Source organism: Myotis yumanensis, unplaced genomic scaffold (genome assembly GCF_028538775.1).
Source record: "Myotis yumanensis isolate MYYU_CA2020_CCGP unplaced genomic scaffold, mMyoYum1.0.hap1 SCAF_8, whole genome shotgun sequence".
NCBI lineage: Eukaryota > Metazoa > Chordata > Mammalia > Chiroptera > Vespertilionidae > Myotis > Myotis yumanensis.
The window spans coordinates 33934231-34005686 of NW_027223759.1; the positions used below are offsets into that span (position 1 = coordinate 33934231).

The following is a 71456-nucleotide window of genomic DNA, read 5'->3' on the forward strand; positions in this document are numbered from 1 at the left end:
AGAAGTCTTCAGCGTGTCCCCAGCCCGCTCAGTCCTCACACTTACTGAATAGTCCTCACAGCTCTGTCTAACGCTCTGACTTACTTTTGAGAAGATAAAAGCCATCAAAAGCCAGAGACTTAAAACATATTTGAAGAGTCACCTTTACCATGTGGCCTTGGGGGTGTTTTGAAACCCTCAGTGGGCTCACTGATTTCAGAGAGACGGCCGGGCATAGACGCTGCGTCTGCCTTGTTAAGTGGAGGCCGTGCCCGAGGACAGGGCCAGCACTGCCTTGCCCAAGAATTCGGGAAGGAGGGAAATACTCTGCTGCTGGAGTACAGAGACAGTCTGTCAGTCAGGACGGGCCTCACGGGGACGCCACGGCTTCCTTCCACGCGGGTTGTTTGTCATCTCAGTGACACAGCGTCTGAGCATGTGCACGAATACAGTCTGCTGTCAAATCCCAGAGGATGTTTGTGATAATGACGGGGCCCAGGAAGCCAAGACATAGGGAGACAGACCCTGACAGTGTTTATCCCGCACTCTCCAAGGACCACAGACATTCTTTACGGTGGCACAAATATTCTGGCTGATGTTCTCTAGCTTGACATGGGGAGGGTCGCAGCTCTCATGACCGCCCTCACCTCCTCTGACTCAATGCTCACCTCCCCCCACTTTGCTAGCACCCTTTGACTTCCCAGGTCCCTAATCCTGAGAAGGTGGTCCTAGCAGCAGTCTCTAAAAAGGAAGTATCACCTATGAAAAATTAGCAAATTGCCTTTTTGGTTTATTTCATTCATTCATGCCATCAGTATTTATTATAATTTTCTATATGCCAAATACTGTTACAATTTGATGGCATCCAAATTTGAATTGGATACAACTCTAGCCCTCAAAGAAGCTCTGTTAACAGGTCTCCATCGCAGAGACCTTTATAAACCCGCAGTACTGTCGTCTTGTGGCTAGAAGGACAAAGCAAAGGCCGCCGAACCAATCTGTGTGGGCAAGGACCCAAGCTGTGAACCCTGAGAAAGAAGACACCTACTAAGAAGGGCTCCTGGTGGCTAACTGGGCTCAAATTTTTAAAACAACAGAGCCTAGCAGTCATTTCTGCACAGGGCCCTCACACAAAACCGCACGTCAGGGAAAAGCCTGCACCATGTCTCTGCCATCTGAGCCAGCCCTTATTAAGCAGTTCCTGGAATCTTATTTCAACCAATAGAACCCAGGTTTCCTCCATCCAACCGGAGCTGCTCAGCTCTGACCAACCAAAGTGGTTCTAGTCTTACCAATCAGGACAGAGCCTTTTGGACCAATCAAACTGTGAGGATATGGAGTATTCGTTTGCATGAGGAGAGACCAATCATGGGCCAGGGGAAGGGACTTCTGTCCATATAAACCAGCCCCCCTCTGGCTCAGAGAGCTCACTTTCCCTTTCCACGAAGAGTGAGCTGAAACACCATGATGTCTCGCGGGACATGGCCTCATGGCTGCCTCACAGCCATGCTGTTTTCACAGCTGTGCTGTATCACAATGGAGCTGTTTTACACTGAATAAAGTTGCCTTCTTTGCTGCACCCCAAATTGAGGACTCCTGTTGGTGTTTAACTGGCACCAACAACCATAGGTTGACAAATTGAGGATTGGATTCCTATAGAAGGTGTTTTCTGGGCTGAGTCTTTAACTCAGCCCATCCTTTAGTAGGTGAAATAAGAGAAAAGAGAGCAGCATAAGAAGCATGGACGTATGTTATATAGTATAGCATGTTTGAGAAACCTCAAGAATTTTGGCATGGAATTTGAAGTCATGAATGGTGAGAAATGTGTGTAGAAAATTACATAGGAGCCAGAAGTTTGTGTGCAAGAGCTTCTCAATAAAGTCGGTGGACTCCATGGTGGGGTAGGCGGAGGGCAGTGAGCCAGGGGAAGAGATTGGCGGATGGCCATTAGACATAAACTTTATTGGGAGACAGAACAGAATCCCTGAATAAAGGCTAGATCCACATATTTATGAAAGGGAAGCTCGGTGTCACAAACAGGTCATTTCTCCTAAAGTCAGTCTAACACAATTCTAATCAAAGTTTCAATGGGCTTTTTTTTTTTTTGGTGGAACTCTAGAAACTGATCCCAGAAATCTGTTTCAATGAAGAACTAAGAGGGACAGTTGAACTAAGAACTAATGAGTATGAATACAATCCCCCTTAAAATTAATATGTTCCAGGACCTCAGAAGGTGGCCCTATTTTGAGTAGGGTCTTACAGAGGTAATCAAGTTAAAAAGGGGTCGTTAGAGTGGGTCTTAATTCAATGTGACTGGTGTCCTCATAAGAAGAGGGAGTTTGAACCCAGACACATATAGAAGGAAGACAATGGGAAAACACAGGGAGAAGACAGCCATCTACAAGCCAAGCAGAGAGATCTGGAACCTTCCGTAAGGGTCTCAGGTGAAACCAACCCTGCTGACACCTTGATTTTGGACTTCTGGCCTCCAGCCCGTAAGAAAATAAATGTCTGTTGTGTAAGCCCCCACTTTGTGGTGCTTTGTTATAGCAGTGCTAAAAAAAAAAAAAGTGAATACAGGGGATGTTGTCCAGTAGTAGATATTAAAAAGTATTATAAAGCTATGTAATTGAAACAGCATTATATTAGGACAAACAGACCAAAGCAACAGAATAGGACATCCAGCTTCATTAGAAAAACAAAAGTTTAAATCTGACAGTAATACCAAGGATGACAGGAGGCTCTCCAGGCACTTCAGAGGGCACCTTGTGGGCACCTTGGCAATGCAAACAACACTGATGATGCACTTACCTATAACCCATCAACCTCCCACTGGGTGCAAATCCTAGAAGAATGCTCTTGTGCACAAAAGGCATTGTTACCTTTAATCCTTTTGGGTGGTTATTGCTGCAGACTTGGGGGGTGGGTCCTTAATTGCACATGCCAATCAGTATCCAGCTGCATCCTGAGGCTGATGCTTTGCCCACTTTGGAGTTTTCTCTCTGCAGCTCGCTCCTCCCTAGGGTTCTGTCCTGAGAGCTCCACCCACTGGGATTTCCTGGGCTCTCAGCTCTGTCTTCTCAATGCGAGCTCATCAGGCTCTGCTAGGGGCCTGCCTGTAACCGTAGCCTGGAAACTCTCCAGGCAGGAGGATTGGGTGATTATTGACTTGCTAGCTCACAGGACCACTGTCATCCATCATCTGATGTCCATTGTCTTGAAAACCATCATCTCATATATTTTGTCTGCTTTTTGGTTGTCCAGACAGGAGCGTAAACCCAATCTCTATTATGCCATCTGGGCAGTTAGAGCCAGTTCATTTGATGGAATGGAATCTCACAGCTTTAAGAAATGAACTAGATTAATGATTAGATTTAGATACATTAGCATCAATCCTGAAACTTAATATCAAGTGGGGGAAAAATCAAATTTGAAGAATAGTATATTCTGTCTGAAATCACTTACATAATTTGAAAATAGACAACATTGTCCTGTGTATGATTTTGCAGACTAAAAACATACAGGGATGGATAGGAAAACCTAACTCAATGTAAAGATGATGGTGCCTCGGGGAAGGGAGAGTGGAGGACAGGACCAGGAAGGAAGAAAAGGGGGCTTGAACTTTATCTGTGATGTTATTGGAAGCCTCTGCTGTCAGGAGTAGACATTTGAACTTGCCTTTAGGGCTCACTGCTCTTTGCTCACATTTGCATAATTAAAAAGCTCACAGAGGTAGCTTCTGGGGGCGGGGGGTGAAGAAGACCCTCATGTAAGAATGATCTCACCAAGGTAACAGAGTTCCAAAGAGGTAAGTTGTTCTGGGTGATCTTTAGAGATATTTTCAAAGTGTAAGCAGAGTTCCAACAGTGCATCTCTGCAAAGTGTTTTCTTATGGCAATTTTTTAAAATATTCATTTAGACTAAACCATGCACATAAATTCTTGTTCATTCTCTTGCTTTTAGGGAGATAACTATGTGTGGGTGTGTGCCTGTGTATGTGTGTATCCTGTTCATGAATGTGTGTGAGTGTGTGTGTGTCCTAACCATGTTTGTATATGTATGTATATGTTTGAGGATGTGTGTAGGTGTCTGCATGCATGTGTGTTGCACACCTGTGTGTGCATGTGCATGCCCGTATGTGTCCTGTCCATATGTGCATGTGTGTGTGCACAGGGTGTGTATGTACATGTCTCTGTGTGTACATGCATGTGCGTGTGTACATGTGTGAGTGTATGAGTATGCATGTGTGTGCATGCCACATTTGTCCTGTTCAGGGATACAGGAATAGAGAATCTCAAAGACTTAGGAAGATTTGTAGGCTCATCATCAGGACTATGAAAAGGAATAGAATTTGTGTAATATCTATTATGTCATACTTAATATTAATTAACCCCTGATACATGTATTAATGTTAGGACTACTCATGATTATCTTGTTGAGTAAAGACCGGGCTGGACCGCAGCCCTGTGAGTAATGTGAGGTTTCCCTTAAGAGAGCGGGGAGCCCCACTGTAAATGGAGTGGGGAGGGGCAGATCCAGGCACAGCAAGGGGATTTACATCATCCCTTGGTGGAGCTTTTGCCAGTTTGACTTGAACTTGGAGGCACAGAAAGCCCAGCTGGAGGGTTTAGAATGTAGTAATATTGGTGGCAACTCTAAGCATGCCTTGTAGTATTTTCCCTTTTGTTATTCCCCAGATTTCCGTAAGTCCTGATGAAACGTGATCGCCCAGTCTCTGCTATGCTTGGGGAGTTAAGGACCAGCGCTGCACAGAGGGTGGGACCCTGGAAGAGGCTCCGCTGGGGCCACGGGGAATGGTCTTGGGAGGCACAGGGGCAAAGGTGCCAAACGCATGGCGAGGAGGCCACATGGGAGATGGCGGGGCCCATTCCTGAGCAGAGGATGCAGCTGCCTTGGACTATTTCCATGTGACTTGAAAGTCATTGACGAGACCCCTTTCCAGTAGTTCAACTATGACGGATCTCTCACAACATTCATATCTTGTTATTGATTGAAATGGAACATGAGATTTTATTTTGTGGTCATGGAGTGGTGCAGACCAGGGACAAGTATCAGGAAGAAACATCAGTCTGGGTTTGAAAGTCCTGACGTTCTATTTTCTTGCTCCACAGCAGGGAGTCCCAATTTTTTTTTCTCTTTCTGGACAAACTTACTTAGCAGGGTCAGGCGGCTGAGCTCGAAGTCCAGCCTCTTCTCCTCAGGAACTGAAACCCCATCCTTCCGGTCACAGGGGTGAGTGCAGGTGACAGCAGTGATGCCATCTTACAGATTCCCGATTGGCTGCAACTTTCACAGCAGACGCTCATCCCAGGGCCAGGCAGCTGCTGCCAAGTAGCTTTGGTGCTTTAATGTTAGTGGGAAATTTCTGGTGCCCTGGCTTATAGCTGATCCGAGCTTACAGGCAAAGTCAATGAGGAGAAGGGAGGAGAGGAAGTAAGTGCTGACGGAGAGCAAGGGGCCCAGAGGAGCTGGAAGGCCGAGTACCAGGTAAACATGCTTCTCAGCCAAGGTCACAGGTGGGAGTGCAGGTGACCGGCTCTAAACCATTCAAATAGAGGACACATAACACAGGTATCGCTCAAGCAGAGCCTGGGAGGCAGAGCATGCACCCAGGATGCTGGGCAGTGTGGAGATCAGTGATGGAGGGCAGCTGCCCTCGCAGGGCTGGGAGGTCTCTGGCCTGAGCCAGCGCTGTGGGGAAACACAGGTTCCTTGTCCTCCTGCCCACCAAACTGATCAGGGGCCTGGAGGACAAGGGAGCTGGGGGTGGCTCCCTGTGAGGTTGGGCAGAGCAGAGGAAGGGCAGGGGACGGTTCTAAAAGGGCAGTTGCTAAAGTAAATACAGAAGCCCAATTACATTTGAATTTCAGATAAACAATGAATTGTGTTTTCATCTAATTCTGCCTCATACAATATTTAGTACATAGTCATACAAGAGTTTATTCATTGCAAAAGACTAAAGCTTCATTGCAGGAAACAAGGAGAATTAAGGAGGGAGGGAGTTAAGGAGTTAACACATCAGAATCTTCAAAATACTTTCTAGGATAGCCCAAGATAAATGTATTCCCACAAAGGTTGGAAAGGGAGCCCGAGGCTGGGGGTTGGGACTCTGGGTTTGCTCTCAAGAATTCCTGATAATGAGTCATGTCCCTGATTGAAGCCTGAAACCAATTAGAGGTAAAAATGTGCTCGGCCTCAGAGTGTAACCAGCACTAAGTGATGTGAGGCATCGTTCTGAAGGATGGGGAAGAGCAAGCTCTGTCTGGGACCCCTCTCCACCTTGCTGCGGTGGAGAGAGGCTCACGGACTGTGAAAGGATTAGAGAAAACTAGATCCCTCCCTGGTCCAGGAGGGTCTGAGAGTTTGGAGTGGTGGCAACCACTGCCTTCTGTTCCTGAAGAGGAAATTGTGTGGAGATAGGTGCTAACTTTGGGGTATTGGATCACCAATGAGTCTACACACACACACACACACCAGAGGCAGGGAAGGTTGCTTAGAAATGGCTCACACTGCCCACCCCACCTGAACACCTGGTACACCTGCTCGTATGGAGCCGTGGAAATACCTCGATGTGGATATTAAGTGAAAACTGAATTTTCTTCCCAGCCCTCTTGTACCTTTCACTCTCAGGATCTTCAGAAACACAGAATGAAGATGTGGAGCATAATGTAACATTATAATTATGCAAGATGCCCATTATTGCTGTTATCTGCATAATTAGCTGGTTAATATTAATAAAGGAAAGAGAGCAAGGGAGAAGCCAGACATTATAAACACGGTCATCTAGGCAGCTTCACCAGGAAGCTACCGTGTCATGCTCCCCAGGAAACCACTGGTCCGTTGCCTGCAGATCACTGGGTGAAGGGATTGAACAAAGGGGGAGATAGGTGCATGTGCAGTGAAGTTGGGGTGAAGTAGGGGAGGTGCTTTCCTGTCAGTCTAGCCTGGGGAACAATGGATTGACTAGGTGGACAATGGAGGACAAGGGAGCATGTGCAAACTCTTGGAGAGTTAATTGGTTAGCTTGAAGAAGCTTCTGGTTAAAATCCCCAGACAAAGAGTTCCCTCTCTCTTGTCCTCTCTTGATCCATGACCCTCACTCGCCCATGCGCTGGCCTCTTCTCTCTCCAGAGCCACGTGGCCTTAAACAGCTGCCTGGCCCATGGCCATGCAGACCCCACACACAATGGACTGCAGCTGGGACACAAGCTAAGCTAGCCAGATGCTGGACTTTAATATGGATTGTACTTTAATATGGAGCAGAAATTATAGGCAGTGGCCTTAATCCTGGCCCTGCTGAAGACAAGATTGGACTTCTTCCATGGCGAGATGGAGAGAGATGGGACCTTGGAGGGGAACCCCCTTAATTTTACCTCATCAAGAAAGTGTTCCATGAAACCCAGTCCTCCCATGGGGGCCGCAGGAAACTCATTTCCTAAGCACCCCAAGAGCTCCACTCCCACCGGTAACATTGCCATGAGAAACACTTGATTGACCCCTAGAGAGTTCACCTGGAAGATCAGGAAGGGCTAGGGCACTTTCTGATTTCTGAATCCTTTACCTAGGAGACCCCCAGGGCCCATCACCCTGGTTCATGCTCTGAAAGGGCCCATGGCCCCTGCCGATGGAGCCCAGGACAAGAGAATGGAGAGAGGAGAACGGGAGAGAAGGGACACGCTGGTCCGACTGTGTCAGTGGGCCGCATGGACAACGGATCTCACACTGTGCATCATCTTCCCTAGTGTGTGAGGTTGAGACGGTACATATTGTCTGTAGGTGATGATGTTTTCTTTTCGGTAACGGATATTGTGAATACAGCCCAGAGCTTTCCTTAATTATCTATAATGCTGGCCCCTAATATAGGAATTGCCTTGACGTGTCCCCAGTCTTGGCAGGACTCGCTGCCCGGCAAGATTAGGTAATGCTGAAAAATAAATCCAGCCAGGAGATCTCCTCGCCCGGTTTATACAGCTTGGTTCTCACAGCTGTTTGCGAGGGTGATCTTATTACCACCGATCACTTTCACTTTTCCAGAAACAATGATAGTGCCTGGAATAGGGAAAGTTCATAGACTGTGTAGAATTCAACATACGGTCGACAGGAGGCCAGGCCTCTAATTAAGCCACTCTGTGTCCATCTCATTCAGCAGCAAAATGGTGAGGGGAGAAACCGACACCGATTATGTGATCCCGGGCACACACCACCATGGTGAATGGCGAAAGGACTGAAAACTTGCTTCTTGCCAAGTTTTCTCCCCAATGGTCTGAAAAGAAGGGGCTTAAAACCTTGGAGAAGAAATAATTTGGTTTCTAAAAATCCAGATAACTGGTAAGGAGATCATTTTATCACTCAAAGAGTAGTTAATGGGTTAGGGTCTTTGTTTATAGAACCTCGGGTGTCACATGACAGGAGAGGAATTTAGTCCTGAGAGTTGCATTCCAATGGGTCTGCTTAATGCCTACTCGTTATGGGTCCTCAGACACCCCTTAGCTGGCATGCCAGGGGAAGCCGAATCCATCTGTGCTGAGCCGTGGAGCAGAACCTGGGGACCTGCATGCCTTCCTGGCTGGGTAGCCTGCAGGGGGAGGGGCTGTTGGGCATTTGGTCAGCAGAAGGGGATTCCCCAGAGGAGCCTGGCAAAGGCTGTCTGCTCAGGTAGGCAGGCGTGCCTCACGCTTTTCAATTCCACCCGAGGGAGATGTCAAATCCAAGGGTGCACACAACCCTGCCCAAGTCAGTGGCCTAGAGGACAGCAGACCCCACCCAATCCCCAGTTGGGGACGGGGGTGGATGGGGCTCCCCTGTCCACATGAGGGCAGCAGAAGCTGTGGTGTGGAAGGCGGGGACAAATCCTCGCCACTGCCTCTGGCGCCGACTGCTGCCCCGCAGAGGGAAAGCAGGTATCAGGGCAGTTATAAGAGCCTGACCCCTTCGCTGGTGTCCTCAACAATGCTGTACATAAAAGTCCCCAATAAATTTAAAAAACAAACAAACTAAAGATCAAAATTCATCTATAATCCCACCGTGCAGGGATAACCACTGGTAAAATTTTAATAAAGCAGGGTATAGTTGAATTTACTGTTGTTAGCCTGCCCTTTTTATTCAGCACTTTATTTTATGCCTTTGGTTATTTTTCAATATTTAACATGCGCAGGAAAGGCTCATTTTCTGACATGTTTAAATCCATCTCTCCATTGTGTGGGCTTGAAGCAACATCATATTAAGTTGTATATATTCACATCGAGATACATATATCTTGATTTCAGCAAACTCCACTGCTAAAATCATTCCTTTCATTTTGGTTTCCATGTTTCTTCCTCTCACCATCAAGGTAACCCTCAAGATGGCTGCATAACCACGTGTCTCTTTAACTCTGCCTTATTGTCTGCTAAGTGTTTTCATGGGGCCGCATGTCCCGTGAGTGGCCCCAGCCAATGACCGAGTGAGGCAGGTCTGTCCCGGAGCCGTGGGACTGAGTCCTCTGACCAGCCACACATTCATGGTGCCCAGAGTGGACGGTCCTGGGAATAAAGCTCACAGACGGTGGCCTCACAGTGCTGGTCGGAATGGGCGGAATACATCGCCCCCCCTTGGCCATGCGAGGTGGGCGGAATTCATCGAGGATCTTTCACAGAGCACTTGAAATTAATATTTTCATTATACATATACTCACGAACAACACAACAAGAGAGTAATGGGAGGAAAAATTCTGCGACAGATTGTTCTTCATGTGACTTTCCACGAGGACATAAAACACAGCTGCCTCTACCTCCCACTGGTCTGGGTTCCTCCCTGCTAAAGAGCCCCAGGTGCGGGTCCCGCCTCTGTCCTAAGGCAGTGCGCTGGCCCCGAAGCACCTCGCTCTGGTGACTGGGGTGCATGGGACCCTGAGAAAGGTGAAGGAGGATATACCTAAAAAGCAAAATAGGCAAGTGTGTAAAAGTAGAATAATTTTTGCATAAAACCAAACTCCTCCCTATCTCTGGAATTTCTGGGTTGGGAGATGATCATAAGATCCCATCCTGAAAGGTGCCCTATGGAGTCTGACGCTGCCCCTCTCCAGTATTGGGGCGGAGAGAACGTTCATCGGTCTAGGAAATCGGGGGCATGCGGTCTGTGTCTTAGTGCCAGGAGCTCTTCCTTCGTGGCGGGGGGGCGGGGGGGTTGGGGGGTGTCAGGAGCCCGTGCCCTGGTTCTGGACTAGACCTTGGGACCTCACAGGATTAGGTTGCCCAGATCAAGCCGGTAATACTGGGAAAAGAGAAAGGGAAGGAATGCCCAGGAAAGTCTCAAATTTCTTTTGTTCATATTCTTTTATTTTGTAAATTGCCAGTTAAGAAAATTAAATTCCATTGAAACTTCACTGGCCTAGAATCCTTTTGTAGTGAGCGCCCCCTTGTGGTTCACCTTTCACATTTTCCCAAGGACGCAAAGAACCTCTGCCCAGGTTTCAGGTACAGCGGCCGGCCTCTCCCCACCACACCTGAACAGGTGTGCCTCATCTCCCCACCTGTGGGCTCAGGCCTGCCTCAGGCCTGCCTCTGCAGGCTTGTCCCACTCTCTCAAATTAAGACTGAATGTCAAATCGCTGGCTCTAACCTTGGGCTCAGGTGACTGCTGTGCCACCAGGTCACTCATGCTCTCTCAGGTCGAGATAGACACTGCCCACTCACCCTCTGCACCACTTACCTATTTTGACTTAAAACCACCACTCACCATGAAATTCCCTGAGTCAGAGGACGTGAGGGGGAGGGGGAGGCAGGGACGAAGTTACTACCAATATCCAGGCACAGGTGGCATTAGGCCAGTGATGGTGAACCTATGACACGCGTATCAGAGGTGACACGCGAACTCATTTTTTTTGGTTGATTTTTCTTTGTTAAATGGCATTTAAATATATAAAATAAATATCAAAAATATAAGTCTTTGTTTTACTATGGTGGCAAATATCAAAAAATTTCTATATGTGACACGGCACCAGAGTTAAGTTAGGGTGCTTCAAAATGCTGACACGCTGAGCTCAAAAGGTTCGCCATCACTGCACTAGGCTCATCTTATCTGACTCCCCACAACAGCCCTTTGGGGTGGCAATTATTTTCCCCATTTTACAGATGAGGAAACTGAGGCTCAGGGGGTTAAGATTTTGCTTATCTTGAATTTCTCCAGATAGTGACAGCCTGTTAACTGAGGTCATTTTGTCATAGATACTCCAATCCTATCAGCTTATAACTTCCCTCAAATAAAAGTAGCACCCAGCACCCCCACAGAGACCCCTAGGTAACACCCGTCTGCCTCGGGGCATCTCAGCTGGGCTCTCCTCACTGACATCCCTGGTGCTGCGTGCTCTGGGGGAATGTTCGGGGCCAACGCCTGAGGGCCCAAGTGCCCTGGGCTCTGTCAGCCCTCTCCATGATGCAGCCAGGCCGTGCTCCTCGCCACACCAGGCAAAATGCCCCGCCCTCCACTGGGTCCACCTGAAGTCTGCTCTGTCTCACTCTGCCCAGAGCCCCTCCGGCCGTGACTATGACCAGGGGCCGCTCAGGGCACAGACGCTGCTTTCCTCTTTGCCTCTATTAGTTTTCTACTGTTGCTGCAGCAAATCACCACGGATGTGTCTTCAGCGCAGACCTACAGTCCGATGCTCTGTGGGTCAGAAGTCCAGGCCCGATCTCATCGGACCAGTGCTGCGCCTCTCAGGAGGGCCCCTCTCGCCGCCACCATGACCCTGTCCACTTACAACGACACCATTGCAGGCCGGGGGTCCAGACGCCGGGCCACAAAAGAGAGAAGTGATAAATAACACTCAAAGTTTGACTTTTATGCCTGGTACCTTCCCCCGGAGATTCTGCTAAATGCCTTTTATTCCTCTGTTCATAAATTCCTATGATAACAGCTTTATTTGGGAATTAATCCAGACGCTCATTATTCATGGAATTACACTTTCTGGGGGTGTGAGCGCCCTCCTCGTTGTAAGCTACGTCAACTCTTTCTGGCTGCTGGGATGACAGGTTGGTGTTGCTAACTCACAGGCATTTCAGAATTTTATCTTAAAAGCATTGATGTAGTTTAAAAGGTTTCCTGATTTAAACCAGGTGAAAATTGTGTCCTGGGAGAATCTGATTTATACTATGATGGGTACTTTCAATAGAGTAGCGTCTTGTGTCCTGCCTCTTGACTCCACCTAAAGGACAGGCGTCCCTCGAAGTGCACAAGCTCTGGGGTCGGGTTTCCCGGGTTCAAATGTTGGCTTCGTCTCTCACTGGCGGTGTGACCTCAAGTTGCATAACTGCTCTGAGCCTTGGTTTCCTTGTTTGGAAAATGGAGACAATAACGCCCACTCCACGGGGCTGTTGTCAGGATTAAATGACACGGTGCAAGCGAGGAGCTGAGCATGGTGATTGGAAAATAGTAACAGTCGTGGCTGACATGGAGGCCCTGCGGTGTGCCAGGCGTTGCTCCGAGCTCTTTACATGTATAACTAACTCACCGAGCCGCTCCACAACCCTGTGAGGTGGGGCCTGGCGAGTGTTCGTCATTGTCAGTTGACTCGGACACCTAGCACCCATTCTCCCTACTTCTGGAGACACCATCCAGACTTGGCCTCTAAGCACCTGGTCTCTAGTCTGGGGTTGTCACATGACCTGGGTCTAGCCAATCAGAGCATCTCACCAGCATCACAGTGACTGTCTATTGCTGGGCACCCAAGCCAGTGGGACTACCTCCTGCTGCACTTGAACCTAAGATAGGAAGGCGGGAGCCGTTGTAATCCGAGGGGAGGGCCACCTGCCAGTGCACCAACATAGAGGAAACGGAGGCAGCGGCTGGACAAGGAAAGCCAGGTTGTGTTACTGTGAGTGACCCCATTGGGGTAGCCGGCCCGCAAGCAGCTCCCGGGCCGGACTTCTCCGTCGCCTCCTCCTGGGTGGAGACGGTCCGGCGGGCGTTTCTGCCACACCTCCCTGGGTCTGTCTCTGGGAGACCTCCTCTGTGCTCCGCTCTGTGCCCACCCAGCTTTCAGAAGAGCCAGCCCCTAAGTGTCCTTCCAGGACCTCAGTATTTCCACGTGTCCCGTCAAGGCTCTGTGGGCTCAGCGTCCCTGCCGTCTGTGTTGAGGCGGGGAATGACTCCTTAGCCACTTACTGTTCTCTTAGCCACCAGGGAGGCCATTCATGGATACTTGTTGACGTGATTTGAAAATTAAGTGACCAGACCTCCTGGCCCGGGCAGGGCGGCCGCCTAAATGGAAAAGCAGCCGTGCCGGCACCTGGAGGGGACAGGGCGTCTCTCTGGTTGTACCTGAGCTCAGTTGTTGCCACTGACTTGTGCGTTGGGTCTGGGATCTGTGGCCCCTGGAAGACTCTACCCACGCCCGCCCCCCCCCCCCCCCCCCCGCCCCCGGTGGGTCAGCTGGGCCAGGACGATCCAGCGATCCTTCCCCACCAGCACAGACTTGTGAGGGCACCCCAGCAGCCCCACAGACCCCCACCCGAAGCACTGCCGCCACCGCCCAGAGGGATGCAGAGGCCTGACAGGGACATGGGAGCCTGTTCCTGGCCACCAGTCTACCTGCTGGCCCAGCCTCCCCCTGCCCACATGGTCACCCCATCTCCCCTTCATGCCTTTCCCACCTCTCATTCTTCATCACCACCCAGGCTTTGCCAAACTGGAAGTGAAGGGTGCAGTCTTCCAACCGCCAGCCATGACTCACACAGCGGCTGCAAGCTGGGGGTCCCCAGGGCCACACTCACTCAGACCAGCTCTCTACAAACCCAGGGGTCCCCACAGTCACCCACCGGCTTGATAATTCGCTAAACTGACTCACAGAACTCAGAAAAACACCAAACGTACAAGGACAGATTTCTTACAGCAAAAGGCTATGTCAGAACCAGCCAAGGACAGAGACCTGGGGAGCAGATCTGGGGCTGGGAGGGTTCTGAACTGGAAGCTCCCGGGTCCCGGGATGCCACACCCTGCTGTCGCTGCTGATGTATGACAGCATTCCCGGTGCTGCAGAGCCAGGGAGCTCCCCAGAGCTTCAGGATCCGGAGATTATTGGGGTTTTATTACCAAGGCAGAATTGATTGAATCATCACCTGCATGATTAAATTCCACCTCCAGCCCCCACCGGCCCCCAGATGTCGTGCTGATAGCATGTGGCTCAAAGCCCAACTCTCTAATCACATCGCTGGTCTTCCTGGCCCGGCCAGCCTGCATCCGGAGCCATCTCATTAGTGCAGAGCATGATGGCCCCCATGAGTCAGCTCGTTGGCACAGACTTTCAGGTGTGGTCCAAGGGGCCCACCAGGAAAGCAAAGACACTCCCATCACTCGGGAAATTCCAAAAGTTTATTTACCTCCCAGGAACCAAGGATAAAGGCCAACCAAATCCCTTATTACAGTCAGCTACTGACACCCCCTAGGCAGGGCACTTACATTTAAATTCTTCAATCAGATATCTATTTAACAAAATAGCAAAATCAAAGTCCTATCATCATACACATAATGCCACTTCAGCCGAGCCACTTTGTGGAAGTAATTTTATTTTTCCCCAACCCCACCATTAAATCTGTATCGAATGCTATCGAAGACCATCTGCTCTACCTGAACTACGTCACCGGGCACCCTGAAATCAGGAGGCTTCACCAGCTTGTCCCCTCGATGAGGGGGGTGGAAACCAGTCCATCCACAGCTCAGAGACACTGGCACATGGTGCCTTCTCTGCCGGTGTTGCCTTCCTGGGAACCAGCCTTCAATCTGAAGGCCACTTTGGGTGGGAGAGAGTGGGAACGAAGGACTTGAATGATTTTAAAAGCCCCTCCCCATTCCGCCCACCCCTGGCCAAGAGAATCGGGCCTTCTTGTCTTCCCCGGGAGCCAGACCTGCCAAAGAGACCATGATTTCCATGTCCTGGATCATGACACCCTCTGACATTGCTGATGCCCCGGCCATATTTCCTGTCAGCTCCCCATCTTTTGTGTGAACCCCAAGGGAGAGAAGGTAGAAGTTGCCAGTCTGCAGAAAGAACTGGCTCCATTCGCTCCTGTGTTCTATTGACGAAGCAAGATGTGCGCCAGCCGAGTTCCATGCAGCTCCCTCATGTGTGCAGGGGGAGTGATGGGTTGGTGGCACCACCTTTGGAGTCAGTCCCGCAGCTCAGATCGGCATTCTTCATCCCTTCGCAGAGCTGTGTAGCTCTAGAGAGCATTCCACTGAGAGTAAGTGCCACAGTGTAAGTGTCAACCAATCTTCTATCGATGCCCTAATGAACGAGATTGTGTGCATTCTTTGTTGTACCCTTTGAGATGTCTTCAGGATGAATTCCTAGAGGTGACATTGCTTGGCTGAAGGGCACGTGTTCATTGCCCAGGACTATCGTAACAAAAGTACTACAAACTCTGAGGTTCTAAACCCCCGAGTGGATTCTCTCACAGTTCTGGAGGCTAGAGCTCCGAAGTCCAGATGCGGGCAGGACCATGCCCTCCAGGAAGGCACTGGGGCAGTGGTCGGCAAACTCATTAGTCAACAGAGCCAAATATCAACAGTACAATGATTGAAATTTCTTTTGAGAGCCACATTTTTTAAACTTAAACTATATAGGTAGGTACATTGTTATTAACTTAATTAGGGTACTCCTAAGCTGGCCTTTGCAAAAAATGTCCCCAATCTGATTGAGGTACGTTCGCTGAAGGTCGACCCCTTCCAACTCTCCCATCCACACTCGTCTTGAATACTTGTTTCGTCTATCTCCTTTCTGAAAACCGACTCTGCGCATGGGCCATGAAGTTTCAATCGCACTGTACATGAGCGCCCGCAAGTGGTATTTTGTGGAAGAGCCACACTCAAGGGGCCAAAGAGCCGCATGTGGCTCGTGAGCCCGGTTTGCCGACCACTGCACTAGGGGAGCATCCTTCATCACCTCTTCCAGCTCCTGGGTTGCCGGCAATCCTTGGCTCATAGGCACAGCACTCCAATCTCTACCTCAGCTGTCACCTTCTCCCTGTATGTCTGGGTCTGTTCTTAGAAGGATACTGGTCATTGGATTAGAGCCCACCCTAATCTAACACAACCTCATCTTAACTTAATTACATTCTGCAAAGACCCCATTTCCAAACGAGATCACAAATGCAGGTTCCAGTTGGACATGAACTTGGGGGGGTGCTATTCAGCCCAGTGCTGTGAGTGTATCTGTAGTTTGGATGTACTGGGTCATGTTCCCCTCCAGAGTGGTACTTTGTTGCTCCTCCACCCCCAGAAGTACATAGGGGCACCTGTTCTCCACCCCCAGCAACACGGTGTGTTGTCCAACTTTTGATTTTTCACCAACCTGATACGTGAAAACGGTGTCTCAGTATCTGTTTCTCATTAGGGATAAAGTCGAACATTTGTTCTTACGTGTTGATGTGTACATTTTGTGGGCGGTCTGTTCATATCTTTCCCATTTTCCTAAAGGGCTTTGGTATTTTTTCCCTCAGTTTTTTACCTAAAACTCACCCAGGACTTCCCTCAATCCTTTTCCGTTACTCATTTTTCTGTGACGCGGTTTTCATGACCGTTTAGAAGGAATCGTGGCTCGCACCAGCTTTTCAAATCCTCAGAGCCCTCTCGCTGTGGAGTGTTTTAAACATACAGCAGCTTGGATTCTGAAAGTTCCTGGCTCTGTGTCCTCCTTCAGTTGCATCTGGACCCACTCTCCTGTTTTTCACTGTCTCCTCTCTGAGAAATGTTTACTCCACTCCCAGCATTTTCTCCTGGGCTCGGGGTCCCACCCTGGAAGCAAGTCCCTGTGGGTCCATCGTGAGAGTCAACAGGTCTGAGCAGCTCCAGCCCTTCCCCTCCCCCCCAGCTTCACCTGGGACAGCTGCCACACCCTCGGGGAGACCAAAGCTTCATCAGCCCAAATCCTCCTTCTGTGCTTATAGTGACAACCATGGCTATTTGGGGTTTTCCTCTGCTTGGGTCATTCTGATGCACTGCCACTTCATCTGCTTTTTCTTGCAGACAAAAACACACGTGTCTTTGTGCTTCCGTAGTCAGCTCCGCCTGCTTGTATTTTGAAGTTCTCTCGAACACCTTGTGACCCGGTTTCATTGTAAACGGTCTCTGAGGCTTTCCATCTCTCTGTCCAGTGGCTCTGGCCACTCTTCCAAGGGGATTTAGAGACGCTGAGGAAGAAGACCACCACCAATGTGGCCGTCTGCGCCTGGCTCTCCTCGGTCTTTTAGAACTCTTCGTATGTTTCTGAAATTGGCCCTGCGATTCTGGTCTATATTAAAGTATTATCCTCCAAGTTGTATTTTTCAGTGTTGCATGTGGGATTTGGGCACGCATAGGAATCTTTTCAATATTTATGTGTTTGCTCATTTTATGCCTTTGTTCGTCTTTTCTTTTACAATGTGGATTTTGAGTCATAAAGAGAAAGCTTCCCCCACAGAGGACTTCACTGGTGTTATTTTCTAGAACTGTGTGGCTTCATTTTTTGCATTTATATTTCTAGTTCACTTGGAGTTTACTGTTGTGTATGGGTTGAGTGTGGTTATTTGCTTCAGCATCATTTATTAGAAAGCCAATCACTTTCCAGCATTTGAGATGTCACCTATATCATATAATATTTCCCATACGACTGAATAACTGGAAAAATAAGGTGGATATTTTAACAACGTTGGCTTATTTATATAGCCTTGTTCCACAAAAGGATTTATGCAGCTCCCAGTGAGGCTAGATTATATACCAGTGATGGCGAACCTTTTGAGCTCAGCATGTCGGCATTTTGAAAAACCCTAACTTAACTCTGGTGCCGTGTCACATAATAGAAATTTTTTGATATTTGCAACCATAGTAAAACAAAGACTTATATTTTTGATATTTATTTTATATATTTAAATGCCATTTAACAAAGAAAAATCAACCAAAACAATGAGTTCACGTGTCAGAGGTGTCATAGGTTCGCCATCACTGTTATATACAATGGACTAGGATGATACTAATAGGAAACCTCACTAACATGGTGTACTGGACACATTTTACCATTTTCTACAGATTCTTCTAACTCTTCCTCATTGACATGTTACCTTTTGTGTTTTACAAAAATGTAAAATATTAAAAATCAGACATAGAATGGCTCCTATGCAAAACACATTATGAAGTAGGAGATCTGTATAATGGCAGAATCGTCTTGCAGGGGACGTGATCTGATTAACCAGCCAGAATCTGTGACATCCTGAAACCGACTCCTCCATATTTCAGATTCAGGCCAAAGCAGACAATACAAATACTCTCTCACAGTCTATATTATTGCTCTTGTATCCTGAGTGTATTTTTTGGCAGACATAAATTTGTTGATCATTTGTTTTTAAGAAAAATAGAAAGGGGCTTGTCAAAAGCACAGCGCCCCAGGTTTCCATTTGAGAAAGTAACTTTGAGGAGGAATTAACTGCCCTGAGCTAAAAACCCAGACGAAATAAGCCTGTATCTAACTGCTCCACCCAGGCCTGTCCACGGTCCTGCCACAGGAGGGAAGTTAAGATCCTACACAGTGCGGCTGCACCCCCTGGTGGGTAGGTCTGAGGTCGCACCCAGGCGGTCCCCAGACTCCTCCAGCCCCACCTGCCTTTCGCCCTCTATTTTGAAGCAAAGAAAACTCAAAGTTACTTCTTCAGAACATTTTACCTCCAGAAAACTTAAGTATAATGTTTGCTTTATCAAATATTTAAAACTATGTGTCTTCAAACCCTGTGTGAATAAGGAACATCCCAAACTAGCCTTTTCTGGCTACTTTCATAGCATTAACAGTAATCTCCATGAATTAGCCCAGACACGGACTAAGACTGACCTCACTCAATCCTCAGAGCAGCCTTGCACAGCAACCTGGATGTTACCTTGGTTTTACGGCTGCAGAGGGAACTCATAGAGGAGGTGAGGGGCTCACCTCATCCCCTGCCCTCACTCTTCCCTGCTTTATCTATAAACCCTGGGCATCTTTCACAGCCATCATTTTCTACAGCTTTCTTTATGCCTCCAAACTTCCCCTAACATTTATCTGCCCTTAGCTCCAGGCCCTTTCAGAACTTCTGCAAAAAATGGTTTTATTGTTACTTACTCTACTTCTGTGCAGTATGCGGATGTGTTCCTCGGATTGTGCTGAAATCGTAACATTCACAGAGCAGGAAAGAGAAGGTCCCTTTCCCTTCAGTCCTTCCTTACTCAACAGAACGCCTAAAGTGGGCAGTGCTAGTAGGACAGGTGCTAAAACAAACACTGATGTTCCAGAAAACGTGTGGCCGCTGGGCAGCGTGGGGGCTGCCTGGAGGGAGGCAGGTGGGCAGGTCTGCAGAGCGGGGCATCCAAGTCGGTGGTCCCGGGCGGCTGCCCCCGGACGTGGGGTCCCCCACGTGGAAGGACAGTGTGCCCTCTCCAGAGGGAGGAGGACTGACGGAGCAGGTGTGGGGGCAGGACCAAAGCTCCGCTTTGGACCTTTACGTTTGCGTGTGTGTTAAGCCTCAAAGAGGAGAGAGACATCGACTAGCCCCCAAACACGGCCCGAAGCCCTCCCGGCCAGGGTGTTTGGTCACGCACACACAGCGGAACTTCCCTCCAGGCCGGGCCAGTCCTCCAGAGCACCGAGAGCGCCGGCCAGAGCGGCGGCGACCACTGCCCGGCAGCCGCGACGACCTACGACGCGCCAGGACCGACGTTGCGCCTGCGTAGGGGCCCACGCTGCGACGGCGGCTCTACGTCATCACTTGTGCGACGCCCCGCCGGACCTCCTGGGGTCTGCTCTTTAGGAAGGTGCAGGAGTGGGACCGGCAGGGAAGATGCCCGTGGCCGTCATGGCAGAAGGTGCCTTTAGTTTCAAAAAGTTGCTCGATCAGTGCGAGAACCAGGAGCTCGAGGTAACCATTCGCGTAGCGCGGGGAGAAGCCGCGGGGTCTCCGGGCCCCGGGCGGCGCTGGTCTCCAGGGTAACCGGGCCCGGGGCCTGCGGGTCGAGGGCGGGGCTGGGGGCGTGCGGAGACCGGAGCCCTGGCCTGCTCGGATGGCCAAGGACCCCGGCCCAGTCGCCCGAACTCGCTGGGAGCTTTTTGTTGTTCGTGTTTACCTAATGAGCTCGAAAATCTTGCTCATCTTTGCTCCTTACACCCTCCACTGTGCTGCTTGTGTTACTAAAACATGTCCCGCCCGCCCCCCCGGTTGTGGGGGCAGGCGAAGGAATGTGGATTTTGTTCAAGACGTGTGCACGCGCATACACAGACCGAAGGTGTAACCATGGGAACCTTTTTTTAGCTTTGGAAGCCCTTGTTGGTATGTTGGCAGACGAGTTTACCGATTTGTCTTCAATAAGAGGTGAAAGTTACATCATCCAGCTATTAAAGTTAAGGTTTTATTTTAGAAAGGCACTTAAAAAAAGCATGTATGAAAAAGTTAGCCAAAGGAAACAACAGCTGCTTACTAATAGACACAATAGATTTTTTAAATGAATGAAAGTTGAGTGAGGTTAGAAATGTCTAACTCAACTGTGATGTTTTTCTGTTTGTTACTCATTTACTTAGATATTCAACATATTTGATGGGCAGAATCATCATGCTTTAGGAATCTGTTGGAAATACTTGTTTCTTATAATAGTAAGATAATTTATATAAGAATTTGAGACCGGAGAAAAGGATCCCATTTAAATATTCCCGTTCAAATAAAGACACTGAAGAGATAAGTCACTGCCGACAACACATTTCAACTTAATACTCTGGGTTTTAAAATAAATGTAAATGAGGTTATTCTCTTTCATTTTGGCCTTCTAGGCACCTGGAGGAATTGCTACACCCCCAGTGTATGGTCAGCTTCTAGCTTTATATCTGCTCCATAATGACATGTAAGTACTTTTTACTAAAGCTAAGAGCAGCAATTTCTTCAAGGTTATAGAGAATATATGCATTAAAATACCATCACTAAAACATGGGCACGAGGAGCTGTATCATTTCTTATAATACTTAATACATCTGTGTCAAATACTGAATCATAAATTATGATGAGGCTGAGTTATTTTAGACTACATTTGTTTTACATACACCTAAAAAGCACTCCAGTTTGTTATTAGAAGCTACAATGTCAGTTTCAACTTGCTTTAATCCTATTGATCTTTTCTTTTTTGTCTTTCTATAAAACTTTCTTAATACCTTCATTTATTTAACTTCATGTGTAATCAATAGACCAAGAGAAATTGAAAGGGAAGGTTGAGAAGACTAAGAGGAATTTATTGCCAACATGTATGAGGTTTCTTGAAAGCTTTCTGCTTGTTAATTATTGTTAATTCATATTTGTTGAAGAAAAGTCAGAAAGCATGACTTGCAAAGGGGTAGGAAGAACTCAGATTCTATGACCCATCGATGACTACTGTTAAATTTTGTTTTAAATTCTTCTAAACTTTTTTTCATACCTTTTAAAAACCTAAACCCAGATTTTTATTACACACACATCACATAAATTATATGTTTCATTTATTGTAATCTTGTCATCCTGTGTTTGTTGTAGTTCAGGCTTTCAAACTCTTAGAAACTGCCTTGAAGTTTTGGTGGCTCTGTGCCCACTGGTGGGAGGAGAGGTGACAAGGAGAAAAGCATGTGTACTGTATGTGTTGTCAAGGGATGCCAGAGCTTAAAAAATATATATTTTAGTTTATTTTTATAGAGAAACTATTTAGGCAGTTCTACTTAAGTCTTTGTGCTTTTAATGTACTATTGCCTTAATTTAAGATCTGGATTATTAATTAAAATTAACTTACTACAAATGGCAAAATATTACTTTGGTAAATATATTTCATATCTTTTAATTTGGAAAACTACTATTACTTTCCCTGGACGAATTCATGTAAAACTAAATTTCACTTAGTATTTTATAGACTATTTTAAAGTATACTTCTGTATGTTCATATTGGGATCTAGAATTTTAAACATTTACTGAGGTGATTTTTTTTTATTGCTTATTTTTTCTTGGGGGTAAAAATTAGGAATAATGCAAGATATCTTTGGAAAAGAATACCACCTGCTATAAAATCTGTAAGTATCCTTTCTATTTTTCTACTTTAATACAGTAACAACATTCATTTAAATGGTCACCTCATAAAAGTTTGTTTTCTTTCCCATATAGTTCATAGAAATTGTTATTAAACCAGTGTTAAAGTTTAAAAGTAGATCTTCAAATTCTTCTAATCAGAAATTTTAATTTCCCTTGGATGATATAGCAGTCTGTATACTCAGCTCCTGCTGATCAGATTTCTTGAGACATTTCATGTGTCAGTTAACCAGGTAAACAACTGAGCCAGTTTAGATAAAGGTCTGGTGTCTGTTGTTTTTTAACTGATTTATGCAGCTTTCTATTACGGGACTCATTTGAACCTGGTAATGTTTATAAAAATAGTCTAAAAATGATGATTACTCACAAAATTAAGATTATTTTTGCTAATTAAGAGTTTAGATTTCTTATTTTGGGTAGGAGATTAGATGAAATAACTTCTTAATAATCAAAGTGGAATGAAGTAAATTTTTGCTTTCAAGCAATTCACTGTGTCTAGCATAAATGTGAAGTGAAAATTTCAGAAAATTACCAAGAATCCACCCAAAATCCTTTGTTGATTATCAATATTCAGCAGCAGACCAAATTAGTATTTTCACTCCTTCTTCTTGTCCGGGTCATTCTGTTAATGCTTCTCCAGCTTTATGGGCTTAAATAAAGAACAGCCATCAATTATATGCATGATGTTACTGGCAGCTTTAGCCTTAGACATCTTAGATTGTCAGTCTGTGCTATTAGCCATTTTGCTACTACTTATGTCCTAAAATATATATATATGTATGTGTATATATATTATATATGTATATGTATATGTATATATATAATATATGTAATATATATATTGCCCTAGCTGGTTTGGCTCATGGGTAGAGTATCGGCCTGCGGACTGAAGGGTCCCGAGTTTGATTCTGGTCAAAGGCACATGCTTGGGTTGCGGGCTCCATCCTCAGTAGGGAGTGTGCAAGAGGTAGCCAATCAATGATTTTCTCTCATCATTGATGTTTCTATTTGTCCCTTCCTCTAAAATCAATAAGAAAAATATATTTAAAAATATATATTTATGTATATATATTAGTTATATATTCTGTGTATTACATACATGTATTAAATACAAATACATCTTTTGAAAACAATATGTAAGATAATTCTAAGATTTAGTTCTTTGGACTGCATGCTCATGCCTTGATTTGCTATTACAATAAAAATTTATATCAGCCCTGGTTGGTGTGCTCAGTGGTTAGAGTGTCAACCCAAGCACCAAAGGGTTCTGGATTCGATTCCTGGTCAGGGGCACATACCCAGGTTGCAGGTTCAATCCCACGTGCAGGAGACAGCCAGTCAATGTGTCTCTCTCACATTGATGTTACTCTCTCACTCCCCCTCTCCCTCACCCTCTTCCTCTTCATCTTTCCCACTACCTCCCTCCCTTCCACTTTCTCTAAAGATCAATAGAAAAATATCCTCAAGTGAGGATTAACAAAAAATAAAATATATCAAACATAAATAGACTTTACTGTTCATAGCATTTAAAAACCTTTTATAGTATCGAGCTAAAAGGTAATTATATCTCTTAAAATAAATGTTGAATTGTTTTAAGATACAGTTGTTAATGAATCTGCATAGTGAATATCCTCAAAGACAATATTTATTGCAGGCAAATTCTGAACTTGGGGGCATTTGGTCAGTAGGACAAAGAATCTGGCAGAGAGATTTCCCTGGAATCTACACGACTATCAACGCTCACCAGTGGTCTGAGACGGTCCAGCCGATCATGGAAGCACTTAGAGGTAGTGTTGCTTTGTGGTTAAGAATCAAATTAGATTAGACTTGTTCCCTAAGTGCTGCAGTGTTGAGGTAAGGCAGTGGTGTGTTTTAAAAATAGATATTTTCTGCTAATGGGGCAGTTTTCAGAACTCCTTCTTCGATTTGTTATAATCATACTGCTTCATTTCATGTTGCTTGTGATGACATCAACAGCTCGGGGCATCACTGTCTTTTAATTCTAGATTGAAATTGCTCTCGTCAGGTTTTTTTGCTACTAAAATGAAATCTGGTAATACTCTGATAACTTCAAAGTAGGGGTTTAGATTTTTTTAAACCAGTTTTTTGAAAGTAGACCGTGCTTTGGACTTGGTCAACCTCAGCCTTCCATAGGTGATGTTTCCAACTTCTAGATTTTATAACTAATCAATCCAGTGCATAGATGCGCAAAGATGAAAAGCCTGATGAGACATAATGAAACTCGTCCCTGCCCCTATCTTTCCATTCTCCCACCCCCAACACTTGCTTCCAGTCTTCCTGGTTGACTCTTTTATAAATTCATACAATGAACAGAAGTCTTTGGGTTGATCTAGTCTCACAACATTTGCACAGGAACAATAATGTTGCCCTAACCAGTTTGGCTCAATGGATAGAGCGTCGGCCTGCAGACTGAAAGGTCCCAGGTTCGATTCCGGCCAAGGGCATGTACCTTGGTTGCGGGCACATCCCCGGTGGGGGGTGTGCAGGAGGCAGCTGATTGATGTTTCTCTCTCATCGATGTTTCTAACTCTCTGTTCTCTCTCATCGATGTTTCTAACTCTCTGTCCCTCTCCTTTCCTCTCTGAAAAATCAATAAAATATATTTAAAAAAAAAAAAAAAGAACAATAATGTTATTTAATTACGCCTTTTAAAAATGTTAGCTCTTTGGTCACTCTGCCCACCCTCTGCTCCCACACAGAGGCAACAAGGAGACGGGCCTTCGCCCTGGTCTCTCAGGCATACACCTCGATCATCGCGGACGACTTCGCAGCGTTTGTCGGGCTCCCTGTGGAAGAGGCTGTGAAAGGTGTGGTTGGCCTACTTGTTGCTTTCAGGGAAAGTGGGAAATGGAGGTGTTTGCTGTGCTTGTTTTTTAGAGAGGTGGCATGAAGCACGCAGCCCAGCACCCAGCAGGGCCGGGCAGCAGGTGCCTTGATGGCAGGCACAGTATGTGAATACCCACACGGTCATTACCAGGGCAAGTGCCAATGCCACCAAATTAGCCAGAGAGAAGAGTTGACCTATTGCTCATTTAGAAATCCCACTTCACTCTGACTTGGTGGACTCATCCCAGCACCCCTTTCCAGCCCATCTTCTCCCTCAGGATTTTACTGATCCCTCTACCCTGGGAGCTGGCACCCACTCCTGCCTGTGCTTCTGCATTTTTGTTTCTCCCGTGCTGGAGTGAGGTAGAGCATTGCACACGCTGTGTGGCACTGTTTTATAATGATTGACGTTTTCATTCTCCGGCAAAATGGAGTTCCCGTCGAGCATCACATCTTATCCTTCTATGTCCAAGGCCTAGCACAGCTCTAGACCCTTGGAAGCAGGTTAATGAAAATTCTCAGAGGAAATCTTACCACTACTTAAGCAAGCAGGCATTTACTTATTTGACTCTTTTCTGGAAATCCAGTAAATGCTGTACCCCAGAGTCCATACTGGGTAGACGTGTGGTCCCACACCCGTGCCAGCTATGTGACCTAGGACAAGTTACCGGAATTCCCTAGTTCCGTGGTCGGCAAACCGCGGCTCGAGAGCCACATGCGGCTCTTTGGCCCCTTGAGTGTGGCTCTTCCACAAAATACCATGTGTGGGCGCGCACATACAGTGCGATTGAAATTTCGTGGCCCATGCGCAAAAGTCGGTATTTTGTGGAAGAGCCACACTCAAGGGGCCAGAGAGCCGCATGTGGCTCACGAGCCGCAGGTTGCCAACCACTGCCCTAGTTCATTTCCCACATCTGTGTAATTATGGTTGCATGTGCACTTCAGAGAGCTATTACGGTGATGATGTAAAATCCTATAAAAGCACCTACCATGTGCCTGCTGGTCAGCTCTCTGTGCTGTATGGTTCTTTGTATGGTTCCATCACCTTTGTCATTACTGATACAATGATTACATAAAGTACCATGTAAGTTTTTCTTATATCTGTTTTTAATAACTGATCATGTTAATACCATAGTACTTCATAGAAAACACATTGTCTATTAGTGGTTATACCAGCCTGATAAAGGAAGCTTTGATCTGTCTCACAAATGTTTCAAAATTAAGATTACACGAGAACACTGTAGCCTATCTTTCTAGTAAAACTGCACGTGACAGGTTAAACTACATGTGTCAGGTCTCCCGAAAAAGTGATGCCATTGACAATAAGCGCTCAAGATGAGCTACAGAGGGGAACCCACACGTTCACTCTTATAACCAGGTGTGTTATAAATACCAAATAAAGAATTTAATCTCTTTACAAGGTTAGAACTAAAAATAAAAACTACAAAAAGTTATTTCTTCATTTTTGTGTTAAATACACATTTTTAGGGATATTGGAGCAAGGATGGCAAGCTGACTCCACCACAAGAATGGTCATGCCCAAAAAGCCAGGTAGGTGGAGCTCTTCACCCGTGTGCACAGCATTGAACTCGCTGGGACCGCTTTAGTTTTCAGACATTAAATTTGAGTAACTTGATATAAGATTCTGCTGTACTAGCAAAATGAAAATAAATCACATATTAAATACAGAATGACAGACATGTAGGGTGGAAAGGATCTTAAAAGTCACCTAGTTTTACCTTAATTATTAAAAATGTATCTCTTGTACAAAAAACTATTTTATGTGGGTGTTTTATAATTCCTGTTACAACCTAACTTTTCCTAAACATTAATCTCCCATTCTTTCATTTATGGAGCCATTTCTAACTGTTCGTCCTTACTGTCTAAACTGTTGCCTTAGGAAGTTATTTCAATACTCAGGTGTTCCCCTTTCCTCTTGTACTTAGACACGTAGACTCTTCTAAACAACACTTTCAGTGCCTTCCACCTTCACACAATTACGTTACCTGGCCTTCCTTTTAAGGCTTTAAATTAGGTGCGTTGGCTGTGCTGTCTCAGTGTGAGCTCCCAGCGCCTACCCCTTCCTTTCTGCTCGGGCCAGGCCCGGTCCTGCCCTGGTTTCCTTCCACTGACCAGGAGGCTTCTTGCTGCCCGGGTGAGAGTGGCCTTACTGCCCACCCCACAGCCCTTGCAGTCTGTTCAGCACTGAGCTCCTGTCTGACGTTGCTCCACAGTCGAGTGTTGCGCAGATGTCAGGGTGCTCAGCCCTGCGAGGGTGCAGGGGGAAGCCAGGCCCAGCAATCTGGAGGACAAGAGAAGCGAGTCAAATAGAGGGCAGTGGTATCTCTGTTGACAAATAGTGGCCGTACATGCATATGGCATTAATGCGTGTGTGTGTGGAAATTCCTTGTAATGACTTCTGTGAGTGGACTTTATGTTTTGCTTATTTAGTTGCAGGGGCCTTGGATGTCTCCTTTAACAGGTTTATTCCCCTATCAGGTATGTATTTTCATGTGCTCATTTAAATACATTTCATTGTTCTTCATTTTTTTTTGTAGTTTTTATTTTGTTTTAGTTCTAACCTTGTAAAGAGATTAAATTCTTTATTTGGTATTGAAAATAATACACCTGGTTGTAAGAGTGAACGTGTGGGTTCCCCTCTGTAGCTCACCTTGAGCGCTAGTGCCCTGGGGCCCAGCCGTGGAGCCTCCTTAGTGTCGGGATAGGGAGCCGTGATGGGTCCTCAGCAGCATCCCAGCTGCCACCTGCCACCTGAAAAGCCAGAGTGGAACCCCTGACAGTGTGGTCTTTGTGTTTTCCCTTCATCGACACTGAAGTCCTCCCAGAGCAGTGCTTTCGCCTGGGAAGCACTCGGTGGTTCATCCGTAGAGTTACATGTCACGTGGAGAGGGGTCGTTCCAAGGAGAGCTGTGTTCTCTTCAAAGGGATGTTGCATGTTAGCTTCAGTAACAACAGACCGACGTGGCTTTACTCCCAGTTTGGGAAAACTCATAAAAGTTCGAGACTTCTTGGCTTGTTTTTCAGATGTGCAAAGTCAGGGCAAATCTGGGAAAGTTTTCTTAATGTAAAATTGAAGAGGCGTGGCGGAGGGGGTTGCAGAGCCAAAGCTGTGTTACTCTGGACACTAACTTTGTGACTCTTGCATGCCCAGAGCCTGCCCCAGTTCCGCCGATCCCCAACGAACAGCAGCTCGCCAGGCTCACCGATTACGTGGCTTTCCTCGAAAATTGACGCCTCATCTGCTTTACGATGACACCTCATCAGCGTCCCGTATCCTGACAAATGTAATTTTGTATTTTCAGTTTATTGGATGGATTAAGCACCTCAGCGCTCCATACTGAGTATGTGATAAAATACAGATGTAATATAAAGCATGCTATATATTTGTCCTTACACACCATGCTGAGTAGTGGTGAGACAGTTCTCCTTTGGTGGCAGCTGGCAGTGTGGATGAGGCTGCCAGGACGACGCAGTCAGCTTATATTTCCAGGACTCGTAGGTGCAGCCCCCCTGCCTCACGCAGCACAGTGCATGGCAGCGTCTGTCCCACCTGCACCCGGTGCTATCCCATCCGGTTTGAGGAAGGCTGTCCCCGGGGGCGTTGTCTGAATTGGGGGTGGTCCTGAGGCACCCTCTTTGGAGAATAGGCTCTTTTCTCCTCCGCTCCCATGAGTCACTGATACAGGATGCTGAGGAGCAAGAGACGTTTCCTTAGTGAACCAGATTGTTGGGTTCCTCCCTTAGTGTTAGTGCATCCGTTGCAGGCAGTGGAGGGCTGCGGTGGAAGTGGGACTTGAGACACTTAAGACGCTTATGAGAAGTGTTACATTGTGCTGTTTCTTCTCCAAAGAGAGAAACTTGTATTGGGAAGAAGCTATTGAGATGAGTAACACTTTGTACTGCTGTCCTGCAGCCTGCTGGGTGCTGTGTTTATCCCTCGGTTCAGTTCTGCCTTTTGGAAAAATACTGAACAAGTCTTTCATTTTTCGTGTGATAGCCTTCTGAATATTTGAAGTTGTTTATTATATTTTCAGGTTAAAACACCCTCAAGTTCATTTATTTTGCATTTGTTCAATAAATATTTAATTGATTTCTTCAACTGTTTCATCAAAGGCAGTTTCTAGAAACTTCACTATCCTGGTTTTTCTGTTAACATTCTAGTCTCTCTTAAAATAGGAGTTTCTTAATTAAAATAGAAATGACCTGTATAATGGCAATTACATGACTCCTGTTTTCACTCACTTTAAGAGATCTGTTCACAGAACGTTCACTTTGCATCTAAGGTTATAAGAACAGCACTTGAGTTTCTACATGTTAACCTGAGAGCCACAACTGATAAGGTGCCAGATGTTCACAGCCCCGTCAAATCAAGGCTCCATCCCTGGGGAGCCCATCGAAAGTCAACAGGCTATTAAAAAATTGTCCAGCAAGTTTACACCCATTTTGTCATTTTCTAAGTTTTGATAAATGTTTTTTTAACGCACACGTGCCATAGAAGGAGTGCTTGCCAGGAGGGGCTTGTCAGCATGAGAAGGAATGATGGAGTGGGATGGCAATTGTCCTCAAATGTCAGCCTGTCGCCTAGCAGGATTGTGTTCATTGCTTCCAACAGCAGAATCACGTGAAGGTTAGAAAAGACCAGCGCTGTCCAATGGAAATAGAAGGTGTCACATACGGAATTTAAATTTTCTAGTGGCCACAATAGAAAAGTGAAGAAGGAAAACATGGAATTAATTTTAACGTATTTTATTCAGCCCAGTCCAAAACATTATCAGCTCAACATGCCATCAATACCAAAACTACTAATGAGGTATCTTACATTCTTTTCTTCGTGCTACCTCTCTGCCATCCCACATGGATTTCACTTCCAGCGCAGCTCAGTTTGGACCAGCCACGTGTGAGCAGAGCATGTGACACGGCAGGTCTGATGTCTCAGACAGAGAGGCCTAGCAGTCAGATGCTGCAACCCAGTTACATAACCACTCGCCAGAGCTATGGGGAGAATGCCCAGCACTGACTGCATTAGGGACAGTTTCCTGGTCCCAGGAGACACAAGCAGTTGCCCAGTAGTCTTCTAGCTTTCAAAGCGGGGTTTTTTTAATAAGTTGCAAATAAACTGCATTGAAAAGCAGGGGAAAAGGCATCTATTAACTCTGGGCTGGAGCAGCCCATGAATTGGAGTGTGTCTTTGTCAGTTAGTGCTGTGCCTGGGTTCCTCATGGAGCCACTGACAGCACTGCATGGGCGGAGATGGAGGTCTGCCTTTTGGATGGAGCTGATAACCTGGGTTAATGCAATCTTTTTTATGCTTAGGCAAAGCAATAACCTTCCGCTGATGCTGCTTCTCTCAGTGAAGGACGCTTTCAAAATGTAGTGGGAAAGCAGTGTAATTTTAGCTAAAGCCAGGGTGGAAAATTTCTTCGTTCAAATGGTTGATGACGTTCTCCTGGGTCAGGTGAGACAGTGGGAAGCCAGGATTCCTTCACACATCTTTTCAAGTAACGCCCACCTGAGCAGGGCATCTGCGTCCTGAGCATGAGTCATGGTTTTCCTCCTGGATGGGGCTGGAGGAAAGGGTTGTGTTCTGAATAAAAGGAACCAGGCCATTTTCCACTTCAGTCACATGATGGAGGGAATCGCCAGAAACCAGCATTGATTTAATCATGTTCTCGTGATCCGTACGCCTGCGCCCAGCCTCTGAGAGGAGCAACCCAGGACAGCTAGCAAAGTGCCCCCATGCACGACAGTCCATATGGTGATAAACACCCACCTACAGGGGTCCCGTGTCCCTTAAATACCGTGACTGAAAAACAGTTGAGGTGTGAGGTTGGCAGTGAATGGTGTCAAAGGAGAATGGCCCAAGAAATCCCAACTCCCGTCTGGCACCCATATGCCTGTTGGATGCCGCCCTTAAAATCTCGGTTCCTAGCAGATTGTACTCAGGACTGGACCCATTTATTTCCCCGTGACACACAGACTGGATGGAAATGTGGGAATGTGTCCTCAGTGGCTTTAGTTTTGCCTGCAGCACTTTAACATGAATCCATTTCAAACAATCAGCAGGCTTCAGTTTTTAGCATCTTGGCTAAATACTTGTTTGGATGCCATGCCTGTCTTTTCATGTGGCCCGAGCTGCTGTGGTAGGGCGGGAATCTGCAGAGGGCTGTTCTCTGTGTCCACCATCCCTCCCTCGTGGTAGCAGAGGGCTCTGATGAGAAGCAAACACAGGGTTGTCAAAAGGAGATGTTTCAGCCAGAGCCAGACCTCCGTGTGGTGCAGCTGCTCAGCACCATCCTACCTCCCCACCACTGGGTTTTCTGACCCACCTAAAGGCAGTCTGCAGAGAAGTCAGTCTTCACGGCTGGAGAAGTGCCACAGATAGCAGTGCTTGATTAAACAGCAAGTTTCAAAGAGAAAACGGACATCTTGCAAGCCCTAGTTCAAAATGGTCACACCACAGCAGTGAATGTACCTCAGCAATCTCCTACCCATCTGACCAGTCATGTTTCTCCAAGGGGTTGAGTGACAGCCATACACACACACACCCCACCCTGGGCTGTCTGCCATCCGGGCTCTGCCTATGCACCCTTGTCTGAGCCTGGAGCAACCTCCCCTGGTGTCACAGAGGGGCCTGTGGGGAGCAAGGACATGTGAGTTAGGATGCTGAGGGGCACCTTGTTTCGTGGGTGTAGCGCTGGTGTGCTGAGTGGAGGTCTGAGGGAGTCATACATCCCTTTCCCTGACCCCAGGTCTCCCTCCACTGCTTAGAGAGATTGGATAAAACCAGCCTTCATGTTACCCGCCCACATTACAGCAAGCTAGCCCTGCTCCACCACCTTCCCCTCCCCGTGACCTCTTAGCCTTCATTCATGAGAGAAACCAGAAGCTGCAGCTGAGAACAGGGACTGCCATGGACACCAGCAATGTCTCCGCCCAAGTCCACAACTCCTGCCTCCTTCCTGCCAGTGGAGCAGAGGCTGCCTGGAGAAACTAATCCTTCAATTTACTCCAAAATATGCCTAGAACCTTCGGCACTCGCAAACCCATTCTGAAATTAAAAACAAGTAACTGGTCCGGCTGGTGTGGCTCAGCAGTTGAGCATTGACCTATGAACCAGGTGGTCTCTGGTTCGATTCCTGGTCAGGACACATGCCCAGGTTGTGGGCTCAATCCCCAGTGGGGGCTGTGCAGAAGGCAGCTGATCAGTGATTCTCTCATTGATGTTTCTGTCTCTCTGAAATCAATAAAAATATGTTTAAACACACACACAAGTAACTGAAGGTTTTCCCATTTTTGAAAAGCATCGGTTTAGACTGAATTATCTTCCGTGTCTAGTGTGGTCTAGACACAGCTGGGAATCTGGACACACTGCCTTCCTGTCGGTCCTGGCGGGACTGCAGCCTTCCGACACTGACAGCCACGTGCCCAAGTGGAGAAATGGTTTCCTCAGCATTTCCAGAAAAAGCTAGACCTGGTGTTTTTATTTATTTATTTTTTATTTTTTTAAATATATTTTATTGATTTTTTACAGAGAGGAAGGGAGAGGGACAGAGAGAAACATCCATGAGAGAGAAACATCGATCAGCCGCCTTCTGCTTAGGGGACGAGCCCGCAACCAAGGTACATGCCCCTGACCGGAATCGAACCTGGGACCCTTCAGTCCTCAAGCTGACACTCTATCCACTGAGCCGAACCGGTCAGGGCTTGTTTAATTGACAAAGTTGGTCTTCCAAAAATGAGATTTTGTTTCTTTCAAGTTGGAAGTGTAACCCTAGAGCCACTCTGCTGTGGCCCACATTCAGGTGCGCTCCTATTTAATATAGACACAGATGCCCGTGAACTTGTGTCCATACCTAAAGGCACAAGAGGACCCACCAATGAATAATTTACCCAAATGTACTTGTCTCACTTGCCTTTCCCACCTACAGATCCTCCTGTCCCTGCACTCTTGTTGCCTGTCCCCATCAAAGGGCAGCCCGCCTCGGGCACCCTCTCTGGACGGACACCCTCAGGGAAGGGCAGGGGCAGGGGGCAGGTGTGGGCTCACAGGGTGGGGAGGGGCTGCTGGAGCCCATCCTCGGGCCCAGCCCATCCGAGACCCCAGCCCTGGCTTCACTTCGAGGGCTATAAGGGATCCTGTGTGGACCTGGGCTCTGACCTGGGGTCCACACATGGGCTGCAGGGCCTGTGAAGGTCATGAACTTGTGTGTAATGATGGGACCAGGGCATGTGACTTCACTGAGTCATGAGGGGACACAGGTGGAGCGTCTGACCCCAGGCCAGTGCCTGGGCGGGTGGTTCACACTCACCTGGACCCCAATCAGTCAGTCCTCTCCACTGAGGGAGGCTGAGGCCTGTCCAGGACCTCTGGGTCCCTGCCCCACACCCACCCTAGTCAGGCCTGACTGGTCTGAAGGCACCCCTGGTGTGAGGGCGGAGCTGGGGTCCCCCGCGAGTCCCCTTCCCCTCACGTGTCCGCACTCCACTCCCCTATTAAATCTTGATTTGTTTCCAAGCTCACTGCCCCTCCATCCTGTTCTTTTTCTCTCTCTATTTCCTTTGGAACTGAAACCAAATATTATAAAACTAAGTCTAAAAGCCACTTTTCCTGAAACAGTTCTGTCTGTGTCCCCCACGCTGCCCCAGCAGAAGGGACAGAGCTTCCACGGGAGTGCTTTCTCCTGCTCCCAGGTGTGCCTGCCGCCTGGGACAGCATGCTGTCCCTGCTGAGTGGCTGGAGCGGTGTCCTCTGCCAGGGTCGCTGGGGTCACATCTGACGAGCTACAGGCCTGACCCCAGCCTTCCCCCCTCGCCCCTCACTTGGAGCCGAGGCCTGTTCTGAGCAGTCCCCAGGAGAAAGGAAGGATGTGGGGTGGGTCGCCTCCCTCCTGCAGAGGCCTCTCCTGGCTGCTTCCCCTGGAGCCTGTGTCCCGCAGGTGGGCAGTGCAGGCCACGGCAGGAAGGGGGAGGCCCCAGAGTCTCAGGGCAGCTGGGCTGGTGAGAGGACGCTGCAGATGTGGTCGCATCGACCTCACAAGTCACAGGATCCAAGCTCCTTTGGGAAGCAGTTAAACCTAATTTCGAACTTTCCTGGCTGCTAAAACGGTCTGCTTTCCCCTTTGCCTTAAAACGTATTAACAGAAGTCAGTAGGGAAGGATTGCTGCCCCTTGCCCCCCGCCCCCCACCCACCCCCTGGGATCCTTGCCTGAGCCTCAGATGAGGCCTCCACAGGCTTTCCCTGAAATTGCCCTTGTCCTGGGATTTCTGAGCCCCTCCAGCTGAGGAAACACCCCCAAAGCTCCTGACCCTGAGTCCGAAGGATCAGTTGGAGGGGTGCTGGCTGGCTGCCCTTTCCTCGGGGCAGACACTCAGATCCGCTTCCTGGCAGGTGTGGGCCCGAGGTCCGGCGGGGGGTGTGGGGGGACAATGTATGTGGGTGGGGGCACAGTGCGTGTGCTTCCTGGGCTGGGCACCCGGCCCTGTCCTGCAGGGAAGCATGCAGGTTCCGGGACTCTTCCTCCCATCCTCCTCCCTCCTCCATCCGGCGAGAAGGAGCCTGCATTTCTCTCCCACCCCGTCCCCACTCCAGGTCCTGCTGCCCAAGAAAGGCCTGGAGGGAACCCAGCTGCTTGAAGTGGTTAAATAAACAAGAGGCTGTGACTCATGGAGGCATTAGGCAGCTGGAAGGGGGAGCGAACCAAGTGCCAGAGCCGTGATGTGCCGCTTCCTCGCTTCCTCGGAACCAGTGAGGGAGGGCGCGGAGGGGAGTGGGAGCTGGACCAGGTGAAAGCAGGAGTGTGTGGGAGAGAGACAGAGACCGTCTGTGTGGGGAGTGAGTGTGAGCTTTATCTCCCTTTAGCTTCCCCCAAATTGCTTTCTCAGGGCGAGGTCTTGAAACAAGGCTCTTTTCACTGGCACCTGACCCAGCTCAGTCCAAGGACACTGGTTGTCCCCTCCCCCTCCCTGAGGTTGTCCGCTAAAGTTACCCTGGACAATGGAAGTAGTTACCTGAAGACAGGCCTGGAATCCCAACCTCACCTGCACTAGATGCTCAGCAGGAAAACAGACCCCTATTATGAGGCAAACCAAAGGCATTTTGTGACTATCAGAACTTAAGTTTATTTGTCCAAAACCTTGGCTTTTGTCCCCATTGTTAAGGATGACACCCTAGATTAGTGGTTCTCACTCAGGAGCAGGTTTGTCCCCGGGGTTCATTGGCAATGCTTGGAGATATTTTAGATTGTCACGATTGGACATGGAGGGCTCCGAGGCAGGGGGGCTGCTAAACTCCCCACTGTGCACAGGGCAGTCCCCGCCACAAAGGATGACCTGGCTCATATGTCACTAGGGCAATCCCTGTCCTTGCCCGCTGGTCCTCTGGCATGAAGAACCCAAAATGACAGTAGTCCCAACTTCAGTGTCGCTCTCACAGTGCCCCCTGGTGGAAGCGCCTGTGATCCAGTGGAACTTAATCCAGTTTCAACTCCACCTTCAAGGACACAACTCCCTTGGGGAAGATCAGATGGTGAGAAATACTGCTCAGGACTCAGCGCCCATTTCAGCCGCAGGCTTAGCCCATATGTGGCAGCTGGGAGACACGGCCCCGCATTGTTCATTGTCCTTTATTAAGCTCTCTTATGTTACCCAGCTTGGGAGTGGTGTCTGTTTCCTGCTGGGACCCTGGCTGGCACTACACCAACCTCTTCCACAGGTTCCCAGTGCAAGAGCCCAACACATTTCTAGTAACAGTAGGCAGAGCCCAGGCCTGGGGCTCCAAACCCTTGGTCCAAGGGTTTCTGTTCAACGTGTGTGTTTTCCAAAGTTGTTGCACCACTTACACTCCCGTGAGCAGCGTCAGGAAGTCACAGTTGTTCCATGTTCTTGCCAACACTTAGTATTGTCTGTTTTTAAATTTTTATGATTATAGTCCTGGTGCATGTGTGGTATAATCTCACAGCAATTTTCATTTCTGCTACCCAAATGACCAATGAAGTTGAGCATTTTTTCATGTTTATTGGTCATTGGATATCATTTTTTTTTTTTTTTTGCAGTCTTTTGCCCATTTTACTATTGGGTAGGTGTTACTGTTTTACTATCATTGATTTTCAGGAGCTCTACATATGTTCCAGAGACAAGCCTTTACCCCACATACATCATGCAAGTCTCTGTTCCCATCCCATGGGGTTGCCTTTTACTCTCCACGTCCTTTGTCTCGGCATTCGTATCCTGAAGTTTCTACTCATCACTTTTCTAGTTTATTTCCATTGATTCTTGAGAATAATGTGTCCTTTTCCTTAGATTTTCTTTTATTTTTGCTGAATTTTATTATGGTCCCAGCAGGACCTGTAGAAGACAATATTCTAATTGATTAAATGTTAATGGGTCTTTATTTTGCCTTCAGCCTTCATTGGTAATTTAGCTGGGCTCATACTACTCCGAGAATTCTCTCTCTTTCTCAAAGTGCATTAGTTAAACAGTCATGAAGAAAGAATATCTCATCAAATCTCACTTTGAATATGTATTTTAAACGTCTTCACTTGGGTTCTTTTCATTTTTTACATTTTCTTCTGTTTCTTAAAATACCTCTGTTTTCTAGAGATTTGATTTCCCCAAATGGGCTAACTGGTCTCCATGTTTTTGCCTGCAGAAACTGGTGAGTGTTCAATGCTTTTGAGCCTTTCAGAGGGAAATCAATCCTGGATTGATTTTTTTTTTTTTTAAGTGGGGAATTTTAGACTTCTTGACCTCTTTCTGTAACCTGATGTGCAAGTAGGACCTGTAGTTAGAAGAAGGCAGCGCAGACCTGGGAGTCTCGTGCTAGAACAGCCGGCCATCAGCTGTGGCCATCTACAGTCAGCTGGGGACACGGAGCCTTCATCTCCCAGGGCCTGCCGACCAGTCAGCAGGAACAGCTGAGGCAGAATGTCCGGCTCTGCTCTCAGAACCCCCTCCCCACCTCTCCCTTTGGGCCGCTGTCTATGGTGGTTGACCCCGATGGGGCTGCCACGGGACTGGAATTCACCCCTGAACCACCTCATCCGCAGCCCCCACTGGGAGGTTCAGTGGTGGGTAGGATGGGCCACCTCTCCCTTATTTCAGTTTTTTTCTGGTGCCATTTCTTATTATAAATCATCGGGATTTTAGGGGCTTGGATGGTGCCTTTTCCTAGTTCCCAGGAATCATGAAGATTTCCCCCTCTTCTGTTAGGTCATTGGGGGGATTGTTTGAGTAATGGACAAACTACAAAAGGTTAGAATGTCCTCCTGAGTGAGCAGCGTTAATGGAGGCTCTGTGAGGGAAGGCATCTGTAGATTCGAGTGCATGCCAAACCGCAAATTCGGGGATTAGGGATTATGGTAAAACACGCAGCCAGTTGGAGGGTCTCCCCCATTAGCTCATTTGGAGTCATCAGTAATTTGCATCTTGCTCCAGCCCTGGACATCCCTGGCTTAAGTACCCACGACGCTGAAGCCAGCCTTGAGCCCCAAGGGCTAGCTGACCTGCCTCTTCATTCCGCTGGAGGAACTCCAGAGCACATCTCTGCAGACGCCTTGACTGTGTGTGTACTTTTGTGAGATTCTCAGGCTTTGCTGAGTGTTTCTGTAAATGCTCATTTGGGTTCTTTTGCAATCAAGACAGCGGGTCCAGGGTTTGTGTAATTAGTTCAGCTTGACCTCTCTCTAGTCAGCACTGTTGACTTTGGACGATGATCCTCTTCATTGCTCACCGCCAAAAGGCAGCGCCTCTACTGGCTAATTGTACTCCCAAGGCTTTAAAATAAACTCTGTGCTGTTCGTTTGTTAGTTTTTAAGGTTCAGTATTGTTAAGATAGCAATTTCCCAAAGTGATTAATACATGACATTCCCAATAAAAGATTTTGAAATCCTATAAAATCATGCCGTCACTTTTTGGTTTGTTTTTTTTTTTTCTTTTTATTTGGAAACAACTTCAGTCATATAATACAATTGCAAAAATAGTACAGATATCCTCATCTTCCAGCCTCTACTAATGTGAACATGGCACTATTAAGTAATCCACAGACTTTATTCACATTCCACCCACTGTCCCACCCAGGTCCCATTTTTGGCCAAGGACCCAATGCGGACCCTGCACCGCATTTGGCTGTCCTGCCTCCCGGTCTCCCTCGTCTGGGACAGTTGCTCAGTCTCTGTCTTTCACAACCTTGATGTGAATGAAGAATACAAGTTGATATTTTGCTGACTGTCTCAATTTCCATTTGTCTGACATTTTCTCATGACGAGACTGAGCTGATGCATATTTGCCAAGGACGCTGCTGAGGCAGTGCTGTGCCCGTCATGCCCGGGGTAGATGAGGTCCACATGTCCTGTTACTAGAAATGGTTGTGGTGATTTGGTGAAAGTGTGTTAGGTTTCTCCACAGTCACCTCAGTATATTCCCTTTGTAACTATTATGTGGGGAGAGACTTTGAGACCATGTAGATGTCCCATTCTCATCATACTTTCCCCCCACCTTTACCATCCTTTGAATGATTTTTGTCTACAACAGTTATTAGTATGTGTCAGCCAAATAGTGATTGTCTATTGCCATCTTTCTTTCTACATGGATGAATTTTACTGTGATGGCGGTTCTCTCACTTCTATGTATTTACTCAATTATTTTGTTGCATTAATATGGACTCATGGGCATTCAGTGATCCTAGGAGCTATAACCCATTACTATCATTAGATATTTTGTTGCTCAACTTGTCCCAGATTTAGTCATTGGGAGACCCTTCAAGCTAGCTCCCGTTTTGACCTGACCCCATCATGTTGGAATCACATGCTTACTTTCTTTCTGGCTAATCTTGTACATTTCCTGGGCAAGCCCTGCTGGCATGGTCTCTCCAAGGAGCTCTGTTCCTTTCATGGGAGAATTCTACATAGAACCCAAGATCTGGGTGCCAGGTGTGCTCATTGCTGAGGGGTGCATTGCTTCTCAGCCCTCACATTCGTCATTTAGGTTCATTCCCCCATATGCTGCGTGTGAAAAGGGTAAAATAGTCTCCATTCCTTCTACCGAAGCTCTCTGTCTTACTCCATGCATTGAAAGTCAGAGTTCAATACTTCTAATTACTTCCTTGCCCCACTTTTGTGGTTTTGTTTTTGTTTTTGCATTTACATATCAAGGGCACAGAGTGGAGGAGACCAGGGGGTGGGAGAGGCCTCAGATATTTAAATCAGTCCAGTGAGAATGTAGCCACAGGTCATAGATCAAGGTCAAGTGGATTGGCCTGGACTCTGGCCTCCTTGGCATGGGGACTTCGCAAAGCACACATGGCTCCCCGCCTCCCGCCCCCACCCACCTGCCCCCCAATGTCATCTCGTTTCCTGGAGACCAGCTCGCTCGCCCATAAATGCTGTGTCATCTGTGGTTTCCTGACACATGGGTTCCAGGACACGCAGGTGGGTGGGAGAGGGGGATGCGTGATCCTAACTGGCAGCTTGGGGCTCCCTCGCAAGGCCAAGGCCACTGACTCATGATCCCACAGGCCATCTTCTCCGTGGTGGGAGGGCACTGCTGGCCAGCAGCCCTTAGCTGTGGGTGGGAAGACTGCCTCTTCAGGACAGAGAAAACATTGTACTTTTCACTCAAATGTCCTTTCTGGCCACAATGAAAAGGCAGAACTCATGTAGAGTTTCCAGCCGCGGGCACATGCCCAGCCTCTGCCTCCGGGTCCCCGTGTTCTCCTGGGAGGACTGCAGCCCAGGGACAAGGCAGGTGTGAGGTCAGAAGGGCCACAGCTTCCCCCCACCCCCACCCCCGCCTGCGCACCAGGCTGCCCCGCACCCTGCTCCCTACCCTGACTCAGCTCACTCTGCGAGAAGCTTTCTCTGTGAAACAGCTCCAGTCTGTGGTTCATGGTGGGAAGCCCCTGGCCATGCCTCTCTCTCCCGAGTTCCCATGGACAGCGACAGAACGGGTGTAAGGACAGTGCCAGGAAGTGAATCGACACTGGAAACAAGGGAGATGGGGGTGCACAGGCAAGAAGCTTCCGGAAACGCCTTCAGCGTGCTGAGTAGTTGGCAGGGTTGAACGGCTCACTGGCATACTTACGTGTGGGCTGGAAAGTCTCTTCTGGGAAGAAGATGCAGGGAGTCTTTGCAAAGGCTCCATAGAGCCTCAGTTCTCCTGAGGCTGTGGACAATGCGGGGAGGTGTGGCAGGGTCCGCACTGGGTGGGCAGAGCCGCGGGTGCTGTGGCCGGCCCAGCTCATGTTGGCCAAAACAGCCACCGCTGAGGACAGATGCCGGAGAAGTGTCCTGTGAGTTACTGCAGGACAGCCCCCTGCAGAGGCTGCCGCACCTTCACAGGGTCAAACCCAAACACCCCTGTGAGACGGCAGTCTCTGGAGGAGGCCTGGCAGGGGGGCAGCTGGCAGACAGGGCAGTGAGGTGGGCAGGCAGCAGCGTGGCCTGCAGCACTCAGCTGCTCTCTCCTTACTGGTGACGGGGCTGTCCTTCACCTGGGACCTGAGCTGGGCCAGATTGGGGGTAAGAAGACTGAAACGAAAGGAAAGCACATGTTTGGAGGCCCTGAAGGTCGGCTCAGAGACAGAGACACTTAGATGCTGGTCCCAGGCCTTCCAGCGTGTGACCTTTGGGCCTCGGTTCCCGCCTCTGTGATGCAGGCCCCCCTCGGCACTAGCACGGATTTGGGGGCACTCCCGCGGTGACTCTGCTAGGCTCCCCAGCGTGGTGTTAGGACGGCTGCTCAACTCTTCCCCTGACTCCGTGCTGGGCACCGAGCACCCTTAGAGGGAGGCGTTCAAACCGCACAGTGGGATTCACTGTTGCTGTTTATGTGGTTACCTGATGCTGCAAAACAAATCACCCCAAAGCCCAGAGTCTAATAACGACAAGTCATCATGTACGACAGCACATGGTTTCGTGTGGGTCAGGAAGCCAGGAGCAGCCTGGCCAAGGGATTCTACTCGTGCTTTCTCATGAGCTGCACAGTCAGATGTCAGCTGGGGTCTTGGTCTCTGGGGGCTGCACTGGGGCTGGATGGCTGACTTCCAAGCGGCTCATTAGCATGGTCAGCAGATTGGTGCTGCCTACAGGCCCCACCCCTCTCCCAGTGGGTCTCTCTGTGTAGACTGGGCTTCCTCACATAATGGTGTCTGGATCTAAAGGTGGATGTTCTAAGAGAGAGAGAGAGAGAGAGAGAGAGAGAGAGAGAGAGAGAGAGAAGAGAGAGAGAGCTGTGCCTTTTATGACTTAGCACAGGAGATCTGACACCTTAGTCCTTGCCACAGCCCTGACCAGGACAGTCACAGTCTCTGCCCAGATCTGAGTAGAGGAAACTAGACCCCACCTCTCAGTGGGAGGGTCCAATCACAATCACACTGTGAGACTATGTGGAATGGATCAAATATATATAAAATAAACACATGTCTTTGGAACAAGCAGTCTGACACAGTATTGCTCTTATTAGAAATGGAGAGAGCAGCTTTTCACCACCTTTTGTCAAAAATTGCTGGTACTCCCAGAGCGGTTTTGTCTGTCCCATCTGTGAACAGAGGTGGCCCTTTCTTGTCGGACTCTGAGCTTGATAAAGACTGTCTGGAAATATTTATAAAAATGACAAAACTGGCTGGGTTGGTGAGGTAGCAGAAAAAACAGAACACCAAAGAACAATTCAAGGATTCATCACATTTATATCATATTGCAACATTTCTTGCACTCAGAAAACCACCTGGCTGTGGAAATCAGTGACATAATTGCCCATGATCTATGGCTTTGAGGAGGAGGGGGTGGAAACACGGCTCCGGGAATGTGCGAGTGGACCTTCCTCACGTAGATTTATGGCCTTCACTCCTCAAGCCTCTGACCCCATTCCACCCCCAGCTCTCAGCTTCCTTTCCCTGGAGATGGTGGGACCCAACCCGGGACTTTGCAGCACGGAATCTGCATGCCGACTTGTGTCTTCCTTCATCCCCTCTGCTTCCCCGGGACAACGGCAGAGCAGCCCTGCTCTGACCGGCCAGCCTCTCTGCAGCCCACCCACCTCTCCACCCTGAGGACCAGTGACCTGTTGACTTTCACTCTCACCTGTGTCTTAGACATGTTGCTTTTATTGTTTCTTTTCAGCATTTCATGCCAGGCTCATCTTTAAAAGCACAAAATCACCATCACCACCACAATCAGAACCACCAGCAGTGGGCGGCCCTGGCACTAAGCCCATGGGTCATGACCTCTGAGATTCTTCGAGATATGGAGGGATAGGGCCTGGCTCTCAGACACCCTGGTTCCACAGCCATCTCTAACTCTGTGGTTCAGGGGCACGCCTGGCCTCGGTGTCACTCCAAGCATCCTTCAGAAGACCACAGGACAGGACGTGCCACAGCCAACTCGCATGGAAAGGAGAATAGACGTAGGTAAACATCAGTGCTGTATCTGCTCATTGACCGTCCTAAAGGACTTGCAGAACCAGAGGCTCTTAGGAAGTAAAACTGTTCTTTCCATGGTACCATGGAGTGGGCATCTTGGTGACCACATCCTCCCACGTAGAGGAGTGACACGTGGGAACACAGAGATACATCACTGCCTATAAAGAGCTCAGTCCTTCCAAGCCGATGCCCACACAGGGCATTCCCATCAGCTGTTTGGCGCCTCACCCTTAAACACAAAAGGCAATACTCAAGAATCAATGAAGAAAAATCATCTACATGGAGAGCAGAGACCAAAATCAATATTAAAAAAAGAACCCAGAGAAAACAGAGACAAGGCAGGAATCAAAAGAAAGGGAAAGAATTCTAATGTTAATCTTAGAGAGAAAACTATGGCACCTGAAAGATAAGAATAAAAGTTACCTATGGATGAAGCAGAACAAGAAATAGCGTTTAAACTTTGAGAATGTGGTAGCAGAATGAAATGTGTGTAGGAGAGTTGAAAGATAAAGTCAAGGAAGTTTCTGAGATAGTAGAAGGAAAAGAGAGAGATGAAGGAGAGGAGAGGAATGACAATATAGGAGGAATGTTAGAATGTGCTGGGTGCTCTCCACTTCTCCTCCAGACCCTGAACCCTCCTTCTTCCCCTTCTCTGCACCAGGAGCTGGCCTCCAGGGCCTCCCCCAGGGGACCCCACGCCCCTGGCTTCCAAGAGGAAATGAGGAGGACGGGGCATGGAGGAGGAGCTGACCACATCTCACCTGCAGCTCCTCTGGATGGGGTGCCTTTTCTACACAACTCTCCCCTCTGACTCCGAAGCAGCTCTTCCTCCTCCCTCTGGGGCTATAGCCCCACTGTCACAGCCCAGAGCACTGCCCATGTCCTCGCAAATTCTCCCTTTATCAAATCTTCTGCAATTACCTTAGTCCCAGCATGCCCTCTGTTGTCTCTTGAGGCCCTAGCTAATCAGAGCACTAGAAACAGGCCCTGGAGAGAATGAGGAGGAAGAAAATTATCAATGACTATCCCTAAGAGGGTTTTCCAGAGTTTACAATAGGAATCCCAGATTGAGAGGCCCGTTGACTGCCAGGTGCAGCTAAGGGGAAAGGAGAAGAGGAAAGTGGTCAAAATCAGAATGGAGATTCTCAAGTGATATTGGACTCTTCAAGGTCCATGTAAAAATTCAAAGAAAAATCCATGAAGCTGGAGTTCTATACCCAGCTGAGCTGTCTTTCACTCTTCCTGACACTACTGCAGCTGTGTGTGACCAATAAAACAAGGATCCTAAAGAAGAGAGAGAGGACCTAGAATTCAGGAAAATGGGGTCCCAATGCAGAACAGGGCAAAGGAGATGGTAATTTTCAGAAGAGTGGCCTCCAGGGGGACTAATGGAATGGTTAGATTTTTTTTTTCAAAATATTTAAGCATTTGGAAAATATTTCTGGGCATCTGACCAATCAGATGGATCATTTGCTAAAAGTAGTGATAGATATGTAGAACACCAAAACAGTAAAAACTGATGCAATTGTTAACTCAAGGGGAAATGTCTTAATCACATCTGCAAAGTCCTTTCTGCCTTGGCAAGTGGCATTTGCAGATTCTGAAGGCTAAGATGAAGACATTTTGGAGGAGCCATTATTCAGCATTTGGTCCTGTGGGTCTTGAACACAAATGGGTCATGGAAACAACTGAATGGATCCCAAATAGGATTCTCAAAAATGGAATGGATTGGAATAGCCAGAGGCATGATACCCCGTACTGGTCTGTGCTGCTTCACAGAACTGCCGCAGTCATGTCTATACACACATCTGCCCACACAGCACACGTGTGGACAGGGTTCCAAGGTTAAAGGCTGGGCAAAAGTGGAAAGTTACTGGTGTAGAATTCTGAATGGCCTACTTTGCATAGAGCAGTGGTCAAGAGGGGAGGACTTAGAAAAGGAATTTGGCTCTGACTTTCATTGGCTGTGTGATGTTTGGTAAGTCAATTAACCTCTCTGAGTTTGTTTCTTCTATGATAAAACACTGCTAATCATATTATTGCCCAGCTTGTTGTGAGGATGAAATGAAAGCATGTGAGACTCCCATAACTGCAGCAATGTAGTCAGAGCAGTCAGTGTTCAAGGTTATTATTGAACTAGAGGCCTAGTGCATGAAATGCATGCACTCGGGGGAGTCCCTCAGCCTGGCCTGCGCCCTTTCACAGTCCGGGAGCCCTCAGGGGATGTCTGACTGACAGCGTAGGCCCACCACCACCGCTGCGCTCTCCAGCCATGAGCCTGGCTCCTGCGTTGAGCATCTGCCCCCTGGTGGTCAGTGCACATCAGTTGAGTGCCCTTAGCATATCATTAGCATATTATGCTTTGATTGGTTGAACAGACAACCGGAGACCGGACACTTTTATTACAAAGGATTGCCTGATGAAAAAGGTCTGAGGATGGTTTAAGTACTTGCAGTTACCCACTTCCACCACAAGATGGCAGTCTTGCTTCAAGGGGACAAGGAGGCAGCTAGAAGAAGAGCCTGACTTCAAACTTTAAAGGGCCAGGGTGTCCCTAAGAAGGGTTGTCTTCTGGAAAAACTAGGCTATTCTCACTCACTTCCCCCACAATGGCAAAGAGGCGTTTCCTCTCCTCAGAGCACTTGCATGTCATTTTCTTTCTTTTTTAAATTTTTTTATTGAAACCATAACACATGTGCCCCTTTTTCTCCCATTGACCTCTTCTAGCCCACCCCCATCCCTACCCCCCGGCCTCCACCACCCTATTGTCTGTGTCCATGGGTTATGCATATATGCATATGAGTTCTTTGGTTGATCTCTTCCCACCCTCCCCTGCCTTCCCTCTGAGGTTCAACAGACTGTTCCCTGCTTCTATGTCTCTGGACCTATTTTGTTCATTAATTTATTTTGTTTATTAGATGCTACACATGAGTGAGATCATGTGACACTTACCTTTCTCTGTCTGGCTTATTTTGCTTATCATAATATTCTCCAGGTCCATCCATGCTGTTGTAAATGGTAAGAGTTCTTTCTTTTTTAAAGCTGTGTAGTATTCCATTGTGTAGATGTACCACAGCTTTTTTATACACTCATCTGTTAATGAGCATTTGGGCTGTTTCCAAATCTTAGTTATTGTAAATCGTGCTGCTATGAACATAGGGGTGCATATATCCTTTCTGATCGGTGTTTCTGACTTCTTAGGATATATTCCTAGAAGTGGTATTACTGGGTCAAATGGGAGTTGCATTTTTAATTTTTTGAGGAAACTCCATACTGTTTTCCACAGTGGCTGCACCAGTCTGCAATCCCACCAGCACTGTATGAGGGTTCCCTTTTCTCCACTTTCTCACCAGCACTTGTCATTTGTTGATTTGTTTATAGGGTGAGCCATTCTGACAGGTGTGAGATGGTACCTCATTGTCGTTTTAATTTGCATCTCTCAGAATATTAGTGACTTTGAGCATTTTTTCATATGTCTCTTGGCCTTCCATATGTCCACTTTGGAGAACTGTCTTTTTAGGTCCGTTGCCCATTTTTTAAGTAGATTGCTTGTCTTCTTTGTGTTAAGTTGTATGAGTTCCCTGTATATTTTGGAAATGAACCCCTTATCTGATGTATCATTGGCAAATATGTTCTCCCATGCAATGGGCTCTCTTGTCATTTTGTTGATGGTTTCTTTTGCTGTGCAGAAGCTTTTCATTTTGATGTAGTCCCATTTGTTTATTTTCTCTTTTGTTTCCTTTGCCCTCGGAAGCTGCCTGTGGCTAGCACAGGAGGAGTCACCCCAGTCAGGGCAGCAAGGAGTCCACAGCAGTGCCTCCTCATGCACCGTAGGCCAGGCTCCCTGGGCTGGGATCCTAACCTTCCCAGGAACACACCCTTCAGTCTGAACAGCACCCCCAGCAGGAATCTTGATTGTGCCCATTTTACAGTGAAGGAAACTGAGGCTTACAGAAGTGAGTGTTTCCCCAAGGTTGCAGGGCCAGCCGGGGCTCAGAACCTGAGCTAAGGGTGCGGCCCTGGCCCTTCTGTCTCCCTGTCCCCCTCCTGCCCAGGGCCTGCTGGCAGCCAGGGCTAACAAGAAAAGGACCTTGAGGCTTCAGGTTGTACTGGAGGCCACAAACTTTATTTTAAAACAAAGCAAACAAAAAACACCCCTGAATGCTTAATTAAACTGGAAAGTTCTTTTCACATCTGCATGACAGAGGAATGAAGCCGGCAGCCAGCAGCAAATCCCAGAGAACAGTTTTTCAAGGATCAAAGGAGACTCTGCAGGGACATCTGACAGCCCCTCAGTTCCCTCTTTCCGCAAATTCCAACCTTGTAATTAGACAAGAATTCTGACCGTCTGTGCCCACATTGGCCCTGAAACGGCCACAGAGAGGAACGCTGGTCAGCAGTGAAGACCACACGATGTTCTGTGGTTTGTGTGTGTGAACGGAGCTGCCAAGAGCACAGAAAACAGGGGCCATAAAGACCCATAATGCCAGCCCTGCGCCCACACGGGGAACCCTAGCGTTGGTTGAGCTTCCTTTGGAGAAACCCCCTGCGCCAGCTGGTCTCCTTGCAGCCGTGGAAAGTGGAGGAAGTGCAGCAATTGAGAGAGTGAGCGAGGCATCCGAGCAGCTGGCCGGCGGGTCCACACGGGTCTGTTTCCCGGTGACCGTGGAAACATGAATCAGAAGCAGGGCCTCCGTGCAGGGGCTCACGGTGTGAGTCAGAGGCCTGGCTCTGCGGGGGCCACCCCTCCCAGTCACGTCCAGGGACCGATTTGTCACTAGACCTGGAGTTTCTCCATCCTCCGTTCTCATGCTGCTCAGGGGCCCAGGCCTACGTGCTCTCTGTCTCTCTTGTTTAAGAAACAGTTGTTGCTCCAGGTCAGCAGCAATGAGCTGATGGAGCACTTCCTGGGTGACAGCCTGTGTGTGGAGTAACCTCAGATCCTCCCGGGGCAGGGTGCCCCTCTACCCCTTTCTCAGATGCAGAGAGCGAGGTTGAGGTTCCCATGGGGGCCCCCTTTTGATTCTGCCAGGCACTGCATCCCAAGCTAAGTGAGCACAGCTTTCAAAGTGCTTCTGAAATGACCCCCTGCTTCCTGCATCCGGCCTTTTCCTGGGGTGGTGGCCACAGAGATGGGGTGTGGGCCACCCCTGAAGGACCCTCAGCCTGGGGCAGCGGACACAGGATTTCTCCAGCCTCGCACAGGCCTCTCCGCGTCTCTGTGCTCAGTGTCCTCCTGGCCTGGCCCGCTCGGCCACGCTGCCCAAGTGAAGAAGGGATGGAGGCCAGCCTCTCCGGGGCCCAGGGAGGAGCCCACAGCGTCCACCTCCACATGCTGAGCCCCATGTTCAGCTTATCATACACGTATCGCCATTGGGCTACAACAGCCCTAGTGATGGACGCTGACACTGTCCCCGCTCCCAGCCCAGGAACTAAGGGTCAGAGAGCTCCAGGGAGCTGGTCATGGTTACTCAGCCAGTAGGTAGCTGGTCCAGGAGTCGAACCATGGCCTCAGAGTTCATAGTCTTATTTAATTCTGACTGTCCTTCCCTACTCCCTCCTCCCACCTCCAGGGCTGACTATGCAGGTGACAGGGAACACTGAGCCATTTGCGTAGGGAATCAATAAATGTGCTTTCTGCCACCACTCTGCTGTTCTACCACGGTCCTTCTTGCTTGATTTGGCGTAACGCATAGGGATTTCGTCTGCCGGCTGGGCACTCGGTGCCACAGCAAGCCTCGGAAGCCTGGCCTGTCCCTGTGCTGTATAGGGACAGCCACCCGGCACAGCTTCACAGTAGACAGACCCAGCATTGGAACCAGTTCAAGGGCTCCTGGGTGCTGAATGTGAAAACTCGGGAACTGTGTGAGGCATTTAGTTGTTAATCTCGGCCATTACTGTAAATTAAATCATACATCTTTCCAATTAAATAAATTGTTATCAGCAAAAATAATAAATTCCCCAAATGTACCACTTCTTAATTACTTTTATTACAGTTTACTATTAGCTATTATTTATTTATTAAATCTTTATTACTACATAATGGTGTGATACTGAGTATCTCTTCCCAATTCTGTTTTCAGTGATATCATGTTGGGGAAGTATTTACACCATGGGAATTAGCAAACATTATAATTAGGTGGTTTGTTTTTTTTCTGGAGAGCTGGTTATTGAACATTTATTGGTGCCCATTGGATAATAGCATATATGCAGCATCTTTTGTATTCAAAGCAACATGCTCAATACCATCTGCCTAAGTAAACCTGGAACCCTAAATCTAGACTTTGGAAAGTCTAGTTGAAAGGCACAGAACTGTAATGAAGATGGGAGATAAATAATCCTGAGATCATTGCTACCCTTGACCTGGGGAAGGGATCCCATACTCACACAACCCTGGAAGTAGGCTCAGGTTGGATATAGTGCAATGTTCTCTCAAAATTTCACTGGCCAAGGGGCAAAGGCATAGAAAAGAGAGGAGAGGAGACAGATTCAGAAGAGGAGAGGTTTACTAACAACAGGTGGGCAGACCCTAACCAGTTTGGCTCAGTGGATAGAGCGTCGGCCTGGGGACTGAAGGGTCCCGGGGTTCGATTCCAGTCAAGGGCATGTACCTTGGTTGTGGGCACATCCTCAGGAGGGGGTGTGCAAGAGGCAGCTGATCGATGTTTCTCTATCATCAATGTTTCTAACTCTCTATCCCTCTCCCTTCCTCTCTGTAAAAAATCAATAAAATATATTTTCAAAAAAACAACACCAACAGGTGGGCAGGAAAGGAGAGGGAGGGAGCCTGGCGCATGAGGCAGTGCCCTGGCGGAGGACAGCTCAGTATGGCTCCCAGTGCTGCTGGGCTGTGGCTTCTGCTGCTGGGTCTCAGCACAGGGCAGAGCGGATCTTTGTTTTCAGGTTCCCCTGTGGCTGGCACGGACTTGCACTGATTGGTTCGAGGTTTGAGGAGCACTCACAGGGCTCACATTTCTCCGTGCGGAGGAATCTGACTGGTCCTCGCATCGAGTTCACCGGGAGGAGAGTGGACTGTCTGAGGTCCTCCCTTTGAATTACTCCAAAGGCAATGACAGGTGGCTTTTCTGTGGGACCACCCAGGAGGACTGCCTGACCCCACTCTGAACATCATTGGGTGTGCGTCATGAGATGCACCCCGTTGTTGGAAACTGGGCGCACAGAGTGGTAAGCTGGGTAGTGCAGCGAAGACACTCTAACACAGGAGCCAGTGATAAATGGATGAGGGGCTTCGCAGCTGGGGGAGGGGAGCCTGGGCCAGGCCCCCGGGGGTGGCCGAACTGAGTACAGGAGGACTTTTCTTTAGAAAAGAAAACGCCAGATAACAATATCGCAGTTCTCCTGGATGCTCTTCTTTAGCTTTTGTTGTTTTGAGAGAAAGCCTACTTTGTACAATGCCTCATTGCGTATTCCCAGGTAGTTTTGATGACCTATTTCAGAAGACAGCAGAGGCCTTGTGTCTCCTGGGCGTCTTCGGAGGGAAGGGAAGATGTGTTCATCTGCAGACACGGGAGGGGGACAGAAGCGTGCTGGGGCAGGGACAAGGCTTCCACAGGAGGTGATGGCTGTCTGGACTCTCTCAGGAGTGGCTTTGGAGGGGCCCGGGAACTCCTTCCCAAGTCAGAGAGTCCAAGTGGGAGGGCTCAATCGTGATGATCAGCACGGAGGGATGCTTTGGGGGTGAAGTCCTCAGAGATCCTCCAAACTGCTCTGTGTGGACTCGGCAAAGGTCCCTAAATATGTGAAGGAGATGGAGCAACCAGGTTTCCATGCCAGAAGACAAAGAGCTACAACCCTGACCGGGGAATGGCCAGCACACGAGGCTGTGGCCCAGCTCTGGCCAGAACCAAAGGGAGGAGCAGCTGGGCTGAGATCAGCGGTCCTGATTGGACCACGGGGGCCTAGGCCAGCCTCGAGGCCCAGAGCCCCAGCCGAAGCTGTGATGGAGCTCAGGGCTATGTGGAGAGCAACAGGAACTGGGTGGACTGTTCTCACACCCAGCCTGTGGACTGGGTCCCGGGCCCATTGTCGAAGACAGCAATTTACAACCTTTCTCATCTCATGACACATAAGCTAATTACTAAAATTCTGTGGCACACCAAAACATGTATTTTTGGCCAATCTGACAAATAATAGGTGTCGCTCTAATTCATTCACACCGATAGCAATTGTGGTGCTGGCTCTTGTCATTTTTTTATTTGACAGTCTAAGGGACAGAGAGAGGTCGGTGCCCCTGACTAAATAGTCAGGTACTGCATGTTTTAAACATGCTTGTGGCACACAGGTTGAGAATCGCTAATTTAAGACACTGACTGCGGTTTTCAAAAGATGTACACGCATGTGTAACCTTTGACCTAGTAAGTCAATCTCTGGGAGCGAGAGGAGAATGAAATGCCCTTCACAGCATTATTTGTAGCAGAAGAAAATAGGAAAGAATGATATTTCTAGTAACCAAGGGGGGCCTAAGCACTAGTGCACAGCTGCTGTGAAAAACCAGATTTCTAGAGACTACTTAATGGCACAGGAAAATTCTAAAACATGACGTGTGGAAAAGGGATGGACAAGAGTGAGACAGGCCTGTGAAATGCACAGGAAAAGGGAAATACTCCAATATTTTAAAAATGTTTTTCTTTGTTCTAAATTATGAGCGAGTCCTACTTCTCTTTCTACTTATCTTCTTCTCAGACTGTTTTGGAAATAACCAAGATAATGATGAGGAAGAGCCATGTGTTGGATGAAGAGAGAAGTTTGGGAGGAAAGGACTTGGGTTCCTCAGGGAGGCTCCTGACAGAGGCGCCCGGACAAGGGCACGCCCTCACTCTTTACCCAGCCACCCTGGTGGGCCACCCCCAGGTCCTGTGGGAACTGGGAGAAGACACACCTCTAACTCCACATTTGTGACTGAGAACTGCCCTGTGCGGCTCACTGGGAAACTTGGATCAGATGGAGAGTGAATACTCGCCAACATCACATGAGAAGTGTTTGGGAGGAGTCAGGAAATGCAGCGATTTAACCACAGGGCTTCACCTCGCTTCCCTTTGGAACCACGTTAGCTTGTGGGGGTGATGGAAATACCTCCCCAAGGACTGGGAGCTGGAAGGAAGGGACGTGTCCAGAGGGAGGAGGATCTGGCCAGGCAAGGGCAGGAAGGAAGACATTTCAGAGTAAAGAGCTGAAAAGTGTCCTCGCTCTGCAAGCGGGTGGCCTTGGAAAGGGGACAGGGGCTGGGAAGTCCCCGGAGGGTCTGACACAGGAGCCAGGGCAGCTGGACACTGTGACATCTGTGGCCGTGTCTGGAGGAGGAGTGGCCTGGCCGAGGCTCAGGGACAGCCCGTAGCTTAGGTGCACAGTTTAATAAGGATCACCTGACCTCCAAATGTCTGCCTGGTTGGGCTGTCCCAGGGTCTGAACACACACACACGCACACACACACACACACACACACTCACACAAAACATACACACACTCACACACATACACACACTCACACGCGCGCACACACACTCACACGCGCGCACACACATACTCACACACACTCACATGCACACACTCACACATACACACACTGACACACATACACACACTCGCGCGCGCACACATACACACACACAGATAAATTTGATGAACTCAAAATTAAAGACTTCTGTATAAGAAAAGGCAAACCAAAGAGGCTCCTTTGAATGAAGTCACTGGAGACCCTTTGACATGTGACCTGGAAGGTCACACAGGTCATCATTTGGAGAAAGAGGACTGAGGGCATGTACGAGGGATTGGTGGAGATCCAGGGTGACCCTTTCGTGATTTCAGTACAGTGACCACTAGGGTCAAATATAATACTTGAGGGTCTAATGGTGTTTGAAAACCACTCACCAATTGTTGCTAAACTCATTTTATTTGATAGTTTTGTTGGGTAGTGCCTTGTCTTAGAATTTGGCCAAAGATGAGAAGTAGTATCTCTCTTTTTTAAGATTTTTAAAAAGATTTAATATTTTGCCCTAACGGGTTTGGCTCAGTGGATACAGAGTCAGCCTGTGGGCTGAAGGGTTCCAGGTTCAATTCCGGTCAAGGGCACATGCCTGGGTTGCGTGTTGGAGGCAACCAATCAATGATTCTCTCTCATCATTGATGTTTCTATCTCTCTCTCCTTCTCCCTTCCTCTCTGAAATCAATAAAAAAAATGAATTAAAGAAAAGATCTAATATTTTAGAGCAATTTTAGATTTATAACAAAATTGAGAGGGGGGGTACACAGATACTCCTGCCCTCACACAGGCACAGCTCCTCCAATTATCAACATCACTCTCCAGCTCTCCAGAATGGTACTCTTGTTTTTTAACCAACGATGAGAGCCTACTTAACATTAACTTGGATTTCCCCCAATAACTAGTGAGATATATGGAATGTCCTTTCAAAGGTCTATCAGCCATTTGGGTATATTCTGCTATCGATGGATGACTACTCGTGCCCTTTGTCTATTTTTCTATGAGGGTGTTTACCTTTTAGTCTGTCTGTTTGTTTGTTTGCTTAGGTTGAAAGGATTTCTTTCTAGGATCCCAACACTGACCCTTCACCACACCCCCAGTGGTGCGTAGAGCTTCTCCTAACATTGGCCTGTCTTTCATTGCACAGAAGTTTTCAAATTTCTTTTTCTTTGTGCGCATGTCCTTTAAGAAATGCTCCTTCATCCCACAGTGATGATGAAGTTTTCTGACCCTCTCTGCTAATAGTTTTCCAGGTGTTCTTTTCATATTTAAATCTTGAGTAGCCCATTGCCCTTCCTCCATTTTCTAAAAGGCCTGTTTCTTCTCCACCAGCAGTGAGCACCATCTCGGCCCTGCGTCCCGTTCCCCATGCGTGCATCTGCCTCGCTCCTGGTCCTGCTCCGTGGACACATTTCATTGCCCTGAGCCTGCACCCCGCTGTTGTTCATGCTGGAGCTGGAGTTGTCTTCTTCTCAGCCTCAATATTGTGTGGGGCGAATCCTTCCTTTTTATTCTGTTTAAAGGCTTGGCCATTTGGGGCCATTTCCTCCTTCACACAGATTCTAGAACCAGCGTGTCCCATTCACTGAAAACCCGGGTAGGAGTTTTATTGACTTGGCATTAAATTTACCCGTTCATTTGGGGAGAATTGAGTCTTCCTGTGAGTGAATATAACCTTTCTTCCTATCCTTTGTTTCTTCCCTCTTCATTTATGTAAAACATATTTCATATTCTCCAGTAGCGTTGTATTATTTTCTCCACAAACAGCTTGTTTGCACTTATTCCTGTGTGCTGTAATTTTGTCACTGTGAGCAAGAGCAGTGTTTCTTTTATTGATTTTGTGATTTTTTCCACTGGTAAAGAGGAATGCTGTTGTTTTTGGATAGTGATTTTATATCTGAAAACCCTGCTGTATTCATGAAGAATAACCATCGCCTCCACCAATAATGGCAATTTGTTCTTTTCTTTTCCAATGTTTTACCTCTTATTTAAAATTTCTTTTGCTGTGTCAATGTCTGGGACTTCCAGGAAGATGATAAATAGAAGCAGTGATCGCGGGAGCATTTTTCTTGTCTCCAGCATTTAAGAGGTTGCAGGTTTTGAAAATTATGTGCAATGTACAACCTCCAAGCCCTCATTTAATGGAAAACATCTTCCTTTCTCTCAGACGAGCCCAGGACTCAGACGCTCAGCGCAGGGACACGTTTGCATCGACTTATTTTTTGTTTCTCCTCTTTGCATTTCTACTCTTTCTCCCGTAGCAGTGGTTCTCAACCTTCTGGCCCTTTAAATACAGTTCCTCATGTTGTGACCCAACCATAAAATTATTTTCGTTGCTACTTTCATAACTGTAATGTTGCTACTGTTATGAATCCTAATGTAAATATCTGATATGCAGGATGGTCTTAGGCGACCCCTGTGAAAGGGTCGTTCGACCGCCAAAGGGGTCGCGACCCACAGGTTGAGAACCGCTGTCCTAGAGTCACTGGGCTTTTTTTGGGGGGGGGGGGAGGGGTGGGGGGGGAGGGGTTCAGGAGAAGCAGGCTTCTGTTCCAGGCATCCCAACCCCAAAGGGGGCACTGTCCTCATTCAACACGGACTCTTAGCTCCACACCCAGGCAAGCCTCAGAATTTTCCTACATCAAACACTCCCCACCACCTCAGCATCCCTCACAGCCCAGGCGCCAACAGGGAAGGTGCCTCATTTGACTTCAGGTACAGGAGGGAGAATCGCAGCATCTCTCCCAGGGGCAGACGGGAGAGCCCCCGTCCCAGACCACTGTCTCCAAGAGATCTTCCTGTGCATGTGTATCACCCTTGCCGACTCGCTAATAAATCCTTAGCCTGACATTGTATAGGCTGCGAGGAGATGGGTGACGGGCTAATACCGGCATCAGGGCCTTTGGACACTCCTGCTGCCAGCAGGTGGTCAGCACCCTGGTCAGGCTCTTGGGCGCCGGGTAACCTGTCTTCTTCTCAGCCTTCAGAGCCTCTGAGGAAAGGGGGAGATGACAGGAGACGCTGCACTTAGCGTTCTGTTGCAAATGGTCAGAAAGACTTTGCTTGTCATGTGTTCCTTCCACAAATTTGTTAGGCAATGAGAAAACAATATTCCCAATTTTAAAATCAAAAGCACATTTGAAGACTGAGCATATTTACTTAGCAATATTTTGGCATTTGAGTAACATATTAAAATTTGGCTTTAAAAAATCCATGTTGTGAAAAGAACTAAGATGGAATCCAATTTGAGCAAAACCTTGAGCTGGAGGACACCGGAGAGCGCTCTCTCTCTCTCTCTTCCCACCCCCACACCCAACACCCTGTGAGACCACAGCAGAACTCAGCCATCTGCAAACCAGAAAGAGCACCCTCCCCAGGAAGCGGAGTGGCTGCACCTTGATCTTGGACTTCAGCCTTCAGAACTGTGAGAAAGAGGTGTCTGTTGTGTAAGCCGCCCCATCCAAGGTATTCTTGCTCCAGCAGCCTGGGCTGACGAACGCAGAGGAGGAGGGATATGTGGGTCATTCCCCACGTGTACTCACTGCTTTGTGAGTGAAGCCCACCAGCTTCTACCAAGCTCCTCAGCTCTGTCCTGCCCACCAGCTGGTCACAGGGACGTCAGGTGTGCTCTGTAGACACAGGGGTGTGAGCTGTGGTGCAAGAAGCTCCCCTTGGGGCCTCCTCACCTAAGCCACACCCTCCAACTCAGTGTCAACCCAAGGCCCTGCTCCTGGGGGGTGGGGAAGGTCGCCTGGCCCTTGCTGCCTCTCTGCTGGCTCTGGGTCCCTGTGCAGGTCACTCCCTTTGAGTCCCTGCAGGAAGGAGCCATGAACTGTGCAGTGACTTGGTGGGTTGGTGGCTTGATGCACAAGATGGCCTGGAAGCAGCTGGTCCTGGACCGGGGGCTTGAACGCTGGCCGTCTCTCGTGTGCATCCCAACAGACATGACTAACATCTGGCGCGATCCGACAGTCTGAGGCAAGTAAACACAGCGCAGGAATGGAAATGTGCTTGGTTGACTCACCCAGGAACCCAAAACTTCAGAACAGCTGCTCTTCTCAGGAGCACAGTCTGATGGTGGGAAACGCAGACATAATATCAGCCAGGATGTGATGCGGTGAGCGGCCCCACCTGAGTCAATCGGCCTGGGTAGAAAGCGTCATCCAACGCGTTCAGAAAACCTGGCCTTTGAACGCATGTGGAATGTTTACTAAGAGGGCCTTACGCTGGGCCCTGAAATAAGTCAAATCAATTTCAAAAGAGTGAAATTGTAGTCTGTTTTATAATCACAGCAAAGTTTAATTAGAAAATAAAATATCTAGAAAATTTCAGATATCTCAAAAACAGGCAAAATCGTCCTATGCTGAAGAAACCAGAACTGCGGTTGCCCTTGAGATGAAATGAAAGGGACATGAAGCAATGCCTTGCGGGGCGGAGGGTGCAGGTCGTCTCTGTCTTGGTGGGTGTTGCTTACACGGATGCATATGCATTTACAAAAGTCATTAATTGTACACTTAGGTTATTTGTATTTCACTTCGTATAAGTTTTACCTCAATTTTTAAAAAAGGTAATGGAGGCATCCCCTCTCCTTCCTTACGGACTGTGACAATGACACTGTACACAGAAGGAGACCTATGTCTTTATTACCATGTTTTCTCAGCGTAATTATTACACCCCCTTCATACCCAATAAGCCTGAGGCCATATTGCCTTTGATGGTCCGTTTTTGTGGGGTGCCCCTGGAGGCAGGAGAGGTCAGGCTCAGGTCTGAGTTGGACATGAGACTGAACTTCTATGGCAGGGGAGGGGGGCTGGACTATTTTGAGAAATGGTTAATTTTAGGAGACCCAGATCTCACTGATTTCATATCCATTGCTTTGGGGCCTCAGTGCGGGGAAATTTGGGCATGTGTTAAAGACAATGTATTGGCACAAAATAAAGACAAAATTGGCACAAAAGCACCATGGCCTCATTGCCAGGGTGTGAGCAACCGCAGATCTGAGATTAGAAGGGGCCCAGGGAAAGAGGGGAGGCCAGGACTCAGCAGGGAAGGGCCAGCTGAACACATTGTCAGGAAGACACGGGCCCATGAGCAGCCCGCAGTCAGAGAGAAGTGTACGGTGCCGGAGGCGGGAGAGGGGGTCAGAGCACATGCCTGGCATGTTGGAGCAGTACTTTACCTTCCAGACTCAGTTCCCCACCAATTTCCCCATTTCCTCATCTGGCCCCTGGCCTCATTTGTATAAAGCGTCAGGATTTCACTTACCTTCATTAGAACAAATGAAGGTACTGCAGGCTTATTGTACATCGTTATGCCATTCTTTTTTCATTAATCTATAAACAAATTGAACACAACCAATAAGATCATAAACACGATCTCACACATGGGCACAGAAATCTTGTGTCAGCATGAGGTTGTTATACAGATGGTCCACATATATGCTAATTTTATTACATTTTCATTGTCTCAGGTTTTACTTGAGTAACAAACTACCACCCAAACAACACTTATTTAAGAGCTCATGATTCTGTGGATTGGCAACTTGGACTGAGCCCAGTGGGGCGGTTCTTCTGCTACTCTCGCATGGCTGCCTCAGGCAGCTGCAGTCGGCTGGGCAGCATGGCCTCCCAGATGGCATCTCTCACATTTAATAGTCAGCTGGGATGATGTGTGAGCCACAAGTCTCCAGCATCTAGCTGACCAACCCTGTCTTTTTCACGTGGCCATTGGGTTCCAAAGACAGCAAGAGAAGACAAATCCTAATGGACAAACACTTTTCCAGCTTCTGCTTATGTCATAGCTGTTAGTGACCCACTGGCCACAATGAGTCCCATGACCAAGCTTAGATGAAAGAGGTAGAGAAATAGACTCTACCTCTTAATGGGAGGGGCTGCAAAACTTGGCAAGCATACTTTTTTTCAATGTACCAAAGTTATAAAATCAAAATCTTCAAATGAAAAAAAGGACATTTTATAGAATATGTTCAGACCCCTGAAAAACACTTTCTGAGGCCCCTGTAAGGAGTAGCCTGTGTGAAGGTGAGGTGCCCCAGCCGTGGAGGAGAAGTGGCACAGGTGGGCCAGGCCGGGGCAGGACAAGCGCCTACCACCCATGACTGGGCTCCAGGCTGTCCGCCAGGATAAACATCCTTCCCATCAAACACTTTCCATCTGTCCCATTTGCTTTATTCCAGAAGAGCTTGTCCAGCACATGGGTTTGCTCTTCTCCTCGGGAGAATCTTAACTGCGGAAATGAAAGAACAAAAGCAATATGCCCTCGTTCAAGTCAGGAAACAAGCTGGTCGCTCTTCAAGAATGCTGCCCGGAGCTCAGTCCAACAGAGAGCTGGACATGACTGATGCTCCACATTTAGCCCGCACAGTAAAGGGCACACCGTGGGGAAGGAGATGGAGTGTGGTTCAAAAAGGGAGTCCCACTTGGGTTAATTTAGGACAGGCATTGGTCTTCCTTTCTAGAAGTGGAACTTGGATGTTGACTAGGAAAATTTTGTTAAGCAAATGGAATTTAACGGAATATTCCAGAGAAATACTTTGATTTCCCATACACCCTAAGAAAGTGCACAAAAACAAGCCCACAGGGAGCACCCGGAGGCACCCCTCCACCTCCACGGGCGACCCAACACCTGTTGTGTTTAGAGTGCAGAGATCAGGCTCCGAAGTCAGGCAGATCTGAGTTTTCATATAAACATTGAGGCTTGCATGTGTTGCCTTTAACACATTTCTTTAGCCTCCTGAGGTTCCTTTCTCACCTATAAAATGGGGACAGTTGTATTTTTGCCCCAGGATCTAATGTGTTAATTCATGTAAAGACCTCACAGGTCACCTGACACTCAAGACAATCAACTTCAAACCCCACTGCTGATGAAACTCAAAGCCTCCCCGCCCCTGTTTTTTTGTTAATCCTCACCCGAGTATACTTTTTCCATTCATTTTTAGAGAGTGGAAGGGCAGGAGGGAAGGGGGGAGAGAGAGAAAGAAAGAGAAACATCAATGTGAGAGACACATCCATTTGTTGCCTCCTGCCCATACCCCGACTGGGACCGGAGATGGAACCTGCAACCCAGACTAAAGCTTACAGAGTAAAAGCTTCACATGTTCTTGGCTAGGAATCGAATTCATGACCCTTAGGTACACAGGCCGAAGCTCTAACCACTGAGCACATGGGCCAGAGAGAAACTCAAAGCCTTTTAAGTGAATCATATTTTACTACTAGGAACTGAGGACTGAAGTGTTTATCTATTGCTTCTCAGGTTGAGATGTGGGAAGGAGCAAGAAACAGATTGTGCATGTCTCTGTCGTAGGATTTTATTGCTGCTTCTTTTGATGAACCCTCACCTCCTCAGTGCATGCCTTTAGAGGCAGCTGCTTGCAAAGGAACACTCACCTCCCCACTTTTCCAAGGTACATTGTTATTTATATAAAATGTAATTATAAATAGCATCAGAACAAAGGTGCTCTTTATGCTGGTAAATTTTAATTGGGATCCTGGGGAAGAGATTAAATATAAGTTAAGATGATTATGGCTAACAAGCAAAGCTGGCTTCTTCTAGACCAGCGGTCACTAACCTTTCGGACCTCACAGGCCACCAATGGTCCAACGGACCACCGGTTGGTGACTGCTGCTAGACATTGTTAATCGCTGGTTTTAAGCAATTTGAGCATGGTTTGTTTGAATGAAGATCTTTGCATGTCTCTGGTTCTTGGATTTGTTGAGCTTCTTGTATCTCAATTTTCACCCTGTTTTGACAATTTTATTCATTATTTATTAAACTAGAGGCCCGGTGCACAAAATTTGTGCACTTGGCAGGGGAGGTCCCTCAGCCCAGCCTGTGCCCTCTAGCAGTCCAGGACTCTTCAGGGGATATCTGCCTGCCGACTTAGGCCTCGGTTGGGCCTAAGCCGGCAGGCAGACATTCCTCTCACAGTCTGGGGCTCTCGCAGTCTGGTTAGCTTGCCAGCGGAGTGCTCAGCTTCTAGCTGAGCAGCGCTCCCACTGTGGGAGTGCACTGACCACTAGGGGACAGCTCCTGCGTTGAGCGTCTACCTCCTGGTGGTCAGTGTGTGTCATAGTGACCAGTCATCCTGCCATTCAGTCGATTTGCATATTAGGGTTTTATTAGATAGGATCATTTTTTTCCAATATGTGTACAATTGGGGTCTCCAAAGGGGACTTTTGATAAGATCTTTTTGCTTCCTCCTGGAGAAAGAGGGGACAACAGGGGACACAAATGGAGGCAGGTGAGTGCTTAGGACTCTGATGAGAGGTGGCCAAGTACCACTGGCCAGGGAGAAGCTGATGGGGATGAAGAGACTTGGATCCATGGGAATGTTCCTAAGGTACAATCAGTGGCTTTTGTAGCCATGGAGGTGAATGCGCTCACCCATGGGAAACTGCATTTGGAAGAGGAGAGAAACTAGAACCAAACATCCAGGCATCTTCACATTAAATAATCATGCAGAAGATGAGCCTGCAAGGAAGTAAAAAGAAGTGTGCGTAAAGGTAGGAAGAAAACCAGGAGAATGTGTTACCACAGAAATGAAGGAAAGAACCCTGAGTGGTCAAAGGGGAAACAGATGCCTTCCTTCTACACCATCTTTCCACCCAATATTCAAACCCGTTCTTTCTACCCTAAATGCTTTGTAACAATTGTAATAGGGTGGTTGATTGTATATGTTCATTTTTTTCACCCATCCCTCCACCACCATCCCCTCTGGCAGCCATCAGCTTATTCTCTGAATTTGTGAATCTGTTTCTGTTTTGCTTTGTTTGCGCATTTGTTTTTCGTTTTGTGTTTCTTTTTTTTAGATTCCACATATAAGTGAAACCACACGGTGTTTGTCTGTCGCTGTTCCTTTTACCCTAATGCCTTTTCAACACATCTGCAGCCTCTGTCACTCTTTGCGTCTCTCATTTTCTAGCTCCCTCCACTCTATTCTCATCTTCCTCCCTTTATGCTCTCTCTATCTTCCCATTTCAAAAAAAAAAGCTAGCTCAAAAATGTTGTCAGTTTTTTTTTAAATCATAGAAATCTTTTATTCAATTCACAGTCAACAATATTTGTAGAAAAAAATCAATACAAAATTAAATTGACAAGGACTAAAGCTTCACAGAGTAAAAGTGGTTACTGACTAAAATTTTGCAAGAAAGAGACCATCCTGCCTAAATTTAGATGTTCAAAATTTGACAGAAAAATTGGACTTGGTATAAATAATGGATAATGACCACAGAAGGAAAACTTATAATGGCAAAAGCAGTGACCATTAAAATTATAATAACTGAGGACTCAGATACTGATTTTTGTTATAAACTCTTCCTAATACATGAAGGAAATTGACCTTGATGGAAATTATTCCAGCAAAATGAAAATAGAAATAAGCAAAAAATATTTATTTTGATGTATAGAAATTTGGACAAAAATTAATTTTATCTAATGGACTTTACTTGAGAAAATAACTATTTCACACCAAATTCATCTTGGGATCTTGATTAAACAGTTTCTATTTAAAATAGCCTCAGAATAAAAAGGTTTTGAGGTCAAAACCCCATTAACCTCAATTTATTTGCATGAAGTTGTGCGAAATAGTCTTATGACTTAAAAGGCTTTTTGAAGGTTACTTTTCTCTTTTCATTTCTAATTTTGTTTATATGTGTACTCTCCTATTTATGATTAACATGTGAGTACACGTTAGCCATAAGGTTAATGTTAACAACTTGGAAAAGGAATTACACTCATTTATGCAGATGACGTTTTGTGTATAATAGGAAGCTGAAAATATATCTTTGCAAATAAATAAAAATTAATCAGTCCTTACATGCACAAAATATTTTTCAGGAACAAAATCAATCCCATTTAACTGATATAATTACATTGAAAATTTGCAAGCCCTGTCCTAGAGACAACCCTTTAAGAGCTTTTTTATTGAGTGATATTCTCAGTGAGCTGAGACCTTGCGGTATTATGTGGATGAGTTTTAACTGTCCCTCTTTCAACAAGAGAAGGGCAGTGGCCTCCTGGGCTGCAAGCCTGGGATGCTGTTTTCTCCCTCATTTTCTCCGTGATTCACTGTATTATTTCAGGCAAGCCGCTCTGTCTGGGCCTCGCTATCTCGCCTTTTTAGAGAAGCCAAATCGCACTTTCCGGATCATCTCTCCAGAGATGTGAGGACCCAGAGGCCATGTTTGTGTCCTGTCTAGAGAAGGTGAACCAGAGGCCTGAACCCTGGCACCCAGAGGGAGGGGCATCCACTGTGACTTCCCCAGGTGACAGTGGGAGTGGGAGAATTTCTCCCTCATGGGGACTGAATCCTGGAGCCTGGTGGTGAGAGTCATCGCCAAGGAAAGGAAGACCCTTAACTGCCCTTGGGTTGGTCCCCTGGGATATTGTTCATGGTGATCTGTGGGTGTGGACGGACGGGGTGAAGGGTGACGAGAACGGCCCTGGCAGCTCCTCCCTGGTTATCTGTCTGGGTCACCTCTGTGGGGTGTCCTTCAGGATCTGTGACCTTAATCTGTCCACATTTTACCATTCTCAGGATCAGAACAGAAAGCTCCCGGACTTGGCCCCCAGTTGTAAAATGGCAAAGACGTGGGGTCCCAGGACGAATGTGGCTCTCCTATCCGGGATGTCTCATCCCTTCACTGAGGGTCACGTGGAGGTCAGCCAGGATGCTGCTGTTCCAGGCTGGAAGGTGGTGGGAGGGGCAGGCCCATCCCCAAGCAGCGCGTCCCTCTGTGCCCTGGGCCCCGAGCAGGTGCCATCTCTCACAGCCGTCCCGTGGCCCCACGCAAGTCCAAGGCAGCTCCCTAAGCACCTTCGGTGGTGCCTCTGTATCTAACGTCACTTCCGTTTTTTAAGGTGTGAGACAAGTTGGAATAAAATTCATCATTATGACAGAACCCTAGAAAATAAAAAGTGTGGAGTCCACATTCAAGCTCAGGAGAGGCTGTCTTGTTACTGACTCCCCTGTTGATGAGAGGGAGAGAGAAGCGTCTGTAATTAGAGCCCAGGTCCAGCTGGCTGCACGGCGTGAATGCCCGTCCTAAACACACAGCTGAGCTCACACGTCAAGCTGTTTGCAGAAAAGTGCAGCTGAAGGTTCACGCGTTCTTAATTGAACTTGAGGAAACGGCCTGCTCTGCAGAGCACTCGTGACTAGAGGCCTGTGCAGTGCGATGCTGTGGACGTGGAATCTGGTTTCCTGATGGCATTTCTCAGCACGCCTCTCCACCCCCCCAAAGCTGAAGCCCGGGGTGTGAAAACGAAGTAGCTGCCATATGGTTGTCTTATGCCTGAGGATGAATACTGGAAAGATAAATAGAGGAAAAGATAATAATCTTTCTTTCAAGGAAAGTGGAGAAACAAAGGCTTTGGAATCCTTTCCTAAAACAAGACATCAAGGCTGAGGAAGATTCAGGCTGAGTTCATCTCAACAGGAGAGCATTCTTCTGCTTCACCTGGGCTGTGGTAACTAGGCAGCTGGGCTGTGGTAACTAGGCAGCTGGGCCGTGGTAACTAGGCACCGGGGCTGTGGTAACTAGGCACCTGGGATATGGTAACTAGGCACCTGGGCTGTGGTAACTAGGCACCTGGGCTGTGGTAACTAGACACCTGGGCTGTAGTAACTAGGCAGCTGGGCCGTGGTAACTAGACAGCTGGGCCATGGTAACTAGACACCTGGGCCATGGTAACTAGGCAGCTGGGATGTGGTAACTAGGCACCTGGGCCATGGTAACTAGGCAGGTGGGCCGTGGTAACTAGGCACCTGGGCTGTGGTAACTAGGCACCTGGGCTGTGGTAACTAGGCACCTGGGCTGTGGTAACTAGACACCTGGGCCGTGGTAACTAGACACCTGGACCGTGGTAACTAGGCAGCTGGGCCGTGGTAACTAGGCACCTGGGCTGTGGTAACTAGGCAGCTGGGCCGTGGTAACTAGGCACCTGGGCTGTGGTAACTAGGCACCTGGGCCGTGGTAACTAGGCACCGGGGCTGTGGTAACTAGGCACCTGGGATGTGGAGAATCATACAGGTTTTTTCAGCAGGTCCATTTCCAGTGCTGCTCTGTGCTGATGTCCTAAGGAGGCCACACCGGGCACGTGGAGGAGCCTTAGCACTGCTGTGGACACAGGCCTCTGAAGGGTGATGAGAGCTCTGTGTGCAGGTCCACTTGGTTCTTTATTCCTGTGTGTTCACAACTAGACCAGGACAATACTGACTTCACCCAGTGGACAGACACCTGCATCTGTCAGACACATACACACAGCAGCAGCCCTGTGGAGTGGGAAGCATCATCTCTGGTTTTACAGATGGGCTTTGGCATTCTGAATGTCTGGGCAATTGTTCACACATGTTCATGTTCCTCTCCTCCCATCCTCCCATGCAGCCTCAGGAGGAACATACTCCCCATATGTTTTCCTTACATTGATGCTGGGCGTGGCCATGGGACATGCTTTGACCCTCAAAACATGAGCAGAGGTGAAATGAGCACAAGTCTTCAATGTGCTTGTGCAGTTTGGTTTGACTCTTGAGCACCAAGATCAGCCATCAAAAGAGCATCCCATGGGGGGGTCACTGCCTCTCTAGCCTGGATCCCAGATCAAAACATGTGTAGCAGACCCAGGTTTCACCCAAAACCCAGAGCCAAGCCCAGATGACCCACAGCCTGAACCAGACCAGGGCTGACCAGCTCCATTGCATTAACATGTTCATTTATGAGCATGGGAGTAAACGCTGTATTAAGCCATGGAGTTTGGGGAAATTTGTTATGCAGCATTGCTGTGGCGATAGCTGACTGATACAGAAAGGTTGTGTGATTCACCATAGTCAGGGAGAAGTTGGAGTCCAAGCATTCAGCCTTTCTCATCTCTACATCTCTTACTTTTCCAATTCTACCATGTAGGGCAAACAGTATGGAGGATGGAAATCAAGATAAATTGGGGATTTGTCCCCTCTGTAGTACAGCTGACCACTGAAGCTTCCAGAAGGTGAAGATGAAAGAGGAACATCACATAGGAGATGATTCAAGAGAAAGGTTTGTTAAGAAATCTCCCCAGAGTTAGGATTTCAGAAGATGTGCCACAGGAATTTTTAGCTTCTTCTACCCACTTAAAAAATTACAACCAGGCAGATTCATGTGCTGCATCTGTGAACCTCAAACATTTCAATATGCAGATCTGTTTGTGTTAAACTTGGCTGAAACACCCGTTTTCAACATTGTAGATAAAATCCACTAGCTTAAGTGTGACAATAGTAATATTTCACAGAAGAAAAGACATTATAAAACATGGTGACCGCGCAGGATCTGTCTGTTCAGCCGCCTGGAGTTGTGGTTGCTGAACCCCAAGTCCTGAGCCCTCTCCTGATGTCCTGCAGGGTGGACAGAGTGGAGGCAGGAAGTCAGGAATGTGGAAACTGCTGAGTGAGTGTTTATGCAACTGAGGGTGGACTGATTAGTTTGTATTTGCATTTCTATCTATTACATGGGTGCTTCTCCTCTCTCCTCTGCTTATGACAGTGAATTAAATAAGAGACTTAGCCCAGCCAGCATGCTCAGTGGTTGAGCGTCCACCTATGAACCAGAAGGTCACGGTTCTATTCCCTATCAGGGCACATGCCCAGGTGGTGGGCTTGATCCCCAGTAGGGGGCGTGCAGGAGGCAGTTGATCAGTGATTCTCATCATTGATGTTTCTATCTCTCTATCCCTCTCCCTTCCTCTCTGAAATCAATAAAAAATATTGTAAAAAGAAGTGATTTAGGGAAGCACTTAATCAGCAGAAACTAAGTAATAAAATCCTAAAGTTTAGCCTGGGATTTGGGGAGGGGATAAGTGTCAAATTTCTATCCTCTTTATCACTTAAAGAATACAAATTTATTGTTAAAAGCAAAAGTATAAAAAATGCCTTTTTTAAAAAAAACATAAAGTTCTTTAATCATGGTAGAATAACAGATGTCCTTAATCGTCACTTTGACTTTTTTTATGCTATTGGTAAATCCTATGAATTTTTAGAAAGGGTTTCCCATCTGAAAAAGAAACGAAAAACCCCTCCTGTGCTCTGCAGTCCCTGGATTCCCACCATTAAGCCACAGTTCTTTGGAGACCAAAGTGGAATCTCGTGTTTAGGGCCCATCCATACACTTGGGCGCTGTGCTGGGGGCTTTGCATGCAGGGGACTCCCTTCCCCTCCTACACACACACACACACACACACACACACACACACACACACACGGAGCCCACAGCGCCTGCTGGATAATCTGTGTCTGTAGACAAGGCTCCGAGAAGCAACTTCCCCAGAGATGTAACTAATGCGTGGCAGGCTCAGGACTGAACCCAAGTGTGTCTGCTGCTAAATTCCATGCATTCCCCACAAGGCCAGACTGCCTCCTCCCAGGCTGTTTCCTGCTCCCCAAGTCCAGGAGTGAGCAGGAGTGTCTCTGACCTTCGTTCGAGGAAGGACAGGGAACTGCTGGGGACGTGGCAAGTGTGTGACACACAGTGAGGACCTCCAGCTCAGGCCGTCTCTCTGTCACTTGCCCCAGACTTCCCCTGGTTCATCTCCCCTTCTTTGTCTGTTTGCAACTTGGGGCTCTTTTACCAGCTGATCTAGTGGAGGGGAAGGGCTGGGACAGCCCATTTTCCTTTTGGTTAGAAATCAAATGAAAACCTTGGTGTTTGGAGAGGGGATTTGTGGGTAAAGAAGTTAATCGATAGCAATGAGAGGCTGAAGGTTCTACTGCTTCCTTCTCTGCCCTCCTTTCATGAGGACTTACTCGCGACTTAACGATAGTATCACAGACATGTTTGTTCAAATGAGCTCTGACTGTTCAACTTTGAGGGGAAATTTGATATTCCCTGTAATTTATTTTTCCCAGTAGGATGCCAATGTCAACAGCAGCGATGTTGAATCATCAGAGACTTGGCAAAGGGTCATGTTCAGAACTGAAAATGAACATTTTATCATTTTTTCTAACGACTTCTGACGCCACATTTTTCTGGTATTTGTATGATTATAATTTCTAATTGATCAAAGATGGGAGGATTATTCTTGATGGTTCATTTTCCCTTAATCTTTACTGTCCAATACATAAGCACACCCTACCCATGCTCCCCCAAAGCTCATGTCTTCACTCCTGTCTGTGGCTGAGGCCACCTCTTGGTCCCTGCCATCAGCTTCCCTCCTAGATGAATGGGGACTTTGGTCATAGTGATGCCAGAACAATAGTTCTAACAGGGACTGTGTCCCAAACCTAAATGTACGGTGACCCGCTAAACCCACCTCTTGGGGACTCTAATTCCAGGCCACATCCTACATGTGGTCTTCCAGGCCTGAGCACAGGCAATAACACGGCTCCATCCAGCGAGCTGGTGGGGAGGCTGCACCCTCACAGCAGTTTGGGGCAGTCAGTGCACCTCGTGGTCTGGAGGGAGCTGTGGTCAGCACTCAGGCTTCTCCAGGCCAGAGTGTTCCCATCTGTCAGTGTGGCCTCCATTCTGAGGCCTCTATGGGGAACCGTGGCCAAGGCCCTTTCCCCCACTCTGCTGGGTGCCTTTCCACCCAACACCTTCCCTCTGTCCCTCACCACAGCCAGTCTGCTCTGTGTCCACCTGGCACCTGCCCAGCACCTTTCCCTGGGGAAAACAAGACCTTGAGGGGAGGGTCCTCTTCTTGACTTTTGCTGGCACCATTGCATCAGGCATAAGCCTACAGTTTGGAAGAGGAAAGGAAGATAATTAGCAACCATTGAACTTGCCTCTCTTTCCTCACTAGCTGCTTTTCCTCATGAGCTGTGTTCCTTCTTTTCCGCTTTTCCACACGTGCACATTCTCGGGGAGGGCTTTGCACCAAGTGACCAGCAGTGGCTGCTGCGCTCCTTCCTTGCAGAGGACCACACGCAGCCTGTGAGGGAGCGGGGACCTGGGGACTCTCTAGGAGGATGGGTCCAGCCCGTTTCAGTAGGAACGTTGTCTTTACTGCAGCATCAGTGATAACTCTTCAAGCTTCTAGAAAGTTCTATGGCATGCCTCATGAGGCTTCACAAGGTTCTTTGGCTTAGGAGGATGAAATTCACTTTTAAATGCAAAAATAAGTTTTCCATTTCTTCCTGATCTGGATTAATTTGGCCAAGCCTGAGCTCTTTCAAGCATTCAACTTCCTTGGAAAAAAATTGTCACCAGGAAAGCATGCACCCACTATGCCCTGCTCTGACTCACTCTGGCTCTGTGGGCACTCTCTCCAAACTGTGGGAAATGCAGTCTGGGGGTCCCGCCTTGGCCTGGCCCTCTGTGTGTGGGTGCCCCTTTACAGGGAAGCAGTGGGTAGACAGGACGCCTGGAGTAGAGGGAGGATTGGGGGCTGAGTCACCCCCTTCGCTGCCTCTTGGCCACAGACATTCTGCTATTGTAACTGACAGTGCACCCAACCAGACATGTGTTCCTAATTTTTCACTCACATCCCCCTCTGCAAGTGACTGGAACTTCCCACTGGGGGCTGAAACCACAAGCTAAGGACTGCTGAGCTAAGGAGTAGCTATTTTGGATTTGAAGATTCTCAACCCAGAGAATGGAAATATTTATATCTTGGCATTTGAGTGAAGAGTTGAGTAGTCTTCTGTAGACAGTATGGGATAGATATCCCCTTAACTCTGGGAGCCAGACAGTATTTTCTCAGCTCCTTCATGGAAGGCTCCCAGGGATTCAGCACAGGGACAACAGGACCAGACCAGCTGCCCGAGTTTCAGGGAAGGGAGGAAGTTCAGGGGCAGAGGGCTCAGGAGGCTCTGCCTTGGAGGCAAGGGTCTTCCACGAAGCTTCCACGAATCTCGGGAACCTGGTGCAACACGCTTAGCTCACAGGCCTCAGACATGAAGCCCATACTCACAGACCCCACTGGCCAGATCCTATCCACTTCTAACAAACAGAGGCCAGCTATGCCCTTTCGTGGGCTGCCTGAGTTCTCAGACGGGCCTTCCTGTCACATCCATTTTCCTCGCCACACTGTGGATGACATTGGTGAACCGCCTCTTGCATGTGAAGCCTGAGAGCTCACCAAAGAAAACGCCAGGCCTGACGCAGCCCCTCGGTGGGCAGCACCTGGCAGGGGTACGCTGGGTGGCCCGGGGAGAAATGCAGCTCAATCGGGCAGAAAACTGGATCTACAGAGGCCTTCTAGGGGTCAGGTGACTCCCCAGCCCCAAGGTATGAGTGAGCCATGTGGGGGATGGATAGAATTTTCTAGAGAGAGCAGTAAGTGAAGTGGCAATCTTCCCAAGGTCACTCCTGCTCTGCCGTCCGCACACCACTCACTGCATCCATCTCCTGAGACTGAGGAAGAGGTAGCTTTCCCCAAATGCATGGAGCATTCACCTGGCGTGTCACTCAGACTCATGAGAGCTCTTGGTATCACCTGCATCCTCCCAGCTGCAGTAACTGAGGTGTGGGGAGGGTGTGCCGCTCACCAGAGTACACACATCTGGGTTGAGATGGAGCCGGGAGACCCCGGAGCCCATGTCAGTGGGTGTCTGGGAACATCTGGAGGAGAATACTGCGTGGGGACCCCTGGATGGGGCTGGAACCCATGCGGGGAGGAGCTCAGTCCTAGTCCTGTTTTCCCTCTACCTTCCCGAACTCAGTTTCTGACACAGGCTTTTCCCTTGTTCCCACACCACCCCTAAATACAAGTCGTCTCCAAAGCTCTATCCTTGACCCTATTCCATAGGATCCCTGGGTTGGCATCCTGTAGCTTCTATTGTCACTTACAGACTTGGTGGCTTAAAAGAACACACACATATTCTCTTCTAATTCTGGAGGCCAGAAGCCCATGCAGCATCGCTGAGCTAAATAAAGTCAAGGTGATGGCAGAGCTGCACTCACTCTGGGGACTCCAGAATCTGTTTGCTCATCCCCCAGTGTCTGTGGCTGCCGCAGCACTTGGCTTGTGGCCACATCACTCCAGGCAGCCTCTGCAGTCACGCTGTCCTCTTGGCATCTGCGTGCCACACCCCCTCCAGCTCCTCTCATTTGGGGATTGTCCTGGACCCCCGCACAGTCCAGGATAATCTCTCCAAGGCAATGCCCCTAATTCAGTCAGGTGGGCCAGACCCTTCACAAACTAACAACCATGGGTCCTGGGCGTCAGGATGCAGACAGCTTTTGGGGAGCCATCTTTCAGCTTACCTCAACTCCAGATCTATAGCTTCACCCTTGACCTTCATATTGAACTGCAGACCTACATTTCTAACAGCCCACCAAACTGCCAAGGTCAGGGAGAGGGGGGCTCTGCACCTGCCACAGGCCACGCCCTCTGTACAGTCCCGTGTCATCCATCATTCTGTCACGGTGACCCGGGAGGACCAGAGCAGGTCAGCCTGCACCCTGCCAGGTGACCCAGGCCTGCTGTATCCTTGCTTTGTTTTTCCAGTCTCTGTGTGTGGCGGGAACTGTCTGCAGGCTCCGTTGTGTCCTGAGGGTGCCATGTGGAATCATTCCCTTGCTCAGGCACATCTGGGGAAAGCACCTCTCTCCATGAGTGGTGACACGTTTGATATAAGACACAACAAAGGCACCGGAGGAGCAGAAGATCAGAGGCAGCAATAAAAAGTAGCTCCCTCCTAGAATGGAGCCTGTGTCGGGGAGGACCAGTGAGAAGTCACCTGCCACACGAGTCTCCAGCCAGACTGGTGTCACACATGCTTTGTGACGACGCCTCTCCCTGACCGAGGGGCCCTCGCCAGGGGCGCTCAGCACAGGAGTTGCAAATGTGGGTCCGGCCACCCTTGTAAGCGCTGGGTAACATCTGGACAGCAGCTCTGCTGGCTCAGCCCCTGGCCAGGAAATGAAGTCTTCTGCAGGGGAGGGGTCTGTGCACACAAGTGGGGTGGGGAAGAGGCCCCGGAGCTGCAGACTAAGTGTGTGAAACTTGACGGTTCTGTGACTTCTGGGAGCTGCGCATGAGGAGGCCACAGCTGCCTTGGACAGAGTTAGGAAACTGTCGGAATTCACACGACAAAGGAAGGCCCAGGAAGCCATGGTGTCACCTCCCTGGCGTCATCAGACCAGTTTCTCTTTCCTTTGGCAAGAATCAGATGTTGCTTCCAAAGGGAAATGGAAAATGCTTTCCATTGAGCCTCATTTTGCTCGTTCCTGAAACTGCATCAATGGGAACAAAACGTTTGCTGTCAGACTTCCTGGTTTCCACGTCCTCATTCTTTGCTAACAGAACACACCACAAGTGAGCTCAGGCTACAGAAGTCACCAAGCCCACCGTGTAGAAAAGCGGTTATCACAAACGCTTAGATTCCCACAGAGCTTTAAGGAAAACACGCCTGTGCCTCCACCATCGGCCTCTGTGCTCTCACCCACGTGAGAGACCGGCACCAGACCCCTGTGATTAACAGCTTTCCTCCTTCATGGCGTCGGTGAGACCCAGGGTGTTCCACAGAGACAGAAAACCCAGTTCTGCACCTGCTTTAAAGTCAAAGAGCGTACCTAGAGGATTTTCGGTTTTCTTTTGCTTATTTCTCCCTGATTTAATTTTTTATGATCCTAATGTAAACCCCAGTGTTGAGCTGACACAGCTAATTCCTGGAGTGTGGACCCTCCT

General features: G+C 48.0%; 1 protein-coding gene across 2 annotated transcripts; it reads left to right on the forward strand.

Moving 5' to 3' along the window:
• The first annotated feature begins 19750 nt into the window (after nt 1-19750).
• COPS8 (COP9 signalosome subunit 8) lies at nt 19751-29146 on the forward strand. Of its 2 annotated transcripts, XM_070422466.1 has the most exons (8): nt 19751-19889; nt 20792-20862; nt 21997-22045; nt 23716-23848; nt 24782-24889; nt 26397-26459; nt 27360-27407; nt 28081-29146. In XM_070422466.1, the coding sequence occupies exons 1-8, from the start codon at nt 19812-19814 to the stop codon at nt 28158-28160; spliced, it is 630 nt and encodes a 209-aa protein (XP_070278567.1). In that variant the 5' UTR covers nt 19751-19811; the 3' UTR covers nt 28161-29146. The 2 variants fall into 2 exon arrangements, with proteins under 2 accessions (XP_070278567.1, XP_070278568.1); XM_070422467.1 differs by lacking the exons at nt 26397-26459; nt 27360-27407.
• Nucleotides 29147-71456: the final 42310 nt, after the last annotated feature.

What these genes read in the sequence shown, in the direction of transcription:
- COPS8 (XM_070422466.1), top strand. Translation starts at nt 19,812, where the DNA reads ATGCCCGTGGCCGTCATGGCAGAAGGTGCCTTTAGTTTCAAAAAGTTG. An exon ending in GCGAGAACCAGGAGCTCGAG is followed by an intron (nt 19,890 to 20,791) that starts GTAACCATTCGC and finishes TTGGCCTTCTAG; the next exon opens with GCACCTGGAGGAATTGCTAC. An exon ending in GATCATGGAAGCACTTAGAG is followed by an intron (nt 23,849 to 24,781) that starts GTAGTGTTGCTT and finishes GCTCCCACACAG; the next exon opens with AGGCAACAAGGAGACGGGCC.